Here is a 62,634-nt window from a genome sequence, read left to right on the forward strand (position 1 = left end):
CACTGATCGGAAGGCGTAAAGCAACACAACACGATGCAAGAGTAAAGCAATACAAATCCAACGGTGTTGAAGAGGCTCCGCGGGGGGAGCGGCCAGCGTCGTACGGTCGTGCCTGCAGCTGTACATCGGCACCGTCCCCGCGCGGCGATGAGCGGTGCGGTCCATGGCCGTCGGGTGATACTACAGCATGCGGGAGGTGCTATAGATGGCGCAGAACGGCCATGCTGGAAATCACTCCCATAAAATCATTTGAGAATTGAAAACTGCAAACCTATTGTTTGACAGTGTTTTTCTGATTTTACTTTAGGAGTTAGTCTGAGAGCTCTATCAAATAATTTCTTTTTTATCAGTGTGTGGGGTACGAAGGTGCACACACTTATGTTGACCTAGCCATCTCCATTGAGTCCCACTGGTTATCGTCCATGCTCGATCATCTTTTTTCTATACCTACTATGCTCGATCTGGATCCTCTGTGTCTGTGACGCCCACTATAAGGTTATCTGGCGTGCAGCGAGTAAACAAACGCTGGAGCACGAGGGTCCCTACCGGATTGGCATCTCGCACAAGTGATCTATCCGTCCATGTGCATGCTTACTCCGGCACGCGTACATGCGATGAGTGAAGCTGCGAAAATAACAATGGTAAAAAAGTGATCGGACGTATGAGCCAGGTAGGGTAGAGCTGTCGTGCACATGTGCATGATCAATTTATTGCAGCGTTAGTACTTTATTACTTTATCGTGTTGGATAGTACGTTTCACAGCAATGCCTTCGTATACCACATGTGCAACGGGCAGACATATAAGCTATACACGTCACTGCATCAATATGTGAACACAATAAAAGAGTAAAAAAGAATATAATACATAAAATAGATGCATCAAATATTTTTAGAGGAAAAAAGAGAATTATTACAAAATAATATGTTACAATGTGACTAGCTCGTTAAAAACCTTACTCACTAGTATAGGGTTCTTCCGGTAAGAAAAAAAGTACAATTACATTGTTACACACATGATTTACTCGTTTCATCTAGATCAAGGTTCTCGAGGTCTGCTAATGCCCTCGTGATCTCTAGATTCTCAAGCTGATGTTGTGTGCCAGCATTCGCCTTCTCCCAGTCTTTGAGGCACGTGATTGCCTTTACCTTTTCAGGAGTGAGCGATGATCTCAGCTCTTCAATAATTCTCTCCACCATGATGAACGTTGCTTTCGACGAGGCGATCAATATTGGAACTAGGAGAACGTCTCGTACAAAGTGTGACGACATGGGAAAAATCACTCTTTATCTTTTCACTTTGCAAGAATGTTGATAGTGTTGTTGTCTGCAAGCATTGGATTATGGGTGTAAAGATCTTGCTCAAGATAGTGTGGTTAAGCTCTGCTATAGGATTCCAAGAGGACCTTATTGTTTGCTAAGATGATGATGCGGATCCCTTGCATTTGATCTTGTTTCACAAATTGGCCGCACCCGACTTGTTTGCTTTGTGCTGCTATGTAGACTTCAATGGGGGGGGGGTACATTCAAATTTGCCTTGGTATAACTGGAAAACCTGAAATACTTCTTCTTTTATATGATTGTAGGCATCCAAAAAATTAAGGTTGAGTAAGTCACCTATTTCCTGCAAAGCAAGCTCAAAACCACCCAACTTTTTGCGCGGGTCAAATATAACAGTAAAATAATATAGATATGGGATAACAGAAAAATATTTTAGATATTTATCTTTCATTTGTTCAACAATGGGAGTTAAAAACATTATCATCTTTATTTTCGTTAAATGTGGGTGCAATTCTCCAGAGCCACTCTATCACTAAGCAAGATGTAGGATAATAAACATTGGAATACTGCATTGTTACCTTGTAAAAGGGTTTTGAAAAAGTCGTAAATGTGTAACAATATACAAATTAGTTTATGCAAGTAGTAAACCAGCTTTCAGAGCATTTATAAAAATAGTAATAATTTTCTCGTAACCTTTCACTTGCTTCAACATAATATATATTGAATTTCAGCGCTCTTTCATGTCAAATTCGAATTTCCTTGTTTTCTTATCTTGAGGCTTACAATAGTCTTTGAAACTACTCAATATTGTAGGTGAACTAGAGATGAGACGGATGACACCACGAATATTATTCAAATATCTACTTAACATTGTCATACCTGCCTGCACCATAATATTTATGATATGACACATACATCTTTGGTAGAGAACATACCCACTAATATAGCTCTGTATGCGAGGTTCTAGGTCCTTCATTGGTTTTGAGTTGGCTGATGCATTATCCAAAGTTATAGAAATAATTCTATTTTCTATTTTAAATTCTTTAACAATCTCTAGTACATGTGCGGCAATGGCTTCTCCAATATGTGACTCATCGATGAATCTAAACCATATTACTCTTTTATTTAGGTTATAGTTGTTATCTACATAATGTGCGACAACGCTAAGATATGATGTTATTTATGTGATGAAATCCAAATATTATATGTTAAAGCAAATGAGTAGGTCACGTTATAAAAGTTTTTCTTCAAACCGTCTAATTGACTATGAAATAATTTTAAAATGTAATTCTTAGTGAGATATGTTGATATTGTGAACAAAAATCATGTTAGATCATTCTCTCAAAACTAAGACTTCCCCTATTCTAATTGGTAGATTCTCAGAAACTATATATATAGCAATTTCTTGACAAGCTACTGAAGAATCAAAGATCCATGTGCTTACCGACCCGTCAGGCGCGAAGGTAAGTTGTGTCTATAGGTTGGCCGGCTATCTGTGCAGCTGCAACACCCTTCTCCCAACATCATTTTTAATATTGATTCAAATGTCTGGTAGCTATTGCTATAGACACAAAAAAATTTGGCATTACAATAATTGCAGACCGTGAGATATACCTTCTCACCACCTCATTCCTCAATCAACTTCATATTCTTCCGCACTTCTGACCACTGTCTAGTCAAGGTGGACATGTTACAAGCAGAGACATGATTCATATCCTCAGACTCCATCAAATTTTTGTCGGTGTGGTTGTACACCTCGAGACAGTCCATGTGACGAAAGTACATGCTATAATCTCCTATGCTCAGGGACAACTGGCAAGGGTTGTGAGCTGGAGGGGGGCTAACGGAGTGTTGGACGGTTCTGGCGTGCTTACTCTGAATAACACATGATTTTAACCAAGCGACATGATTGTTTGATGTGTTTGATGACTTATTATGGTAGAAAAATATAGATTAAATTAGAAGATTAGATAGAAATAGAGAAGTAGTCGTTTGATAAAAATATAACGCAGTTGAGTCACTAAGTATATATTCAGTGTACTTCATGAGTCACATCATAAAACTAAAATTTATAATTTCTATTCACTTGATGCGATGGTCATTATCCAAGGATGAGTGTCACGCTGAGCTCTGCTCACCCCTATCCTGTACAGTACGTCCTTCTGTACAATGTCCTCCTTATCCTTATCCTCACCCATTTAACCATTTTTCAGCAGCCAATCCAAGTACAAGCTCCAATCTCTGTCTGGCTCTCTCTTCCACAGCGTGGCGGAGTTCCGCTACAAGGCGTACGGGGACGCAGCTGGCGTTCATGGTCTGCAGCATCTCTTGCCGCTTCAAACTGAGGAAGCCTCTTGCTATTCTATCGACTAAGAATTTAAAGAAAGAAAGGAAAGAAGGAAGGAAGATTCAGTCATTCAGACAGTTGGTACATCGATTCTTGCTGAGCGAGCTCGAGATGGACACCACCATGGACCATATTTTGTACGGATAACTGTATGTCTCGAATCTCGATGTCGCATCAGGATCGTCACGCGGCTAATTATCCTTATCAAACTAACCCCACCATGGCTACTAGATAACCCGACGCGAGTATTGCTATTGCCAGTCAAAACACACCTACTCCGTGGCCTCCAGCTGTCTTTGTGCCAGTTCTAGAGAAGTACGCAATGTTGTGTAGTGTGGTTAATTCGTTTGAAGTCATGTATAATGTGGTTGCACACCTTTAAAGATCATTTTAGTAATTACTCAGATTCTCTTAGATATATTCGGTTTTAGATTTTCTTTAGAAATATTTTTTTACAGATAATTATCTTTGAATATCGTTTTGTTAGCTAGCTAAATTCATTTTCTTAAAAAAGAGATATAACAACATAACTGACTAACTTACTCTTATCCTGATTTTTATTTTTCAATGAGTATTTTATGGTTATTAGTAATTTTAACATGTACAGAATCAACCAAACTGATTTCATAATATTTTAAGCTATATTTTTTCTATAAATTTTAAAGTGTTTCAACTAATTTAATGGTGTATAATAATCCTATTTTAGCTTAACCTAGAGTCTAGGTGCCAGAGAGAGAGGAGAGGATAAAGGAGAGTGAGGTGGGCTCGGGTGTGAGAGGGAGAGAGAGTCAGAGAGAATGAGTAGAGAAGGGGAGGTGGTGCCAGCAGCGGACGGTGACTAGGATATGTTGGAAACTTGCCCTCTGTTTGTAGCGAGAAACGTCTCGCCCCTTCCCTGCGTCTCTAGTTATATTCACAAACACGAATCATTCACTAGAACATTATGCGGCCGCCCATTTAGTTTGCGTGGGCCTCTTTCTCACTGAAAATAGATCCGATTCTGTGAAGCAAACGGGACCTATGACTACGAGATCAAGCTTGTGCTATGCAGCTACCACATCTTTGTCTTGCTGCTTCAAGGTGGTGGTGGCGGCGGCCATACTGAATGTTCCTGTACGGCGTGTGACGGGACATGGGCGGGACGAGGGGCCTGTTCAGGGCATGTGCTGGGGGGTGGGGGGCTACAGCACAGATCTAGCCTAGGAAGCTCATAAAAAGATAGAGATTTTTTTTTAAAAAATATATTCTTTTAGCCCATAAACACAGAAAACCAGACAAAAGAAAGAAAAAAATAAAAAAACATCATTTTAATCTATAAACTATAAATTTGATCTAATAGTAAAAGACCAAGCACCTTTGATATTGGGCTGGATCCGCCCCTGGCCTCTCCACCGGTCGGCAAGGCCGGCGCTACGGCCGCGTCTACTACTACGGCTGCACTGTCCTCAAGGGCGGTGTCTTCGCGACGGCGTCCATCGCGTCCGTCGTGGCCACCGCGCGCCTGCGCGATCGCCACCTCCCGATGGCGGACCAGTTCCGCAGTTCGCTGGGCCAGGCATCGCGATGGGGGCAGCCACAGTGGTCACCGCCGTACCCGCCGGCCTACTCGCCGCCTGTGGCTTACCCTTCTCCTCTGCACAGGCACAGCTCGAGCTTGGCGTCAGTCCCATCCTGTGCCTGTGTGTACTTGTTCCGTGGGGCTGTGCCACTAGTACACGATCGTGTAGTTTTGTTTTAGTTCTGTGGTAATTCATTTGCGAATTTGTATTGCATTTTATTTCCTCTTTTCGTCGTGCCTACATTACGAATTTGTAAGTGCAATTCATCAGTAGGAGAATCTATCATATACTTAAAACTTGATAGCACGTGTTCTCCTGTTGTTAGATAATCTATTATATTATATGTCAAAAGGTCGAAGACACGTGTTTTTTTTTTCATTTGCTACTAAAACAGCAAGACATCTTTCAAAAAATAAAATAGAGAAATATAAGGAAATTCAAGAAAAAAAGTGTAACAAATAACTGACATTTAAAATAGTTGCTACTGGATTATAAAGAAAAACATTCTAAATTCTTAAATTAAATAGATAAATGAATGATGCCTATCGATAAATATAACTTTGACTATGGAAGGAAATAAATATAAAGGGGAAATAATTCACATATAACCATTTAGGTACAACTCTGCTACAACCATGTGCTTAAACCATCCAATTCATTTATAAGTTGCTTTGCAAGTGATTGAACTTTGTGATCCAGAGTTGTGAGTCATAAGAAAACGGTTGTTCGTATAGCAATGCTCGATCAAAAACTAGTCCTACGTAGCCTAAGGCTGACACATGTGAAGTTCTTTTTTGGTTTTAGGCTCTTGCTTGGCTACTTTTGTCTCTGGTCTCCATACATGTTAGACTCTCTCCTCATCTTTGTTGCCCTAGCCCACGTCATGATGCAACTATGAAGTCCGCACGATCCCAACTCACTCCCACGATTCGCACTCACAGATATTATCTTTCTTCTAGTGCTACCTTTCTTAAAGAATTTTGTAAGAAAGTGATTTTGAGCAAATTTGTTTATGTTATATATGTGTTAGTGCTAGATAAACTAAATCCACCTTTGACTTGTTGTCATTCTCGTACTCTTCCTGTTACCGTATCATTCAATTCCAAATATGCTTCTAACTTTTATGGCTGCCGCTAACGTCCAAATACCACATAACGACATATCTTTAAAAATAAAGGAAATTGCAATTACCTCCTCCAAGTCACTTGAAGTTGCAGTTGCCCCTCCAAGTAAAATAGTTATGTTTGCCATACTACTAGTCTAATCCTATTGCAAGATTCACATTTGGAGTTCTAACTTAATATTATGTTAACATATTTGTTATAATGTGAACTCAAGTGCTACACATAAGCTATTATTATGAATAAATAGAGATGTGGAAGGGTCTAATATGTACTAATATTCACTAAATTAAGTGTGTTGCAAACTTACAGTACCCTCCACAAATCAGACTAAACAAGAAGTTTAATAGACGTAACATACATTAAACCCTCCACCAATCTATACTACCAAACTACATAGAGCACCTGATATCGCATCACGACAAATATGTTAACATGTTATCAAGCAAGAACCCGAGGAGGGATTTTGAAACAAGGTTAGATTTACGAGATGGTAAATACAATTATATTATTTGTAGAAAGATATTTAGAGGAGTATTTGCAATTTCCAAAAATCAAATTATACATACAATTCAATTTGGGAAAACCGAAACTATTGACCTCCGCAACTCGGTTTGCTTTTAAGACATTCCCTGCACTCGGGCTGCATAAAAACGGCCGAACTAGTTAGTTTCTTAGAAAATCAGTGAATTTTGGACGGTGTTAGTACTTAGTAGGACCAAAGGTTTTTTTGCAACAAAAACCTCAACTGCATTATTATTACGTATTATTCTGCGTCCAAGGGTACAACTGGAAATCTGCAAAATTGAGGGGCCTGAGGCCCAAGGGTTTTTTTTCTCCAGCTCTTTCTGCGTCTCTTCCTTACTGCCGCCAGTTGTGGCTCATCGTCGGCGACCTCACGCAGTCACGCCGGCCAGCAGCGGGACACAGCAAAGCCAGGCCTCTCCTTCCATCGAAGCCTTCTACCGTCGATAGGCGCTGCTCTGCTCGTATTCGCCCCCGTCCTTCCAAGTTCGAACTGGACTGGCGTCGGGTGGAGATCCATCCGGACTCGCATCGATTTCTTTTTCTTTTGGTAAGTAAACCCTAGCTTGCTTGGATGTATTGTTCCCGGAGTTGGTTTTGTTTCGGGGGTTCTCTTCTTTGCGGATTCGTTGCTGCGTGTCCCCCCCCCCCCCCCCCCGCCTGCTAATCCAATCCAATTCAGTTCATGGTCTGATTAGGTTCTTCTTCTCCTTAAGCGCGCAAGATCAATCTCCCCAAGGCGCGTGTGCAGTTTATTTTCCAAAAATTTTGGGGTTTCAGTTCAGCTGAACCCCCATGTCCCACGTTGAGCCTGCCCCCGTGTTAGAGGAGTTGCGGAGGGAGGCGCCAATCGCGGATGTGGCGCCTCATGTGGATGGGAAGGGCTCAGAACTTCCTGCCAATGGCACATTGCTGAAAACTGTTGAAGTGCCCCAGGTTAGAAATGTTTAGATTAGTTTAAATTTTTTATTTTGGTGTTGGCCGCTAAGGAAACTTGTAATGCTTCGTTTTGATTGCTAGGATTTGAAAGGGACTGCGAAGGACGTGCCGCTGCACAAGGGCAAGGAGGTGATCCTTGTGGATGATAATGATAGCGGGCAGGAAGATGATGGGAAAGCTAAGGCGGATGAGAACATGCCCCGCGTCGGGCTGAGATTCAAAACTTATGATGATGCGTTAAAGTACTACAAGCAATATGCTGAGGATTCTGGGTTTTCGGCGATCATTTTGAAGTCATCGTATTTAAAGTCAGGGGTGTGCCGAAGGTTGGTGCTTGGATGTAGTCGAGCTGGGAGAGGGAGAGCAAATGCGTGCTATCTGTCTAGAGAGTCAACCAAGATAAACTGCCCAGCGAGGATTTCATTGAAGTTAAGGCAAGATAGATGGCTTCATATTGATGACACTAAGCTCGAGCACAATCATCCACTCAACCAATCCTCCGTGTCACTCCTGAATTGTTACAAGAAGTTGACAGATGCCAAGAACAGGGAACCAGCTTCACAATTGAAGGGTCGCAGAAATGTTCCAGTTGAAAAAGAGCAAGGGAACTTTACTGAGATAGGAAGGCTTAAATTCGGGGAAGGCGATGAGGAGTATATCCAGAAGTTTTTTGGGAGCATGCAGAACAAGAACCCTTACTTCTTCTACCTAGTGGATTTAGACAAACAAGGGCGTCTGAGGAACTTGTTCTGGAGCGATGCCAGGTCACGGGCGGCGCATGAATTATTTGGCGGTGATGTTGTTTACTTCGACACCTCATACTTGACTGAAAAATATGATTTGCCACTTGTTTTCTTCACCGGGATGAATAATCATGGTCAACCTGTTTTGTTTGCTACTGGTTTACTTTCAGATCTAAGTGCTGACAGCTATGTTTGGTTATTTAGAGCATTTTTGGCATGTATGAAGCATCGCAAACTTGAGGCAATCATCACTGAGCATTACAATGCTATCCTAGATGCAGTTGGAGAAGTTTTCCCTCAAGTTAGACATCGCCTTTGCCTGTATCGTATTATGAAAGATGTAGCAGAGAACTTGAAAGAACATGCAGAGTTTAAAACAATCAAGAAAGCATTGAAGAAAGTAATATATGGGTCTTTGAAGACCCCAGAGTTCGAAGCTGACTGGAAGAAGATCATCGAGGAACATGGACTTGGAGAAAATGAGTGCCTTAGTTCTTTGTATGAGCATCGCCATCTCTGGGCTCCTGTCTATCTCAAAGACAGATTCTGGGCAGGGATGTCAATTTCACAGCGTGGGGAGTCTATTTCTTCATATTATGATGGGTTTGTGTACCCAAAAACTTCTTTGAAGCAATTTTTCAGGAAATATGAGATGATATTAGAGAACAAATACAAAAAGGAGTTGCAAGCAGATGAAGAATCCTCTCATAGGACTCCATTGACTGTAACAAAGTTCTGCATGGAAGAGCAGCTGGCCAAAGCCTACACAATAAACATGTTCAGAAAATTTCAGGATGAGTTGAAAGCAACAATGTATTGCGATGGTATGCCAACTAAAGTTGATGGCCCATTTGTTACTTTTGAAGTGAAAGAATGCTCATACATGGAAGATGGAAAGGACACAGAGAGCAGGACCTATGAAGTTTATTTTTGTAAAGAAGACTCCATTGTTGAGTGTGAATGTGGTTTTGTTCAGTTCACTGGCATCCTATGTAGACATGCACTGTCTGTGTTGAAGTTGCAGGAGATGTTCGAGATCCCATCAACATATGTTCTTGATCGCTGGAAAAGGGACTATAAGAAATTGCATGTTAAGGCAAATAGACATAATGAAATGCCCCTTGGTGGCATAATTGAGCGCTCCGATTATTTGTTCACACGATGTCATCAGCTGCTCAATCTAGGGTTTACATCTGAGAGTAGGTACCTTGTTGCTCTGAAGTTACTGAGAGAAGTGGAAAGGTCTCTTCTGGATGATGGACTACCTGCTAGAGACAGGCAGCCGCCACTTCTTTCATTTGAGGCTGATGCGCCAGAAAATGGTCAAGGCCTTTTTAATCCTCAGTTTTCAGAGGGTGTAAAGAATTCTCAGTCAGCCAATGCAAAGCGTCGCGGTCGGCCACCTAAGAAAGTGACTGAATCTAATGCTGATACCGTTACACAACCAAATAAAGAACAGGTTAGTTTTATTTCCTTTTTTTTGTTAAGTCAGGAGCCTCAGACCCCACACTTCAGTTTTTGTTATATGAATATGCCTTTTGTTGGTTCGTTTATGTTCTGTTGAGCAGGATTTCCTACGGTCATCATTTGTCACAGATGATACTAATATGATCCAAGGGACGCCCTCTGCCTCCCATCTTGAAGGTCCTCACATGGGAGTGCAAGGAGGCATTGATTTGATGGTACACATTATTTTTTGTCTGCTCCTGCTATAATCCTTGCATATATTTGAAATTTTTTGCTGCAAACTTACACAGGAAGAAATACCAAATCTGTCATTTGGTAATCATTTTGGAATGGATATTAATCACCAACATCAAGTACCCAGCCACCAAAGGATGCAGCCGAACAATTTCATGCAGGTTATGCCATACGTTTGACCAGATCTTTATAATGCCATATAATCTTCTTCATTTGCCACTATTTAGTTCTTATATATTATTAAAAAGGTTGATTTTGTCAAAAAAATTGACGATTTTTGTAATCACTGTTCTACTCCCTGTGGATCTTCGCCATATACAATTATTTAGGCCTTCTCATTTTAAACATTTCAGGTGCAGGCAGATCCCCATGGATTTGGGAATCAGTGGGTTTACCAGCACCCAATGTTGCAGGTAGTTTGTCAAACTTGGTTCTTGACCTTGAAGTTTGTCTACAGATATCTGTAAGAAAATGACTCATATCACCATATTGCAGGATAATCCAGTGTTAAGAACTCCTACGCGAAGAGCAGGGTAGTGCATGCTAATTATGTTGGTAGAATTTTAGGTAAGGCGCCAGCTTATCCTTACCCATTGTATCTCATAGTTTGGATTTTTTATGTACTTATGATCATTTTGTGACACCATAATTTTTTCTTCATCTGCCAACATTCAAGAATTGTTATTTTCCTTATTTTCTGTGAGAAATGTTATTGCTTATTTACTTTGATAATATATGCTTGTTACCGAACATATATTTTGGAGTAGAGTGCATTGTGGGCCCTAAACTTGCATGGGTATGTCACTTGAGTTCTTGAACTTGAGAATTGCAATTTAGACCCCTCATCTTGTATACGTTTGCTTAATTGGTATTGAAATAACACTCTGGTTCCAATGATCATCATGTGAAATCAATGGAAACGCTATGCATTTCAATGTGAAGAGATGATATTACATGTCTTTTGACATGTTTTTCTAGCATTTCATTAATATTACCCAACAAACGTATAGCTAAACTTTACCATATATACTATCAAAGTGCTATGCAATCAATAGTTGATAATCTAAGTTGGATTTGGACTTAACTTGACACACAAGTTTAGGGACCTAAATATGCAATTTTCATGTTAAGGGACTCTTGTGACACCTCGGTACAAAATTGGGGACCTACAATGCATTCTTTAATCACATATTAGAATATCTATTTGCATGCAAACTCAGCTACATTAAGATCTTTGCAGCCCAAGTGCGTGTCTAGCCCTTTCTAGGGTATGAATTTTGTTTTTTTCTTACCCTCCTTTAATTGAATGGCAAAACTTCTGCTGTTTCGTTAAAAAAAAAAAGTGTTACGTCAAGTTTATTTTGCATTGTTATGTAGAAAAGTGCTCACTCCTTGAGTTTGCTATGGGGAGAGGGAAGGGGCGAATGACTGTGATATCGAAATCGACATGAGATCCATATATTTTTCTATTACTAGTGTCAATTTTCATACTATCTTTTGCTAACTATGGTAACAAAAAGGCATACATCTGGAGATATAAATTCACACAAAAACTTGGTATAGAAGTAGGGAAAAACCTGAGGTCAACAATAATCTCTCAGATGCAGTGACATGTTAGATATATGTATAGCTTTCTTGTAATATCCCTGTGTTATTAGGGGTTCTTTGTATATTGTCATCTGTACATGTATATATATGAGCCCAGGGCCTCCAGGGAATACAAGTTGCTATTCCTAACAACATGTAGCTATGAGTGTACAGATGCAGCCATGCACTACATGGTTTTGACTTTGAACCTGATTGCTGTTAGTATCATGCTTTGTTCTTTTTTCGCCCAAGACTTAAATTATTATGCAAACTCTAATCATACATTGCACATTTTGTTTATCTAGGGTTTGCATGGAATATCTTGTTTCGATTGATGTATAGTGTGCCAACAGTTGATTACTGTAATTCCCAATATGCATCTGATTTTTCATATGCAATTTCTGTTTTAAACTGATTCCAAAAGCGGGAACACTATTATTTACTTTCTTAGAAAGCCATATACAATTATATAAAGCCTGCAATTATTCCCAGTACAAACATTTCATATCATTGTAGCATTACTATCAGTATCTCAGCTTCCATTTGTCATGAACTCATGATAGGTTCCCTGTGTAAATTCCAGGTACCATGACTTCTCTGGCGCCCGTAATGACTGCCTGAAGTACTAACCTGTTCACAGAGCAAGTTTGGCGACTTGGCAGAGGACCCAAAGGACATCCATTGTACTAACATTTTTGTCATCTGATACTGTTCGCTGCTGCCGACAGGCAGATCTTTGGCTTTTAAGCTGTACATAATCTTTAGCCCCATCTGTACATCATCCAGCATCACAGATTACAGGGTTGAGTGCTGCTGCAAAGTTTAGTGATCAGAATGTTTCTGAATACAGCGTTTCAACTTGCAAGTGTTTTGTTTCCGTTCCGTGTCTTTTGAACAGATCTGTAGCGCTTGCACCCGTGGTAGATGCCTGTCACACAAATTGTCAATTTTGAAGCTTGGGGGAACGAGCGCTAGCTCGTTTGGTTGAGCACGCCGCCGAGCGTGCCACCCACCCGGGGTCGAACCTAGTGCTCGCGCCCCCTCTTAAGAGTACGCCAGAAGTCTCCTGCTCCTTTAAAAAAAGGGGCTTGGCGCGTCAGGCTTTTGCTATTATTCACCTTATAGCTATCTGGTGAACTGTTTGTTCTATTATTATTTTATTGGAAAACTATAAAATAATAGTTAAATTCAAAAAATTGTAAGAATAGCTATCTGTCGGTATACGGAATACTGATAAGAGACCTGTCGGTATTTTGTATGCCGATAGCCTATGTAGCACTAGGCTTGTGGTCTATTGACACGTAGAATGTCGACAGTTTGTGAGCTCAGCTAAAGAGGTGTCGTGTAGGATGTTTGTGTAGTGTATCGGTCTGTCGGTATTTTATGTGTCGATAGGTGATGCGTTATGACCTGTTGGTATGCGGAATGTTGACAGGTGCCACATTAGGCATGTCGACATTTCGTGTGCCGACAAATCTTTATAAAATCCACGACCGCAGATTTCTCTCTCATGCGCGATCGTACACATCACGGGTGGTAACGAACAGGCGATGACAACAAGCTTGCGACGCGGGGCAGCGTGTGGTCGGGCGATGGCAAGCGGAGGCATTCGGCGAGCGGCAGCGGGCGGCGAGAGCAGCGGCGACTGTCGCGTGGCTTCGATCGAAAAGCAGCGGGGAGCGGTGGTGGCCGGTAAGGGATTTTTTTTTCTTTTTTTGAAATAGTTAGAAATTTATGAGTATTTAGAAAGTAGATGTAGTTACAAAAATTAGGAATACTTAGAAAATTAGAAAAATTTAGGAGTAGTTAGAATAGAGTAGGGAAAATTAGTATACAATAGAGTAGAAAAAAATCTAGAATAGAGTAGAAAAATTAGAAAAGTTGGGATAGGAAATTTAGAATAGGCTAGATCCAGTTCAAAAATTTGCAATAGTCAGGAAAAATAGTATAGTTAGGTAGAAAATTTAGTGTAGTTTAAAAATTTAGGTTAGAATAGTTTGAGGTAGTTCGGCAATGTAGAATATTTAGAAAAGTTTGAATATGTAGATAATTTAATGTTAGAAATACTTAGAAAAATAGTAGGAAAATAGTTAGAGAAATGTCGAGTAAAATAGATAATTTAGGAGAATAAGGATATGAAATTTAGAGTAGAGTAGGTATGATTTGGAAATTAGCTATATATATAGAAAATATAGTACATTTAGTTAGGAAATACAGAGTGATTGGAAAAATTCAAATAATGTAGAGTTAAAATATGTTACTTAATATCATTTGAAAATGTGATATTATTAGACGTACATATTTTTTTGTCAATGTAGGAATTGTATATTTGAATTATTGTGGATTTTTTAGTATTGTATTTAGAATGGAAGGAAGAAAATATGTTTCATTTAGAATCTATAACTGGAAAATTTAGATACATGTAGAATAGATAATTTAGCATAGAGCATACATAGTTTGTAATTTTTCAATCTTTAGTAGTTTGAAGTCAAATTGTTATGAATTGAGTAATTGTTTTTGGTAGCAATACATTTAGAATGATATAGTGTCAATAGAAAGAGTATGGTAGTGATTATATTTGATGGTTATGTAGAATACAAGTGATGAGGTTGAATAGAATTTGTGGTCGTAACTGTTGTATGTTGATTACAATTATTTAATGTGACAGAGTATAGTTTGGTTGTTGAATCAGGAATGTCGACCCTAGTTGGGTTCAGGGTTTTTTACGGTCCTGAATATTTCACATATTGTGATAGTAGGGTGGATCTGAGTAACTTCTAGTGTGTGGACACAGGATCATCGAGGCTTGAGCATCTGGGAGTTCATTGGGAGCATGGGTTGGAGAAGAAGACGGTAGATGAGAAAGATGATGATGGGTGGGCTGCGGGAAGGAAACCATAAAAACAACTCATTAAGAGAAGGACGCGGCTTTCCTCTTATTGCCCCCCTTTCGTAGGGATTATCTGCATCTGAGTAGATATACGCTAGATTTAATAATGTAAACAAAAGACATTATTAATTGGATGCTTCTTAGTTAACTTCGACTTAAGATTAGGCATGCTCAACAAGATCAGAAGCAACTTATTTCGTGGATTAAAAATGAGATAAGTTTTGAGAGCAAAACTCCAACTCCATGAGAGTGAGAATTAAACTCATTGCATATAGTTTAATAGCAGTTATTTTTTGAAGGTGATATGCCCAAGAGGCAATCATAAAGATGATTATATCGCATGTCTATGTTAATGTACTTTTGAATAATATGTTATTCCAAAATGATTACCTTTAAGATTGATTGGCAAGTATGTGACTTGTTCATAAAACTTTTTGTTTATATCATGGTATTATTCTTAGTCGATCTCTGATCACATATCATTATGATGATACATAAGATTAGCACAAATCATAGGTATAGAGATACCAAGTCAATAATGTGGATATTTATGTTAGAGAACATGATGTTGGATATACCCACCTTAAGATATTTGGGATTATTATTTATGATGTGCCATCAGTTGTTATCTCAAATGGTGTACCTACAGGATCCTTAGACCTGAGATCATTATTGATTCCCTGAATATGTAGTGGCATACTTTGAGGCTGTCAAACGTTATTTCGTAACTAGGTAATCATAAAGGTAGTTTTCGGGCTTATCATGAAACATGTCGTGAGGTGTGAGCGATCAAGATGGAATTTACCCCTCCTTGATAACGAGAGAGATATCTGTGGACCCCTCGAGATAGTTAGATCAAGAAAGTGCATGACCATGCCAATATGATTAAAGAGTTAGTCATGATGAATCCACTACTTGATCGAGTGAATGGTTGAGCTATCACAAGGGTGACACGTATCTCGCCTTGAGCTTGACTGTTATCGTGAGGCGAAGGGATCGGTGCATGTGTATATTAAGGTTCAGTCGATATGATCTTTTGTGTATACTCGGGAGTCAACATGTCCTGCTAGGGACCGCTATTGATTTTGGTTTGAAAAGAATTTCTGAGTCATAGCTGTTTGTACATGAACCTAACGGGTCACACACTTAAAGGATTCGAATAAAACATGCGAATTGAATTCGTATATGGGTTTTGATTGGATTGTGATCCATGAGAAGTTAGAGTTCTAAAGGGCTTCCAACATGGAAGCCCATTGGCGAGCTCTATATAAGGAGATACATGGGTAGGGCGTGCTAAGTTTGAGCCACTCCGAAACCCTAGCCGTAGCCTTCTATACGATCTCCCAAAACCCTAACCACGCGTGTGGTGCTAGCACATCAGCGCCCGACATTTCTACCAAGTATGTGTAGATACCGTAGAGGTGTTGCTGCTATTGCGGTGCTGGTCTTCTCAACAAGTTGATCGCGACGTGTTCAGGATTGGTCGCCGGCCGTGACGAACTGGTCAGTGTACTTGCTCGTCTGATCACGGAGCACAATGCGACCACTCGGATCTGGTCGGACAACACGACATGACCACTCAAAACTGGTCGTGGACGCAACAGACATGATCGAGAGCTGGTCGAGGAACTGATCGAGGAGCACAACCACCTGCTTGGAGTTAGTCAGGGAGAGTGACCACCTGCGCGGGACTGGTCGTGGATCTGATCGAGAAGCTGCTTGAGGAGTTTGACGTGCACGATGTTGGATCGGTCTATTCTAATTCTTCTTCCGCTGCACTGCATGTCAAGCCGTAACGATCCATGATCTCCTACTAGCATGGTTTTCTCGGTGAATATGGTAGAATTTTTTTGTTTTAGGCTAGCGTAGCCTGCCCATTACCTAACATTTTTATGGTCCCAGAGAAAGAAAAATATAAAAGGAGTCATCTAATTAACAATTGTTAAAATTCTCCTAAATTGAAGTGAATTCCTTGAACCGTCAGATTAAGTTTCAACTTTCCAAGCCAATGCTCTTCCTTCACTCAAATCCTAGCCACCCCTACCCTCACTCCCAAGTTCGAGCTGCCTCCTCACAAACCCGTAGCCACCCCGGAGTTGTGTCGCTTCGACCACACTTCCTTCCATTTTCTTCCCCATCTTTGACCATGGTTAGTTGCTCTCCTCCTCGAGCCATCCCATTGAATTGCTCCTATACTACAACCAACGGTGCCATAACTGCCTATCAATTCCTCCAATGTTCATGCTCAAGAAACTCGAACCTTAACCTAGTGACAATGATGGTGATGATGCTGGAAAGGAGGAAGAGGTCTAGAGCAATGACAAAGCAAATAAAAAAGGTTACAAACTGGACTGAGATTTTGGATAATTTCAATCAAGGGATGTTAAGCATTGGGCCTCATATCTCAAGATCCCTTGTGCAGATGCGCAAGAGACAAGTCGGCATAGCCTTCCCTCTAGATGTGTTTGGTTGGCCATACGAGATTTTGTAGAGCTATATCGTATAAGCAGACTAAGAGGAAGCGGGCTGAACGAAGTTATATTTGTTTTTAAAAAAATATTTGGTTAGTTGTATCTGTTTGGATAGGTTGTGCTGAGTTTCTATTTAGTTGACTGAATCTGAGGCCGCATGAACAGATGCAAGAGTTAAGATGATGATTAGTTACTCGCATTAAGATGATTTTGTGACACTAATAAATGGGCCTGCCTGCATGAGTGGATGCAAGCTGCTGAGTGCAGCTTGAATTGTGCTTCACTCCCGGCTAGGATGAGACCGTTTATTTGCATTCGTCGGACCAGGCTAGAAGATACGAATAAATAAACACACTACTATCTAAGATTATATGCATCCATCAAGCCAAGTTAGAGAAGATTCGAGCAACCAAACACACCCCTAATTCATATGTCACCAAACTTTTCATCCGCCTCCCTTTATACCCCTTCAAAACTATAGCCCACCTCGTCACTGGCTGGTCCTCCAGCGATGAGAGATTTTTAGAATTTAACAGTCAATTCGCATGCCTCTTCGGATTTAACACCTAATTCATGTGACTTTCATAATTTAACACCAAGACTGCAAACTTCTTCATTTCATACCACTGTCAGTTATCGTAGACTATTTTGCCCCTTTCTTCTTCCCTCACCCCTTCTCTCACCTTTCTCCTTCCATTCCAGGTCGGCTCGGCCAGCTCTCACCGGCGGTGAGCAGCGGCCCAATCGGCCCGACCGAGGGGTCCAAAAGGAGTAGCGTGACACAAAAATCCATTTGGGTGGGGCTCAGCCGGCGGACTTGGCTAGAAGGTGGCTAGTGGCGAGCATCGAGGGACGGTAGTGGGTGGTTCATGCAGACGGGCGTGCCCGTGTTAGGCCGGAGGAAAAGCGACCCGCGCAAAAGGAGGAGGAGGGAGAGGAGAAGCTCACCGTGCTCTCGGATGGTCGGGGAAGGTTGTGGCACACGCGGTGCGTCGGTGAGGGGCAGAATAGAGCCGCTGGAGTTAGGGAAGGGACTCGGTCCAATGGAAAAGAGGATGAATCAGGCCGGGAAAACTGTGGAGTGTCGGGTAGACCTCTCTGAGGCTTCACACGGCCGGGCTATGGAGGAACAGGGCTCGGGTGTGGCGGATTTTGCTCGGAGGCCCGGGATTTGGCCGGTAGTGGCGCGTGCTGCTCTGGCCGGCCATGGCAGACCAATGACAGGAGCTCGAACTCCTGTTAGCTGAGTGCCCATCTGAAAGGACAATGATGTCGCCTAGAGGGGGGTGAATAGGCGTTTTACAAAAATTCGTCCCCTTTTATCGTTAGCCTAAACTTGCAGCGGAATATAAATTAACGGATTTTTCACAAGTGAAAAACCTAAATATGCTAGGCTCAACTAGTGCACAATCACCTTAAATAAGTGTGAAAATTACAATCCTAAGGTGACTAAATTATTCAATTCTAGCAAGAGATATACAATAAAACTTAAATTGAAAAAGGCTGAAAATACTGTTCATATACCTGAAATCACTGTTCATCCGGAGTATCCGGTGGTCAGGATACTCCGGTGTGTACAGGTCCGGAAACTCCGGTAAAGTCCGGATTCTCCGGGTTCTGTACATAACTGAGCTCGAAACTGTAAAAATAATGGGTAGAGAGTTCTAGCTCAAACCAAGTGATGTCGTATGTTCCCGGAGATGATTCCAATTAGATCCACGAAGAACCTACACTCAAATACACACAAAACAAGTAGATCGAGCAATATGCACAAAGATTTGAACAAGAACTCAAAAGTAAAGAAACAAGAGAGGAGACACAAAGATTTGTTTCTCGAAGTTCGGATTCACCACTATGAATCCTACGTCTCTGTTGAGGAAGCTCCAACGAGCTGGGTCTCTTTCAACCGCTTTCCTCGATCCACTCTTGATTTCTTCCCTTGCGGAGGCGAAATCGAGCCCTTCACAAACTTCCGCGGCAACCCACGACCTTGGGTGCTCGTCGGTGACGCCTAGCCGCCTAGGAGGCTTCACATCCAAGAGTAACAAACACGACGGCGAACTTCTTGTCGAGAACTCAAGTGCTCAAGATTGGATTTTATCTCACTTGCACTCAATCTTCCAATCTCTTAACCCAACTCACTTTTCTTCTCAAATCACACACTTAGAATGGAGTGGGAGATGTTCTTTTGGCTCTAGAGGATGTTCTTTTTGTGCCCTTGCAGCAGCCCCAAAGGATGGGGTGAGTGAGGTATAAATAACCCACTCCAAACAACTAGCCGTTACTGTTTTTGTTAGAACTGACCGGAGTATCCGGTGAACACCGGAGTATCCGGCCCTAAATCCAAATACGGCGTCAGAACGGTCACAGAAAGTGTCAGAACTAGCCATTATGCACTTTTCTGGACTTTTACTGGAGTATCCGGCCTACACCGGAGTATCCGGTCAGCACTTAACACAGAAAACAGCCCCAGAGACTTCCCGGAGTCTCCGTCCACTTCAGGTACCGGAGTATCCGGACTTCACCGGAGTCTCCGGCCTTTCCAGGTACCGGAGTATCCGGCCTACACCGGAGTCTCCGGCCACAACACAGCTGACCTCCGAAAAACAGCGATAACTTTTGATCCCGGAGTCCAATTTCGACGATTTTGGGCTCTATGGAAAGCTTATTCAGAGGGCTACACATCCCAAATGAATTCATGACCTAAAACACGTAGGATCAACACTCCAAAACCCATTTTGGACACTTCCACACTTTCCGCTCCGGACTCTTAACAACAAACTCTCACTTTGGGTTTGGTTGGGAACTCTTCAGCACTGAGACGCGATAATTAGCTCACGTTGCATCCCTCTTAATAGTGCGGCATACCTATACTCAAATTCAAAGATAAAACACATTTGAACCACTTTGAGCATTTGAATACTTTCAAGTACCGCTTCTTACTTTCAAACCTTTGAGGGTTGACAACTTCCATAAAATCTTCACTCAATCTATTTTTGATTCCTCATGTGATTGATGCGAATCACTCATTGCTTCTCATGGCCTTGCACGGTCCATTGAGGCAAAGCTTCAATCGCTCTTCACCATCGCCTTGGTCCTTCGGCGCCAAGCCATTTGCTTGCCCTTCACCACCGGATGGTCCGTCGCAGCCGAGTCTTGCTTGCCCTTCACCGTCTTGCCATAGAAAACCATTTTGTATTCGACATCTTCAGAGAATTCATTTTTTCATATATGGAGTCCACTTTTGTTCTTCACTCTTGGCATACATGATTTCAATTCAACTTATGCCTTCTTATGGATCCTAACCCCAACTCACTCTCAAGCGCAAAGCACATGGGTTAGTCCATAAAACTTAAATGACAACATTTATACCTTAAGTTACTTGATCTCCACAAATAACTTATTAGCCTTCATGCATATTATCAATCTTCATATAGAACCTAACCCCACTCATTCTTAAACACATAGCACACGGGTTAGTCCATAAAACTCTATTGACAAATCATACATTTAGTTACTTGATCTCCACAAGTAACTTAACCTTCAAGCTTATTGCCAGTCTTATTGAGCTTCTTCTTCTTCTTATGAGCATCACCAAAATCTCAATGGCTTTTGATACAATTCTTTGGACTCATGGCAATTCTCAAAGAATCCATGATTTATCATTTATGCATCTCCTATGGAATAACCTAATAGCAATTCTCAATATGATTGTTAGTCCATAGGCATTGTCATCATTTACCCGAGCATCACCTAGAGCTCATTCATCTTGATGCATTTTCAATCTCCCCATTTACCTAGAGCTCATGCATATCTCTTATCCATGCATCACCTATGGAACAACCTACTAACAAACTCAACACCATTGTTAATCCATAGGTATTGTCATTAATTATCAAAACCACACATAGGGGCTAGATGCACTTTCACCATCCCTCCTGTGTGCGAGCAAAGGAGCCACCACTGGTGAGCCCTTGCTGGCCATGGCAGACAAAGGAGCTCAACGTTGAAATGGGAGGAGGAAGGAGAGAGAAGATGGGAAGGAAGAAGAAAGGGGCAAAATAGTCCACAGTGGCAGGAAATGAAGAAATTCGCAGTCCTAATGTTATATTCTGAAAGACACATGAATTAAAGTGTTAAATTCTAAAAGGCACGCGAATTGGGTGTTAAATTTTGAAATCTCTCTCCGGCCATGGAGGTGGAGGAGTCATTCCCTCCATCAAGAATCCCCGCCGCGCCTGGCGTTGGGACCTCGGCACGTTGGTCTGACTTGCTCGGTCCTCTCTGCTCCTATTTCTTCGGTCATTTAGCGGCCTTGTGATCCTGAGCATTCGATAAGTGAAAGTGTGAGGGGAATTTCCGTTGTTATTCGTGAGTTTGAGGCGTGTAACTGTTGAGGAAAGCTTCAGTTTTCATTTTCTTTTTCTTATTATTTAAAAAAAAAAACTTGAGAGTGGCTGGGCAGTGGTTCAGAGAGAAGTTGTCATTTGGGGCTAGGATTTGATTGCTTCATTTGGTTTTAATGGATAGCTGTTTACCCTATTTTGGTGAATTTGAGTATCATTTTGTATTTTCAGTAAGCTGTCTAATGTCTAGTAATTCTGTATTTCTGTTCATCCTTGTGGGCTTGAAGTTCTAATTTGGGAACCATTTGGCTCTTCGATTAAGTCGCAGCCTTTGCTTCAGAGATACTGACATTAGGCACACTAAAGTCGGATGTGCTATAAGCGCAAAGTCACTTATGCATTCCTATGTTGTAAAATTGTACCTTTTCTAGTTGACTTCAATTTGTATCAGCTGGAAGGAACTTCAGATTTCCAGTAGGTTGCAATACTAGTGGTTTCATGATGAAGGTTTTGTTTCGGAATCCCAGTTTGGAGCAAGCTAACAAATAGCAGATAACGGGGTGGTAGCAGATTGGTGTCGGGATAGCAGATTGTGGATAGCGGGTGATATTGCGGACGTTAAATTTCAAAAGCGAAATTTTAAAAATACTCACAATTTTGAGTGTAGATCACAATATTTGACTTAATAATATGGGAAAATAGCAATAAGCAACTAGCTTCGCAGTGCAAACCAAAGTGCCGGGTATGATTTGTTGAGGATGGCAAGTTAACACCGAGAAAGCAAATAAGTGACAAATGAATACGAAGTTACTAACATATAAGTATATAACTTAAAAGAAGAAGAAAACATCAAGCTTTCCTCATAAGTCTAAGTAATGGAAGTGCTAAGTCCTAGCAAAACAAATCAACGACATCCGGAGGCTGGATCTAACCTGATGAGTAAAGCTAATTGTTATCGCAATAGCGACCAGCTAACTGCTATTGCAGCCCGCAATAGCGCTCGCTAACTGCTATTACGGCCGCTAAGTTACAAAGCGCTATATTTAGCCTGCTACCTTGACGCGTTAGTGGCAGAGGTCCGCTACCGCAATAGCGGACGCTATAGCCGCTACAAACGCTATTTGTTAGCTTGGTTTGGAGGAGTCTGATGGAGAGGATATTGGTGTTTCAGAAGTTGGCATGGAGTTCAATAATCACACAGAGGTCAACCGATTCTACCGCAAGTATGCCCGTCGTGTTGGCTTGGGTGTCTCAGCAAGGAGGTCCTCATTCTCACAACTCGCAAGAAGGAACCTGGTTATATCTCGAGCCAAAGTCCAGGAAACGGGCCTCATCGACCACTAACTGCCCAACCAAGATCCGAGTGAAATCGTGGGGAGACAAATTGTTACATGTAGAGTTGGCGATCCTTGATCATAATCATCCAGTGAGCCCAGCAATGGCGAGGTTCTTGAACTCTAAAAGCAGCTCTCTGGCATTTATCCTGCCAGCAATGTTTGTTTGCGAGTTCTTGCATTTATCCTGCCAGCACTATTTTGGCATGAACTGATGGCATGCAAATATGCAGTGCACGATGGTATATTTAGGTACCTCAGAAAACAAATGAAACTGTGCAAGGTACTTCAGCAAACGGGAAAAGGAAGCGACCTCGTGGATAGAAGCTGATAGAGGCATCTCAACAGTCAAATGGAACCCAGGACCTCCATGTGGCTAGGGGAATGCTGACACTTTTTAGAGCAGGTTTTCCTCATCTACTCCTAATCCTTGGTGTTGAAGATATAGCAAGATATGTTAGTTTAAATGTTGGGAAATCTAGATCTTATGTACATCTTAAATATGGAAAGATGTATATCTTGTACACGAACCCTAATTCTTGTATGACCACGCCGGCGGTTGTTGCCAGCCCTATTTAACATGAAGGCGGGTACAGACGAGGTATCACGCTTGACCTAATCTTCACATGGCAATCAGAGCCGCCGCTTCCTCCTAAAAACTCATCTATGGCGAGCTCCTCATCTTCCTCTTCCCTGGCCGCATCTCCTCTCGGCCACCCCGTCACAAAGAAGCTGACAAGGACCAACCATGTCCTCTGGAAAGCATGGGTCCTTCCCGCTCTTTATGGTGCACAGCTCATGGGCTTCCTCGAAGGCACGGTGGTCTGTCCGCTCGAGGAGGTAGCAAGGACGACAAAGAGAAGGTTCCCAATCCGGCGTATGCAGTGTGGCTGGCGCAGGATCAACATGTCTTGGGTTATCTTCTCTCGTCACTGTCCAGGGAGATCCTCACCCAGGTGGCATCGCTCACGAGCGCGTCCGCGGTGTGGAAGGCAATCGACGGGATGTTTGCATCCCAATCTCGTGCGCGTGTAATCAACACACTGATGGCACTAGCTACGACCCAGAAAGGCAGCATGTCCATTGCAGAGTACGTCAACAAGATGAAGGCCCTGGCTAACGAGATGGCGTTGGCTGGGAATCGCCTTGACGATGAGGAATTGGTCTCCTATATCCTCTCCGGCCTGGACCTTGAATTCAATCCTTTTATCCCAGCCATTGCAGCTCGTGTTGAGCCCATCACCATGGACAGCTCTTTGCCCAGCTAGTGGGCTTTGAGACTCGCCTTGAACTTCATCAAGGATTTTAGCAGAACCATTCTGCCAATGCTTCCTCATGTGGTCGTGGCAATGGAGGCCGTGGCCATGGCAATAGAGGTCGAGGTCGCGGCAATGGTGCTCGTGGCCGTGGTGAAGGTAGATCCAATGCTAGCTACTCCAACAACTCTGACACAAGACCACAATATCAACTTTGTGGTAAGTTTGGGCACACTGTCATCAAGTGCTACAAAAGATTTGACACGTCCTACACAGGAGAAGAGAGGAGTGCCAGATCTGCTACCACCTTGTACGGTATTGACACAAATTGGTATACAGATACGGGAGCCACTGATCATATTACAAGTGAGCTTGACAAACTGACGGTGAGAGACAAGTACAATGGTAATGATCAAGTCCACACCTCTAGCGGTGCAGGTATGGAAATTAATCATATCGGTCATACTACTGTTCATACCCCTAGTCGTGATCTTTATCTAAATAGTGTTATCCATGTTCCTAAAGCAAGTAAAAATTTAGTTTCTGTTCATCGCCTTGCTACTGATAATAATGTCTTCTTGGAATTTCACCCTGATTTCCTTTCTATTAAGGATCAAGTTACAAAGAAAACCCTTCTTCATGGTCGATGTAAGGGTGGCCTCTACCCCTTGCCAACCATTCCATCCAGTTCAAGCAAGCAAGCTCATGGAGTCGTCAAAGCATCTAATACAAGATGACATAGTCGTCTAGGTCATCCATCTTTATCTATTGTTCATCAAGTGCTTAGCCAAAAATAACCTTCCTTTTTCTTGTGAGTCAAATAAAGAATCTATGTGTGATGCTTGTCAACAAGCAAAGACTCATCAATTACCATACCCTAAGTCTTCTAGTGTTTCCAAAGTTCCTTTAGAACTTGTTTTTTCTTATGTCTGGGGTCCTGCTTCAGAATATGTTGGAAGAAAGCAATATTATGTTAGCTTTATTGATGACTATAATAAACTCACTTGGATTTATTTGCTCAAACATAAATCTAAGGTTTTTCAGCGCTTTCATGAATTTCATAATCTCGTTGAAAGACTCTTTGATCGAAAAATTATTTCTATGCAAACAGATTGGGGAGGTGAATATCAAAAGTTGAATTCTTTTTTCCAGCGCACTGGTATTACTCATCATGTCTCTTGTCCTTATGCCCACCAACAAAATGGTTCGGCCGAACATAAACATCGTCACATTGTTGAAGTAGGTTGGTCTCTCCTTGCTCATGCATCCATGCCTTTGAAATTCTGAGATGAAACCTTTCTCACTACCATCTATCTCATTAATCATCTTCCTAGCAAAGTCATTAATAACACTACACCGTTGGAACTTTTGTTTCATGACAAACCTAATTATACTCTTCTTCGCACCTTTGGTTGTGCTTGCTGGTCGAACCTTCGCCCTTATAATTCCCATAAGCTTCAATTTAGATCTAAACAATGCATTTTCCTTGGATATAGCCCTCTTCACAAGGGATTTAAGTGTCTCGACAATTCTACGGTCGTGTTTATATTTCTCGCGATGTTACTCTTTGTTGAAACCGTCTTCCCATTTGCTCGCCTCAATCCGAATGCTGGTGCTCGATTGACCTATGAGATTTTGCTTCTGCCTAGTGCCTCTCACAGTCCATCATCTATTGATCATGGGGGCGTACAAGTAGATGATCAATCACGGATTAATTTGCCTTTAAATCCTGCTAACTCCTCTTGTGAGCATCCTGCGTAAATTTCCTTTGAAAACAATGCTGAACAGGGACAAAACACTAAAGAACAGGCGCCTGAGCATGGTGTACACGAGCAGCAACCAGAGGGCGATCCTGTCTACGAGGGTGCACTTGGTGTCCCAGCGGGTCTTCTGCCGTGTTCGATCAGCAGCAACGGGGGATCCCAAGAGAACACGGTCGGGTTCGTGACAGGGAGGCGACCGAGCAGCAGGCGTCCTCTACTGAGTCTTGGCACGATACATATGCACCTATGGTGGATTCTATGCTTGGCGTCCCCGTTCAGGCTCCAGCTACGCCGGCACCTTCTGCAACAAACCAGCCTACAACAAGACTTCAACATGGTATTTGAAAGCCAAAAGTATATACTGATGGCACTTTGAGGTATGTAAATCTTACTGCCACTGGTGAACCGAGTAACCTTCAAGAAGCACTAGGAGATAGTAGATAGAAAATAGCTATGGATAATAAATTTTTGGCTCTTATGAAAAATGAAACCTGGCACTTAGTTCCACCAACTAAAGGGAGAAATATTATTGATTGCAAGTGGGCTTACAAGATTAAAAAGAAGGCAGATGGAACTATTGATAGATATAAGGCTCGTCTAGTTGTAAAAGGTTTTAAACAACACTATGGTATTGATTATGAAGATACTTTCAGTCATGTTGTGAAGGCTGCTACTATTCATCTTGTATTGTCGGTTGCAGTCTCAAGGGGATGGAGTCTATGCCAATTAGATGTGCAGAACACGTTTCTTCATAGTGTTCTGGAGGAAGAAGTGTATATGCAACAACCGCCAAGCTATGAAAGCAAGTCTGTGCGTCACTATGTATGTAAGTTAAATAAGGTTTTGTATAGTCTTAAACAAGCACCAAGAGCTTGGTATTCTAGGTTGAGTACAAGATTACAAGAACTTGGGTTTACTCCGTCTAAGACAGATACATCCTTGTTTTTCTACAGTAAGGGAAACTCACTATTTTTGTTCTAGTCTATGTGGATGATATTATTGTTGCCAACTCTTCTTCAGATGCAACCTCAGCACTACTTCAAGATCTAGAGAAGGACTTTGCACTCAAAGACTTGGGTGATTTACATTATTTTCTTGGCATAGAAGTAAAGAAGACAGCAGATGGAATTTTGATGACACAAGAGAAGTATGCTATGGAGTTACTCAAGCGAGTAGGTATGCATACATGCAAGGAAGTAAGTACACCCATGTCTATTTCAGAAAAATTATCAATATCAGGAGGAGAGATGTTGGGGCCAAAAGACTCAACACATTATAGGAGTGTAGTCGGTGCTCTTTAGAATATAACCTTGACACGACCAGATATATCTTTTTCAGTAAACAAGGTGTGTCAGTTCCTTCATTCTCCCACTTCATCACATATTACTGCAGTTTAAAGCATTTGAGATATGTTAAAGGACCCTTGGGTGTTGGACTCAGGATAAGCAAGTCATCTTCCATGTTGGTAAGTGCATTTTCATATGCAGACTGGGCTAGTTGCCTGGATAACAGAAGATCTACTGAGGGCTTTGCTGTATTTTTGGGATCCAATCTGGTATCTTGGAGTGCTAGAAAGCAAGTGATTGTGTCAAGATCTAGTACAGAAGCAGATTACAAATCATTAGCTAATGCAACAGCTAAGGTAATGTGGGTACAAACATTATTGAATGAACTTGGTATAGTTCATCCTTCAGTAGCTCGTCTTTGGTGTGATAATATTGGTGCTACCTATTTATTGCTAATCCTGTTTTTCATTCAAGAACTAAACATATAGAAATTGATTATCATTTTGTGAGAGAGTGTGTTGCTCGCAAATTACTGGATATTCAGTTTGTGCCAACAGGAGATCAAGTCGCTGATGGTTCACCAAGCCTTTATCAGTTCGCCGGTTAATGGAGTTCAGGCGCAATCTCAAATTGGGAAGTTAAGATTGAGGGAGGCTGTTGAAGATATAGCAAGATATGTTAGTTTAAATGTTTGAAATCTAGATCTTGTGTATATCTTAAATATGGAAAGATGTATATCTTGTAGACAAACCCTAATTCTTGTATGAGCCACGCTGACGGCTGTTGCCGGCCCTATTTAACATGAAGGAGGGTACGGACGAGGTATCACGCTTGACCTAATCTTCACACTTGGTACGCTTTGCTCAGCCGTGTATTGAGTTGGTGATTCTAGCATTCGCCTTTGTAACTCCTGACTAACCACAACCATATTGCATTGATCTTCCTAGGATATCTGTAAATATGTGGGCTTGCTGCCATGAAGAATTCTACATAGGGATGCGGGCACTAACAATTACATCTCAGCTGCGATCCATGGTACCTGCACTAGGAATGAAATGAAGCTGGGAGAAAGCTCCAATCTTCATTTCGATCATTTTGGAGTTCTTAGTGTAGAACAGTAGAAGTCAGTTTCGCCTTGTCCCCCCCCCCCTGCCCTGATTCCAGCAACATTGGCTGCGTCTAATTTACTCGAAGAGTATCAGTGGCTCCAGTGTAATAATGTACAAGTCCCTGTGTCCTTTTCCTGATGTAAATGATTTTGTTGGATTAGCCATTTTATGGCTCATGAATAGTGTAGGATGCCTTGGAATTGCCATTGCCGATGCATCTGGTAGCTGGATGGCTATAAACGCATAAAGAATGATGGGCATTTAACACTAGAGTAAGGCATGCCAAAGGAGGGCACTATTGGTAATTCAGTTACAATTTACTCTTTTTTTGGGGATATCAATCATGTATTCTCCAAATTTAGGGGCGAAGAACGAAAAAGGAAACAGGCAGCAACAGCATGCAGTTTTAAAGTTAAAAGAGGATACTAAAGTTGGAATGGATTGCTCAAATTTTGCTTTCAGGACAATAGAATATTTGATGGGTGAACATGCCCCTAACCCCCCCCCCCTCCCACCCCCACAAAAAAATATAAATATAATCTACATTCGTACTCCCAAGTTTTTCACAAGCTGCAGAATGTTACATTCGATTACTTCCCCACACACGAGCACTCTGTTCGTTGTACAAGTGCATGAATGTCAGCTTGTAAATTTAGGGGTCAAGAGCCCAAGGCTCCGGTTGCAAGTCCATTTACATGCAGAGCTTCAAACACCTGATCCAGGAACATTTAGGCATGAATTTACAGTTTTAAATTCAAACTATAGACAAATCAGAACCGGTCAAATTCGAACTGTAGACAAATCAAAACCGGCCGAGAAAATACCAAGACCATGTAGACTGGAAATTGAAACCTTGTTAACAATTCCTGATCGCAAACGGCTCCTTGTAATAAAGTAGCTAAAACCATAATAATTCCAGAAACATCATAAACCATACATTACCCAAACATTCACTAACCATTACTTCAGAATTTGAAATAGATCCAATATTTTGAGATTGGATGGTACCATAAGCCCAGCCATCTGTATTTCTACTTCCATAGCAACCAGTCAAAATTTCGGTCGCGATTTACCTGCCTAACCACAGTATTGTGCCTAACACATGTCAGCACCTTAACAGCAAGTCAGCCCAGAGGCACAAAAAATGGTTATATTGCTTTTAGATTTACACACGGCACTGCCATTAAGTAGCTGAGATCTTTTGAAGTTTCTGCCTAAAATAATAGGGAACCTATCTAAACAAGTGGGATGTTTCCAAATGCTCTTCCAACTACTGTCGTGCTTCCTCTTCCTCTTCATTGTTCTCCTCTGTTTGTGATGCTAGTTTCACAATGTCTTCCACAAGGATCTTTCCTTCTGTAGGCATACAAATAGAAAATGGTCAGTTGACAATGAAAAAATTGGACAGATGCTGCAATGAACAGAATGTAGAGATCATGGGTGAACAAACCTTTGTCTTTAGAAAGGTTGCTGATAAGCTCTTGGACGCCTTCCTTCCCTATGGTGTCCTTAAGATAGGCCGCCGCCGCGGCTACCTCCTCAGGAGTCACCTTGCCATCATGGTCCCTGCAAATGAAGTGCAAATTAGATCAGAATGCTGAGGTCATACGTGCAAAATGCTTTTGGTCCGATGCATATTACAAATGACTTCTCTGCTTCATAAAGTAATGCATCCCATATATCTTCTTAGTATTAGCTATTGAAAGCGACTCTACTTACAGTGACTTTCACATGAAATACAGGGAAGCTATAAATTATTGTACCAGTGTATTTCAGCTGAAAACAATTCTCTGAACATGGTCAGGTAAATCACAGAAACAAGTGGCACAGAACTGTGTTGTGCAAGAGAAACAGAGTTACCACCTACCGCAGTTCAAAACAAAATGGCATGAAATTTTGCTATAAGGCGGGATTTACCAGCAACAAATTGCACTGGTTGACAAGCATGCAACATTAAACAATTCAGCATATAGAAGTGACATTTACCTATCAAGCAGTTGCCAACGGTTTCCAATTTGTGCATCCACATTGTCAATCTCCTTTTCTAATTCTTGAAGCATAGCATCAACCTGAATGCAGAAAAGGCCAAATTTACATGTGATTCATGTGAATAACCAATCCCTCAATCATAAATATTCAACAGGAGGATATAAAAGCATGCAGATGCATGTTTCCTTTGTGGCCTTTTAAAATGCCGAAAAGAATGCTCAATTCAGGCAGTAAGTTTGGGAATTTTGATCAGGGCATGCATCCTCGATATAAATTATCAGAGGGCACTTAATTGCTATCTCGTCAATAATAGGCAAAGCTACAATCATTTGATAAAATTGTCTGCAATAAATAGTTTGTACTCTTATGTCAAACTTTTCAGATTTTGTTTATAGTTTTCACTGTCAAATTCAAGAATAGTTAGGCAGTGGAGTTCAGAGTAGTACCTCAGCAACAAATTATGGGAAATATAAACAGATTTTAGCTACTGAGTGATGAGATGAACTATGGCTATAGCGTGCCCAAAAGGATTTCTTACCTTCTCAATCAGCGCTGATGAAACCTTTTCTTCTGCAGCAACCTCAGCATAATGGTCTGACTCCTCTCTAGCAGCTATGTATGCTCTCTTAGCATCTTCTTCACCCTTTGTACCCTCTTTTTCGAGCATGGAGTTATATAGTTCTATCTGCATTCAGACAACAACTAAGTCCTATTAAACTTCCATGGTACATATTTATATATGCAATAAAATGAAAGGTGGTTGCATGGATGATTGTTTCTCTAGTCCCACTTCACATTATACCTCCTTATTGACAAGGCCCAGGAACTCTTGACGCTCCTTGCTAACAGACTGCAATACACGGAAAGTTAGAAAAAGGTCAGATGCAGAGGGAGGGGAGATACTAGTGTTCTAGAGTTACGGTGTTATTACTTGTCAACATGTATTGTTACTAATATAAAAATACAGATACTAATAGAAAAATACAGATCGACTAGGAGCATACGGATGCAGATGCGAGCACCGCCAATGCTCGGCTGATATTACAGAGCTTTTCCTTGTCATGCTGTTCAGCTTTTCGCAGTTCTTCTTCCCTAGCAGTAGCTTCAGTCATTTCCTTCAAAGCTAAATCTTCTTCAGCAGCCTCCGGTTCTTTGAGCTTTGCCCTCTCTTCTTTCTCTTGTTTTGCTTTTTCTTCTCTCTCTTTCTTTTTCTCTTCCTCCTGGATGGTTTTTGTATTTAAAAGCACAAATAACAGAAAAGAGTTGCAGCATTGTGTTAACAAAATAAAATAAATTGGTTAAAAGATAATAAATGCTGGTTCCTATGAACCATATTGCATAATTATCAAGTAAATGCATTAGCAAATTTCATTCAACCAAATTTTATCATGAATGGCACTAAAATATACAAAAGATAATATCATTCACATGAAATTCAGTGTGAATCTTGGAGTAGTTTAGATAAGATGATAGGTTGGGATTAAAGATTAGTACACAATTTGGAAGCATGCCTCAAGTAACAATACAGGAACGGATATCAAGACCAAGTTTCATTTATAAAAACATTTTCATTTTAGGCTCTTTCAATTGAATATCTTCTGGCTTTGAATAGGCAGGGGTTTTAGTTCAATTTCTCTACCAATCTGAAGGGATCGAGACAATTCCCTATTTATCCAAACAAAGGCGAAGTAATTTTGTGGTATTTCATCTGAGCATCTAACGCATGACAAGATATGAACAGGAAGTCATATAAGGTTAAACGTGAGTCTAACTAGGGGTTTAACCATGAGATCTAACTAGGGCGCAACAGGGTATGCAATACCCGTGCATGTAAGTAGGCATTTCAAAATCTGAGACAGTGCATTGGGTTGTCAGATCAAACTAAATCTATGGCTTGACTCTTTAAGAAAAATGGGTTTATGGACTAAGAATAAAACATAAATTATAAAATTAGGAGCACAGGTGCACATTCAGTGGAGGGAAGTTCTCTATAAGCTTATCAGTACTGCAGAGTGGTTTTCTATCTACCCCAGATATTGTGGCTGCATTGGTACAATGACTGGTTAAAAAACCATGTTGTTACAATCTAAATTCTATATCTATTATAATAAAAAAGGTATATTCTATGTATACATCACCTTGATAAGTTCTTCCTGCATCTCAAGGAATTCCAGTTTTTTCCTCCTCTCAGAAACTGAATCTTCAGATGGCAGTACTGTCCCAACTGTATCCACAACTTCATCTGGCAGAGAAGATAGCGTTGCTACAACAGCCTCCTCAGGTTTCATTTTCCCAGATACAGTAAAAGTTCTGACAGCATTATCAAACATAAGAATGCGAGCACAAACAGTAATAGCATAAGTGGGAAAAAATCAACTTACCTTGAAAGTATGAGAAGTGAAGATGGCACAGCATGATTAAGTGAGAGATCCAACCAGTCTCGGAGCTGGGCAAAAAACGAAGTTGCAACGAATGTTACCAGCGTAGTTTAATATGCATTTACATGGTATCAATTAGTTTTTACTTGGTCTTTTTGATATACAGCTGTCATGAACTTGTGGTTAAACACAAAGGCCATGTAGTCCAACTTCAGATGTGTTTAATTCAAGGTGGAAGCTAAATGCTGTTGTAACATTCCTTCAACAGTACATCAGACTTGAAAGAACATGTGTAACACCCCAAATTGTATCCCTGAAAAATTTCTAAAAGAAATTGAATAAAACATTGCTGCATAATTAAAAAAAGAGAAAAAGAAAGGAAAAGAAAAAGAAAAGTCCCCAGGCCTCCCTCCCTTCTTCTTCTGTCTCTCGGCCCATCTCTCTCCCACGCTCTCCCAGCCCAACCGCACGCCCGTCCTGCTCCGCCTCCCCATGCTCCACACCCTGCCCTTTGGGGTGCGATCGTGCCAGCCTAGCCCAGTCGAGCTTGCGCTCGCTCACTTGCATGTCGCACCCTCTCCCTCTCTTTGTCAAGCCGCCCCACCTGTCAGCTCTCCCCCCCCCCCCTCCTCTCGCCACTTTCCTTTTCCCCTCCCTATGTACCGCGTCGACCACCGCGACAATTACGCGCCAAGGAAAGGAAGGAGACCACCCAACATCGGCATATTTGGAAACCGCAAACAAGAAGAAGGGAAGAGAAGCCAATCCGCCACGGAATCGATGCACAAAGTATGGAAGGCCATTGCGGATTTCTCACCAGCCGCCGAGCTCTACCCGATCTCGACTTTGGCACCCCAGTATAAATACCCTTCAGACCCCCCCCCCCTCCCCTCCTAGCATCACCAAGCCCTCCGAACGAGAGCTCCAGAGCCGCCGCCAAAGCTCCGCCGTTATCCCTCACTATCACCAAGCCATCCCAAGCCGCCTTGACACCGACATGTCCCTCAAACGGGTTCGTCATCAAAGACCGACCACCAGAGCTTGATTCCGGCGACTCCTCGAGGACGCACCACCGCGTTCTTCATTGCCGTTGCCGTCCTCACCGAAACTCAGGTAAACGTGATCCCCACCGTCCGATCGTCTACAACGGACACGATAAGAGCTCCCATACTGATTTGCTTTGCCCAGTCAGCCAGCCAGGTGGCATAGCCACGACATTCCCTTAATCCTACGTGACACACCACGTAAGCCCCCCTTTTTTCTCTTTTTCTTTTTATTTTCTTCTGCTGACATCATAAAAACCTTTTCTTGTGTAAAAAAAATTCATAAAATTGGATAAATAGGAAAATAGGGTTTCCTTAATAATAAAAATTAGGAAAAATCTTTATTTATTCTGAAATAATAGTTTTAATGTTTAAATAGGTTTCCTATAATGTTTTTAATTCTGCAAAATTGATAAATAATTATGATAAATCAGAAAATGAGTTTTTCTTTAGTAAAATAATTTCGAATTATCTGTTTTAATTCTTTTTAATGTTTCTTTAATTCCTAAAAATCATTTTTTATTCCAGAAAATACCATAAGCCTCCAAACAATCACAGGAAAGTTCCTACGCCTTTCTTTCACCCTTCCAAAGCCATATCTCCACCATTGCAACTCCGATCTAATCGTTTCCTACGCCAATAATTCACCAAAAATCATAAAAATAATAAATTGAGCTGTTTTGAGTGCTTTTGTCTTGTTCCTGGCTTTTGGTGTTTATTGCCTTGTTTTATTTTGCGATTAGATGCCGACATCCAGAAGGAGTTTGCAGGTTTCCAGGACTAGAAGTTCGAGGATCCCGTTGAGCACCAGGATGAAGGCAAGTTGTCTGTGATGCATTTTGATCCTATGTTTTATAGTTGTCGATGGGAAACCCAAGTTAGGATATACCTTAGTTTCTCCATATTTACCTTGTCGCCTTGGTTTTGGTGGGTTCAAGGGTAGAGTTGCTTAGCCATGCTTGGGAATATACTTGGTATAAAAACTTTGATAATGATTTTATGCAACATGAGATACAATTGTTTTTAGCAACATGGAACTTAGGGTATGGGCAAGTTGGCATGTTGGATTGGCATGTGATGTGTTCCAAGTCAATGTGGGTTTAGTCGGATAAAGGGTGATTTCCCTGTGTTTTGGATGATGGCGGTCTTTCCCAGACCACATTAAGGACCGGTTCATGGTGCGATCGAATCGAGCTTTACAGTACAATCACAAACCTAGTATGGGATGAGCCTGAGTGAATAAATAGTTCTCTCCCAACATAGTATAGACCAGGTGGTGGAATAGGGAACATATGGAATTCCTTGAAACCGTATGGCGCAAGAGGGAGCTTCTGTTGTTTAGGATATTTATGCTACGCGGCAGTGAAACCGTAGCGGGTAGACACTTGTTGAGAGAAACTTTGTAAAGGCTTTGCAATGGTCAACTTGGCGCACACCTCGGAAGTGTGTAAGGTACCACGGGTACCAGCAAAAGAGTATGATCACGTCTTGTGGGCAGAGTGTAAAACTTCTGCAGAGTGTAAAACTGATTAATCAATCGTGCTCGCATTTATGAGCGGCGAGAAATGCCACACATGATTAGAATACACTGTTAATGGTTTGTGATGGATGATCTTTGGTCGGTAGTTCATTCATGGTTGTGGGCACCATGTTTGACGTGGCCAACTTCGGTTGAGGTAGTTTATATCAAGAAGGTTAATTCTTAAGGTTGTTACTTTCAGTCATTTTTTAAAATATTTTTATTAAATTTTGCCTTTATGCAAATAAGCCCTTGTAAGCCTTCATTACATTTTTTACCACAGCTTGCGAAATACGAGGCGTACTCACACTTGCTATAACCATACTGCTCAGTTGGGGAAGATTCCGGGGATTTCTAAGGTGGTGCTCTACATCGACTGCCTGTGGGGACAGGATATTAAGAAGACTATGCTAGTTGCGGTGTTTATTTGCTTCTTGACCCTCGAAGGTCCCTTCTGTTATCGTAAGTAATTACGTTAAGTTATGACATTGTGTTTTGTTTATCATCTATGAAGCCCCTGTAATTCATGGCTCAATATACAATATGAGTATTGGTCTATCCTTAGACCAGTCCTGATAACATGTAACAAGACCATATGATACATCAAGTAACAAAAAGTAAAGAAAAAGATAATAGCTACTAGGACAAGTAAACATGGTACTACGTGGCTCATACAGGTGCTTAAAGTTAGCTAAAAAAAACTAAGCAACAACCATGTATTCCTGGAAGAACATAAATCAGGATCTACATGGAAACAGATAGAGTATGGCCCAACTCTATAATACGAATACAGGATGAGAACCCCATTCCACCGTATAAGTCATTCCAATTCTTGGCACAAGAGTTAAGGTGTGGCTGTCTCAAAATGACCAAAGTTAGCTTTGCTTAAGGTGGCTTGGCACATCAGAAAACGTTAATTAAACATATGTCGTTGCAATTAAATGATGGAAAGACAGCAAATCTGTCTCAGAAAGACAGGACTTGTTGTGCGAAACAAGAATGAATGACTATAATAACTTGTAATATGAATGGACAACATAATAAATAACTCAAACACGATCAAGTAACAAAGTGAATTGTTTGAGACCTTACAGTGCTAAATTAAGTGCGTATCATCAGATTAATATGAGCAAACCTGTTGGCGCATCTCTTCCATTGACAGCAGGCCTAGGTGACCACGTTCACGGCAGGCTTGCCGAAGCTCCTCTTCAGAAAGAGACTCAACACCCTCAGCTTGAATCATCTTATCATCGTTCTTAATGCTGCAAAGGTAAGTACCATTACCAAAACAATAAGCAGCATTTTAAGAAGACAATTCAAATTGCAGTGTAATTAAATCAAACAGAAACAAGAAAAAGGGCAAAAGAACTAGCAAATCAAGTAAACAAAAAAAACATGACACTATCTCAAATATATAGAAAACAAATGTAGTGATGAACCTAAATTACTGTTTGACCCAAACACACCTTAAATATACTCCAGAGCTTCAAGCTTATTAAGTGATCTAAACAAATGTGATGTATCTGAGTGTGTAGGCTCAAATTATGAATCAGTGGCTAAATGTTGGTTAAGTGATAGAAAGTTTGGTGCTGTTAACATGATTAGCTCTGCTGTCCTATGGGGCATTTGGAAACTAAGGAACAACTTTTGTTTCCAGGATGGTATTTGGAGTTGTCAGGTGTTGTGGGCAAGAATTCTGGCTATGGTCAAAGGTTGGGAGATCCTATGCCATCAGGACAATATATTGACCTTCAAGCTTATTGTATGCAAACTGTAGAAGGTGACACAAAGACTGGAGATGATACTGGAGCAATAATTGGATGGATTGGGTCAGGTAGCACAGGCTAGACTTTGAAACAATGCAGCTGCAATGAAGAGGACTGTTTTGGTCTGTAATAGGTAGAGTGAGATGAGCGCATAGTTATCATGGCGTCACCATATCAACGATATGGCAGCATGGCGGTGTTTTTCTCCTCACCACGGCACCAGAGTCTATGGCGCCCGCCTGGAGCGGGAGCAGGAGAGGCGCGAGGGACGCGGCGGGAGGAGAGGGGCAGCACCACCGCTAGATTCGAGCGGGGGGATGAAGTCCCTAACCCTAACAACCCCCCCCCCCCCCCCCAAGCCTTATACACATTCGGACTGGGTGGGCCGGGATGGACTGGCGGGTTAGCATGGGTCGAAAGGCCATTAACCTAGTGGGCGGTGCAAATTTTATAGAAACCCTCTAGTTTTCTAATATATTACACGGTGATTCAATATAACCTCAATTATATTACAAATTTTTGTATTTAAGCCCCTCCGGGCATTAATAATTGCAAAAACTATTGTGCATTGCTGCATTTTACATATATTACCTTGGTAATACATTGTTATAAAATGTGTGTATTCACCACACCGATGTGTGTATGGTGTCGCCCCGCCACGCGCCATAGGCATTGTAAAGTTGCGAAGGTGGTGTGCCGCCACGCTGCCGTAACAACTATGGATGAGTGTTTTGTTTTCTCTAGTTATATTCTGGTAGGTGAAGTAATTTTGAAGGGGCTAGCATTCCAAAACGGCAAAACCTTTTGTCAGTTTCTGGTGCTGAATAACAATATATGGTCCTTTTGCAATGAAATTCAGGGGCCAGGTTTCGGTCCCTTAAACTCTAAAAAATCTACTCCAGAGCAGAAAGTCACAAACATAAACTAAAAGACCATAATTTCTAAAGTTTACTAAACTTGCACATCCAGTAAAAATAGTGCCCATTTGCTCTTGGTGACTGAATTGTCTGTTACGAAATCTTTACTTGAAATTACATGTATTTTACTATAAGCAGCTCAACCAGACAAATCCCCCCTTTAGCCCTTTTTATCCTTATATTCTGATCTAAAGTACAAAACCACTTGCAATTTTGATAATTGCCAAATAAGCTTCTGAAAGGTAATATTAACCACAAGTCTCATCACTGTTTAATTACATCTCCAGAATTAAATTAGCATTGAGTTACGGTTCTCAATTTAAATACTTACTCTTGCAGTTTTTTGCGAAGCATGAATCTCAAGTAGTGGTCTGTACCAAAAGGTCGGATACCCATATATTTGCACATATTTACCAAGCGTGGTCTGCAGAAAAAAAAAATCAATTAACTGTTTGGTCACTGGTGTAACTTTGATGATCAATTTACACAGATACTCAAATAATGTCTAACCTGCTCATGTTATCCAGAGTAAGTTCATCATTGAACAGCTTCGCGAAGCTCAAGATTTCATCATTAGAGACATGTTCGCCTCTCCTAACCTAAGTACAGTTTAAGTAAATTATCCAATGAACAAATAACATAGAGTAGTTTACAATACATAATTATTCCAGTAACGATTAGAGCATATAAAGAACTTACCTTGTTCAAAAACTCGTCCAGATCTTCAGCTGTCTGTTTTATTTCTCCACTACGTGATGTTTGAACTTCCTTTGCCATTTCTTTTGCTGTATCTTGCAAAAATTTTGCATATTCCATCCTTGCTTTCAGTTTCCTTTTCAATGCTTCCTGCACAGGAAAATGAACTGTATCCTTGAGCCAATCGGTTTGCACAATGATTAGTGTCTGTGGTTACGATACAAATGGCACCAGAAGCCCAATTCAAACATTAGACACAAAAATGATTAATCTATATCTATTGCGACATGGACGACAGTAAGGTACACCGCTCCATGGAACTGGCGTACTGATAGAAAATATGCGGCAATAAGTTTGTGACATACACTATCGGTAGCATTCCGCATGCAGAGAAAAGTAACATCAAAACGATATAATCTCAGGCCCATGACAACCAGTCAAATGCATACCTCCTCTTTCATTTTGTCCTGGAAAGTTGATGGCAGCATGTTTGGAAATAACTTGAGGAACACCGGCAGTAAGAATTCCATGAAAGGAACAATGATGAACACAGCAAATGGTACCAGCCTGAAGATATCAGCTGTTGTGCGGGTCAGCTGTTGTCTCTCTCTTCTTGAAAGGTTCTTTCCACCAGCAAGTTTCACCAGCAATCTTGATGAGATCCTAACATCTGCCCAGAGTAGCTTTGTCCCTAACCAGTAATGCTGCAGTGTAGAAACAAATTCATCCTTCCAATGCTTAAGCTTTGCAGCCCAATCAGCCCTTAACAAACAAAGAAGTTTCATAAGTTAAGAAAGAAACAGACCAGCCATTCATCTTATATCTGTGCATTTAAGTACAAAGAAAAAGAACTAAGACCTGCTCATTGAAGCAACAGCTCGCAGAGCAGGGCCAATACCCAGAAGCCTTGCCCAGAATCTCTGTATAACTGATTGGTCAGCCTTCAGAGATTCTTGTACCTGCTTAGCTTTAGCTTTAGCTTTTGCAGTGCTTAGGCCTTCCACAGCCTGATCACATTCTTCTGGGGATGCCTCTTTTTGCTTTTTGTTTTGCTTTTGATCCTCAGTCTGTTCATCATCAGTATCCAACTTAGGTTGCCCTGCAGTTGCAGTTGATGATGTGTGGACTGACTGCAGCAAAAATCTAGCTCCCAATGGCAACCCGAAGTTATTCTTTCCAATTCCACAATGAGAAAGAGATATCCCATGAGCTGGACGTCGCAGGAACCCATTACCAAGACCTGGCAAATCCCTCTTTGTCAAATTCACATTGTATTGCTCCTTCTCACATTTTGAATCTCCGGAGCTTTGCTCAAGAAATTTCTGCACTATTCTTGGCTCAGCCTCAAAACCAAATCTTCCATGTTGGAAGGTAGAGGAGGAAGATGAGAGGATAGGTGTGTTAATATGATCCGAAAGATACTTCCTTCTCCGAATGATTGCCCTGGAAGCCATACTTGATTGCTTCTCACTTTCCTAATGGGAAGGCCAAGGTCATGCCTTTTAGGGTAGAACCCTGAAGTAATCAATTCACCAACCATAAGTATAAGCGTTAATTAGTGACAAAAAACAAAGATGCATACTGAAAATAATACTTAACAATCATAATCCATAACAACAATTCATTGATAATTCCAAAACAGGCAGAAGTCAATCCGTTTCAAGGCATCCTAGGTTGTTGTTCAAATGTAACCAAATGGTCAGTTCTCTTAAACTTCCTAAGAATATAATGATTCAAAAAATTCAGCACAAACCTAGAAGTCCACATGAGTAGCATCTAATCTGTACAGCCAGATCAGTACATCAAGCCACAAGAACCGTTAGGCTCAGACTGTTTTTTTCTTAGATAATGGAAAAACATTACAGCCTCTACATCACTTGATGTACACAGCCTTTATTACAAAGTTGCAGCACATAGCTGATAAGCAAAATGCTAAAATATGACAGGTTTTAAAAGCTACATGATGCTTAATTCAAACATCACATAGTCTATTGCTAAATCTCCACCCATGTTTGGTGAAGAGCTCCATGATGGTATGATTAGTTTCCAAGCTTAGCATAGTTTGTCCTATCAATAGATCAATAGAGAACACAACAAGCAAGCCTACAATGTGTTTTTTGGGGTATGTGGCCTCAGGAATCAGGATTTAGTACTCGTAATCCCCAACTAGACAAATATCTACAAGTCTTTTGCAGATGCTGGTACAAGTTAAATAAGAATCATCTTTATTCTTTGCCAGTACTTCCTAACAGTCTGTGAATATCAATAACAGGTGGACTAGAAATCAGAAGCAGATTATTCTATCAATTCTTACTACAAGTTTACACAAGCCTTGCTGCTTTGCCAGAGTTCCATAATTTGTGTTGATCTCAACAAGGAATTTGAGGATTATCCACATATCAACAAGGAACTACACATATCCTTAAGGTGGTGATAATTCAAATTGACAGGTTCCACACTTGTACAATCAGCAACAGTTCAATTCAAGCATCTAAGTTCATCTCAGCTCCACATTCTAGTCGCAACCCACTACAACAGGTTGGTTTTGCTCCACGTTAATCCAAGCATCCTAACCGACTGAATCACACATAAACAGGTGGGTCTTCTTACTAGACTTAGTTTGTGAAATTCATTCAGCCTAACCGAAGTGCATGGGCAAGTAGATTGCCTTGTCCCCACTCCCTAGCATCATCATTCATCAGAGACCACCAGACGTACCGTAAGGATCATGTGCAAGCAAGGGGCGCAAACCTCCAATAACAACGGCAACAATACAATACTTTAAGAAATACAGCAGACGACGTGTACCAGTAGTACGTCGCTGGAGTTTCTTAAAATAAAAAAAATTATTTCATTGGCTCGATAAGCACTGGCTGAATTTGGTCCCTTTCGCTACCGCATAAACCCAGAAATGCCCAAAACTCACTGATCGCCACTGACAAATCCCCCCAAAAATTCGCAAAAAAGCAATGGTTAGCGCGCGGAGTGACTGATTAACGATCCAAGCCACCGGACCATCCCTGGTTCATCACGAAACCACCAAAGAAATTGGAGAACAAACTCTACTTGTACCAAACCGACCCAAAAAATAGTTACAGAAAATCACGAAGGGGTCGAAGGAGAGCGTCGGCGGAGGGGGGCTCACCGGGCAAGGGGCGCGGCGCAGACCGGGCGGGTTGGTGGGCTAGCGCGCCGAGCTGTGCGGGGTAGGTTTTAGGGTTTTGGAGGAGGGGAAGGGAAAGAGAGGGAGAGGAGAGGAGGTGCAGGGCATTTGGAGGGAGGGCGGCGGAGGCGAGCAGCCGGCCGTGTGGAGGAAGAAAGAAGGGGGTGATGGGTTGTTTGGCTCGCTTAATGCGTATAATGTTTGGAGAGAAATATGTTTGATTGTTTATATATATTACTGTTGTTTGATTTTGTAAATATAAATGTATGTTTGTAGATTTTATTTAAGGTTTTTTTTATAATTTTACTGAAAAGATACACACTGTTATATTCACCTATACAAACAGATCTACTTATTAATGTCATAAAATCACATTTATATAAGCAATCAATTAAAATCTTAGTTTTCAATTCCCTCGTATGACCTTAGATTTAATTAACTAAACAAAAACTCAACTAAATAGAAACTCAACTTAATCTATTTGGACAGATCAACCAATCAAATACTCTCTTTTTTAAGACTCTTACATCCACTCAGTCTGTCGGAGGATGAACTCCTGTCGCAGAGATCCCGAGAGACCCCTTTTTAGAGATTCGGCCGGAGGGATGATCCTAAGCGAGCTTGTTTAGGAAATAAGCGGGAAACGGAAATAAATGCGGTGGCTGGTGGGAGATGATCGTCCTAGTGCGAGAAAGATGGGTGCATCGGGGTTTAGACAAGTTCGGGCCGTACGGGGGCGTAACACCCTACTCCTGTGTGAATGCTATATCTATCCTCGAAGGGAATTCTTCAAGGATGTATCTGGTTACAAGAGAGAGCAGCTTACAGAGAGCTTGAGGCTCTCGTGTTCTAGCTTGGCTTGAATGGGTTCGAGCGTCTGCGTCCTCTTTCTTTTTCCACACACTTTTCGGTCTGTCTCCCGAGAGCTTCTTCTTTTTCCACACCCTTTTACGTGTTCTCCATCATTTCCTTTTATAGGCGCACCGACCTCGACATATCCTGAATGGGAAAGAGGGGGTGCGAGTGCCAAGGTGCCATGGAGAAAGGCGTCATCATTTCGTCTTGGCGAAGTGACAGGGGCGGTGGAGAAATGCGGCGCGCATCCGACCACCCGCCGTTGTGGATGCCCTCCGGCGCCATTAAGGGGGCCCACCGGCCAGCCTCAGAGGTGCCCGGTGCGCCCACCCTGTCTTGTTCTCCTGCCAGGGCAGGGTGGCAGGCGGAGCGCTTCGATTCTGGCAACGTTATCCCGAGGCACCCGGATGAAACGGGACGGGACCCGTGCATTTAATGGACCCACGCCCCCCTGCCTGTGCATGGCAGGGTCTGACACTGGGGCGTGGGCAGTTGAGAATGTCAGGATGTCAGGATGTCAGGCCACGCGTGCCTATTAAATGCGGCATTGGGCCTTTGACTGGCTGACACCCCGACGATGGGACCCTTCGAGTCGTCGGACGATCTTGCGCGAACCTTCGGGGAACTGAGTCCTCGGGGGCTGCCACGTGCAGCCCCGAGCACTCTCTCCCGAGCACTTGGATGAGACCTTCGGGGAACCGAGTCCTCGGGGGCTGCCACGTGCAGCCCCGAGCACTCTCTCCCGAGCACTTGGATGAGACCTTCGGGGAACCGAGTCCTCGGGGGCTGCCACGTGCAGCCCCGAGCACTCTCTCCCGAGCACTTGGATGAGACCTTCGGGGAACCGAGTCCTCGGGGGCTGCCACGTGCAGCCCCGAGCACTCTCTCCCGAGCACTTCGGTGTTTGGATCATCGGGGGACTACAGTACTCGGGGGTAAGTGAGAACCCTTCCGAGCACTTCCTTCCCGGTACTTGGACTCTGCGGATCATCGGGGAACTGGGGTGCTCGGGAATCTTAGAGGCTACGGCCCCGAGCACCTTCCCCCTGGACTTAGTTTCTTCTTACCCGGCAGGGTGGACCCCGCGGGATGGTGACATGTGGCGGATGGCCGGTCCGGTCTCGGGACTCAGGGACCCCTGGTTCCTAATACACCGACAGTAGCCCCCGGGTCCATTGGTAGGCGACGGGACAGAGACTGCGAATGGGCCCTTCGTCGCGGCCGAGGCCGAGGCTGGTGCAGACGTCATGTGGCAAGCTTTCGAGAGGTGGCCCTTGCGGACCCAGACCTCAAGTACGCCCCAACGGGAAAATGAGTGAACGTGTGTCCACACAACTTCCGAGGGGTATGATGACCATACGGGCGGCACGCGCGGTCGCCGCGCAGATCGAGGAAAATACGCCTGGCAGCCGCTGACATAGCGCGATCGGCGGGAGATTCGCCTCGCAGTTGCGTCGATCGAGGCGACGCTTCGCCGAGCGAACCGTTTGGGCGGCAGTTTTTGAACTTTGAGATATAAAAGGGGGAATGGATCGGTCCGTTCCCCTCTTTACGCTTTCTTGCACTTGTGCTCTTGCCTTCTTTGTGCTCCGAAGCCCTTAGGAAATTCTCAGGCGACCGGAGCATTCTTCCTTCTCTCTCTCTTTCCACCACCAAAATACCTTCCAGCCTTGCCGAGATGACGAGGGTTGGAGGAGGACGCCGGGACAAGGCTTCGGTCAGCATCTTGCCGGAGTCTCGTCTGAGGAACGAGGAGGCGGCGGACAAAATCAGGAAGCTGCTGGTGCCGGAGGGGCAAGAAGGTGCTGTGGTGGTGAGGCCGGCGACTCTGACGCCGGTGACAACCGTCCCTGGGCGGATCGTCCTCTTCACTTCTTTTGTGGCGGCGGGGTTGGTGCCGCCGTTCTCCACCTTCTTCTTGCAAGTGTTGGAGATGTACGGCATTCAGTTGGTGCACCTAAGCCCCAACTCTGTGGTGGCGCTGGCGACTTTCGCGCATTTCTGCGAAATGTTCGTGGGGGTGATGACGTCGGCGACGCTGCTTCGCCATTTCTTCGTCCTTCGGCCGGTGGGGAAGAAGAGGGGGCACTCCACGGCGGACGTCGCGGGGTGCTGCAACCTTCGGCTCCGGGACGGCCTGGGGGATCATTACATTCCCCAGGTGCTGCGCAGCAAGTGGGAGGAGTGGCGACGGGACTGGTTCTTCGTCGACATCGACCCCCACGAGCGCCTCGAGCTGCCGGAGGCGGCGGCGGAACCTCGGCGATCGACGTGGGAGGCGCCGCCACCAGAAGATGCGAGGCTGAAGCCGGTGCTGGAGCGCATCCTGGAGCTGCGCGAGTCCGGGCTGACCTCCGTCATGGTGGTCGTGGACTTCCTGCGTCGTCGGCTGGCGCCTTTGCGAGAGCGGGCCCGGCCGAGTTGGTTCTATACCAGGCCGGAGGACATCACCAGGACCCAGATCGGCGCGAGCTGGGATCTGGGGCAGGCGGAACTGCGGGGGATGACAAGGGTGATCACCGGAACGGAGGACATGGGCCGGACGGAGCTCCCGTGGCCGGAGATGGCGCTCTGCGCCAACCCCAACCGGGTGGCCATTATGGCGGGGCTGCCGGAGTTCGACGCCCAGGGGCCTGTGGACCGGCCAAGAAGCCGGAGTCCCGAGGCCTCCGAACTCCCCGGGCTGGAGGAGCTACTTGGCGAGGAGGTCGCTGGCAGCTAGTCGCGGGCTGGCGAAGGGGTCGCCGCAAGCGGCAACCGCCGTGCCAGGGAGGAGGGCGCCACCGAAATCGTCGAGGAGGTGGTGCCGGGAGATCGGGAAAAGCGTCCCCGGGCCCTGATCCTAGTGCCAGACTCTCCGCTGTTGCCAACGGCAGCGGCGGCATTTCCAGTGCTGGCGCCGTGCCTGGTGCGGATGGGGCCTACACCGGCGCCCGCGACCCGCATGGCAGAAACCGAGACCCGCGCGGCGGCACACCAGGCCCGCCCGGCGGCGCCAGAGGCCCGCGCAGCGGTTCAGCCGAGCCCCCAGCGGAAGAGGCGGCGGGAGGAGTCCGGACCGACGGCGCCGGACCCGGACATCAGGCTCCCAGCGGCCAAATGGCGATATCGGTGAGTCTCCTTTCTTGCTTTTCCATGGGCATTTCTGGCCCGAACTAAGCTTCGGCGTTTTTCGTTTGTTTCCCGTAGGCCGGCCGTAGGCGCTATTGCGACGGAGGAGGCGCGGGCGCCGAGACCAGAACTGAGCCCGTCTGCAGCTCCGACGGAGGCGGGCACCGGAATGTAGGAGGCGCCAACTGTTGCGGCGGCCAGCGGGAGAGAGACGGAGGCGGCGGCCGAGGGGAGGATGGAGCAAACGTCCGGACCCTTGGCGCCGGCGGAACCTACCCCGGGCGCGGAGAGCCCGGGGCGGATGACGGTGGACGCTTTGCCGGGGCCGGCGGAGCCTACCCCGGGCAGGCAGAGCCCGGGGCGGATGGCAGTGCAGGGCCCTGCAGAGAGCTCGGACCCCTAGAGGCACACCGCGGAGAAGCCAGCCCGCCGACCCTTTCCTGGCCGCCATCGAAGGCGTCGAAGTAGCGGTCGGGCGACTGGGCGCAGCGGTGAATGCTAAGGAGGGGGAGCTTGAAGCTGAGCGCGCCCGCCTGGCGTTGGAGAAGGCGCAGCTGGCAGGCGCCCAGGAGGAGGCCCGTGCGGCGGCCGCACGGGAGCAGAAGCTCTTAGAAGACATCCACGCGGAAGCCGCGCGGGAACAAGAAATTTTGAAGACCGTGCGGGCAGAGGCCGCGCGGGAACGAGAAGATGCCGCCCACCTGGCTGAGGCGTCGAAGCAGCAAGCTGCCGAGGCCCTTGCCAGGATGGGGCAGGCGCAGGAGAGGGAGATGGCAGTCGCAGCTCGGGAGCAGGCGGCGGAGGAGCGGCAAGCCGAGCTGACCCGCCGGGAGGGTGCGGCCGAGAAGACGCGCGCCGACCTCCAGCACTGGGAAGACGACCTCCGGAAGATTAGAGAAGAGATCCACCGCTGGGAGGAGAACGTCTCCATCCGGGAGGTGGACAATGAGTTGTCGGCGTCGGATCTCGGTGCTCGGGAGGATTCGGTGGCCCAGAAGGAGGACGTGCTGGCCCGGCGGGAGGGCGAGCTGAGTCGCCGAGAAGGCGAACTGAGTCGTCGAGAGGGCGAGGCTGACGCGGCGGCGGCGGCCATGGCGGCCAGGGCGGAGCAGAACGCGAAGCACGAGGCGGAACTGACCGCCCGTGAACGTGCTTTAAACGAGATGGTGGCCAAGGCGAAATAGGCTGCCGCCCCGGCAGCAGTTGGCGGTTCTTCCGGTCCAGTCGGGGACCAGGGACTTGAGGCACAGCTGCGGGCCGCCAAGGAGAAGCTCGAGACCGCTTTTGTCTCGCGGGTCAACCTCGAGCATATGCTGGAAGACGTACTCCGGCGGATGCGGCGGGCCGTAGAGAAGGGTGGTCTCGGATGGCTCGTTGGAGGCGAGAAGGGCGACGGCCCCGCACGACAAGTGTTGGGGCTGCAGCAGGTCTGCGAGCGCCTCGAGGCCCTGCCTTGGGCAGTCCAGGAACTCGCCGCCCAGGAGGGACGTGGCTTGGCACATGTAGTGGCCGAGCACATTCTGGCCTGCTACCGAAGCAGGGACCCAAACTTCCCGCTGGAGCTGGCGCAGGAGGGAGTGGTCGAGGCTGAGGGAGAGGCCGCCCGGGTAGCGGTCCGGAGTACCGCTGCCGTGGTGGCGGCCGGCTTCAGGCGAGAGGTGCCGCCGCCGCCAGCCCCCGGGGACGACTCAGAGGATTCAGCCGACGCCTCTGCTGCCGACTAGATCTTTTGTAGTCTTTTTTCTTCTGTTGTCTTTATGAATGTAGATGTAGGAGTGAACCCTTAGAAAAAACCTTGTATATATCCTGTGAATATTAATGGCAGTTTTTCCTTGGGCTCGCAACTCCAGTTTCTCTGAGTGTTTGATGTTTCTTCTGGTGTTTCACCTTGAAGTCCCGGGGAGTACTCAGTCGGGCCGTTCCCGACCTTCCCGTCCCCGAGGATGAAGTTGTCCTGATTGTTGTTGATGGTGTAGTCGGCCTTCGAGCTCTCGCGAGTCCGCACTGCCTAAGTTAGGAAACAAAGACACAGACTCCCTTGCCCAGGAGATAGATCGATCCCGCTCGGAACACGCCGTGCCTAGTGAACACTTTTTCACTTTGCGACCACTCAGTTAGTAGAAGGGAGACGCGTGCGGGCGAGAATGTGACCAAGAGTCCTCGCGGTCCAGTGGTGCCCGGGCTTAAAACGGGCCGGACCGAGCACTGACAGCCCGCCCCCGAGACCTGAGCTCTGGACTACCCGAGCAGCTCGAGCGATAGGATTACCCAGGGTACCCGAGGACTCGGTAGTGCTCGGGGTCCTTAAAAGCGGACCGAACACCACGACCACCACGAAGGGCTTCGGTCAGACATTACCGCACGCGCGCTACTCCTTTCTGCAAACTGTTCTGTCGTTCTGGGAAAAAGTAGACGCGCGGCAGGGTTTTTGCGTGCGGGGAAACCACCTCACCGAACAGATTAAGGCGCGAGAGCCCCCGAGAATGACTCGGGAAGATAAATTTACTTAAAGCAGACTTGTCTGAATATAACCACTCACCGGACAGCTGTCGGCCTTCCGGCCAACCGATCCAGGAGGGGTGTGCTTCCGAGCTCGGGTGCCCGGGGACTTGATTCTTTCAACGGAGCGCCCGAGTGCCCAGAGGCATACGAGGCTCCTAGGGTCGGGTGATCTCGACCACCCATGCCTAAGTGGTAGGACCACCCGAGGACCCTTGGGGCCGACCAGAGACCGGGGCATTGAAGCCCTCGCGGCCGAACTGCTCGTGATTGCCATCCTGTGACTTAAGAGAGAATATAGAATTTTTTGTCTGGTGCACTCTGTTAGTGCGGTACTTGCTATAGACTGCTCTCGTTTTCGACCCGAGACCTCTCGAATACCCAAACCGGCGGACAGAGGCATAACCCAGAGGTCCTATGGTTCGGTGGCGCCCGGGTATGACAGACCAGACCGAGCACCGACAGCCCGCTCCGGGGGCCCGAGCTCCGGACTACTCGAGCAGCTCGAGCGATGGGATTACCCAGAGCACCCCGAAACTTGGTAGTGCCCGGGAGCCTGTCACGACACCGAACACCACAGCCTACCATGCTGGACGTAAGTCAGCGGCGACTGCTCGCATGCATACCGATTGGGATTCTTTTATCAGCGGGGAAAATGAGAGAGCGAACTTTTTCTCGCACAACCGAGCACCTCACCAGACAGATTAAACATACGGAATCCAGAAAAAATATTTCGACACAGCGATTGCTTATTGAAATACCGAATGTACAATATTTACAAGGTTGGGTGATAGCGACTTACCCAAGGGGTCGGAGCCCTTGGACTACTTGGACGGGGAGAAGCCCCCGGCCTTGCCAACCTGAGCTGCGAGCACGACCATCTACGGGTAGAAGCGTCGGAGATGCTCGATATTCCACGGATTTGGGAGTGGCTGTCCTTCTTCCGTCGCTAACCTGAAAGAACCTGCCCGGGGGACCGCGATCACGGTGAAGGGACCTTCCCACACAGGGGATAGCTTATTCATTCCTTCGCGCGACTGGACGCGTCGGAGAACTAGGTCTCCCACCTCGAGAGACCGGGCCCGAACATGGCGCAGATGATAACGCCGTAGACTCTGCTGGTACCGAGCCGCCCAGGCAGCGGCACGCCGTCGGCACTCTTCTAGGTAGTCCACGTCGTCGCGTCTTTGCCGTTCCTGCTCACCCTCAGAGTATGCATGTACTCGAGGGGAGCCCAGAGTAAGCTCGGAGGGGAGGACTGCTTCGGCGCCATAGACGAGGAAGAACGGAGTCTCCCCGGTGGCGCGGCTTGGCGTAGTCCGATTAGCCCATAGCACGGCTGGCAGCTCGTCCACCCATCCCTTCCCGTGCTTAGCGAGCACGTTATAGGTCCGGGTTTTGAGGCCCTTCAGTATCTCCGCGTTGGCGCGCTCGACTTGCCCGTTACTCCGAGGATGAGCGACGGAAGCGAAGCAGAGCTTGATGTCGAGGTCTTCGCAATAGTCCCCGAACAAGGCACTTGTGAACTGGGTGCCGTTGTCGGTGATGATCCGGTTCGGGACGCCAAAGCGGCTGGTGATGCCGCGGATAAACTGGAGCGCCGTGTTTTTGGTCACCTTGATGACTGAGACCGCCTCCGACCACTTGGTGAACTTGTCGATAGCGACATATAGGTATGCATAGCCCCCGATTGCTCGGGGGAATGGACCCAGAATGTCCAAACCCTAGACCGCGAAAGGCCATGACAGGGGAATGGTATAAAGAGCCTGAGCTGGCTGGTGAATCTGCTTTGCATGGAACTGGCACGCCCTGCAGCGCCGAACCAGCTCGGAAGCATCCTAGAGAGCTGTAGGCCAGTAGAAACCTTGCCGGAAGGCCTTCCCGACCAGCGTGCGAAACGATGAATGGCCACCGCACTCGCCCTCGTGGACCTCAGCGAGAAGATCGCCGCCTTCTGCCCGAGAGATGCATTTCAGGAGGACACCTCCTGCGCTACGCCGGTAGAGATCCCCATCTACTATGGTATAGCGTCTGGACTGCCGAGTAACTCTTTCGGCAGACGCCTCATCCCCGGGTAGGAACTTTTCTATCAAGTACCCTCGGATGTCAGACATCCACGAGGCATCTTGAGAACATTCGGCGAGCACAGCGCACTCGCCGGACGGCGGCGCCCTGACGGGGCTTCCCACTGAGGGCATCGCCGGGGTCCCCTGAATTGAGTTCGAGGTTTCCCCTTCATCCTGTTCGGCAGGCAGGACGGAAGGCCGTGCGAGTCTTTCTTCAAAGACTCCGGCAGGGACGCGCGCACGTGAGGAGGCCAGGCGGGAGAGCTCGTCGGCCAGAGCGTTGTCGCGGCGAGGGATATGCCGCAATTCGAGGCCGTCGAAACGTCTCTCGAGCTTCCTGACTGCAGCCACGTACGCCGCCATTTGAGGATCCGTGCACTGGTACTCCTTGGATACCTGGTTAACGACCAGTTGGGAGTCCCCTTTGACCATGAGGCGACGAATCCCGAGCCCCACCGCAGCCCGGAGGCCGGCGATGAGACCTTCATACTCCGCCATGTTGTTGGATGCGCGGAACTGCAACTGCACAACGTACCGGAGCTCTTCACCTGTTGGGGAGGTGAGAACCACTCCGGCCCCTGCGCCTTTCAGCGAGAGGGAGCCGTCGAAGTGCATGACCCAGTACTCGGGCGCGTCGTGCCTGGGATAGGCAGAGATCTCTTCTGGGACGACGCAGGGGACGGGCGTCCACTCTGCCAAGAAGTCAGAGAGCACCTGGCTTTTGATTGCCTGGCGACTGACGAAGTGTAGGTCGAACTCCGCCTGCTCTACTACCCATTTGACAACGCGCCCGGTGCCTTCCCGGTTCCGGAGAATGGGTCCCAGTGGATAAGTGGTAACCACCGAGACCTTGTGCGCCTGGAAGTAATGGCGCAACTTTCGGGAGGCAACGAGCACGGCATAGAGTAGCTTCTACGCCTGGGGATACCTTGTCTTGGCTTCTCGGAGGACTTCGCTGACGAAGTACACCGGTCGCTGTACCCGGTGACCCAGGACGGCGACTCCACCCGGGGGGCTACTGCAGCCCCCGGGGTTGGCGGCACGGTCGGGGCTGGCCGGGCACTCGGGCTCGACTCCTTGGCTGGGAAGAGTAGTGTGCTCGGGCTCGACCCTTGCCCAGGGGGAGCCGCGAGGACAAGTGAGTGGTCGGGGGCCTCTGGGAGCTGGGACCCAGCACCCGGCCCCAAACACTCGTCGCGCTCCACCACCAGCACTATGCTCACGACCTGAGGAGTGGCCGAAACGTAGAGTAGTAAGGGCTCACCTTGAGAGGGAGCCACCAACACGGGTGGCGAAGTAAGGTACTTCTTTAAGTCGCGGAAGGCCTGCTTGGCCTCCGGCGTCCAGTCAAAACGACCGGATTTCTTCAGAAGCTTAAAGAGGGGGAGCCCTCGCTCCCCGAGCTTGGAGATGAAGCGCCCGAGGGCTGCCATGCAGCCGGCGAGGCGCTGGACCTCCTTAAGTCGAACCGGGGGTCGCATCTGCTCGATGGCCCGGATCTTCTCTGGATTGACCTCAATCCCTCGGCCAGAGACCAAGAAACCAAGTAGCTTGCCCGCCGGCACCCCGAAGACACACTTCTCCGGGTTGAGCTTGAGGCGGGTAGAACGGAGACTGTTGAAAGTCTCGGCAATGTCCTCGAGCAGGGTGGCGCAGTCCCGGGTTTTGACCACGAGATCGTCGATGTAAGTCTCGACGTTGCGGCCAACCTGCGAGTCAAGAGTAATACGAATAGCGCGCTGGAAGGATGATCCAGCGTTGCGCAGGCCGAAAGGCATTGACATGTAGCAATAAGTCCCCACCGGGGTGGTAAAAGCAGTTTTTTCCTCGTCCCCTACGGCCATGCGAATCTGGTGATACCCAGAGTTTGCATCTAGAAAGCATAAAAGATCGCATCCCGCAGTTGAATCTATAATTTGATCAATGCGAGGTAAGGGGAAGGGATCTTTAGGGCAAGCCTTATTTAGGTCGGTGTAGTCCACGCACATGCGGAGCTTGCCGTTGGCCTTCGGGACGATAACCGGGTTTGCTAGCCAGTCGGGGTGGAGGACTTCTCGGATGAATCCGGCGTTGAGGAGCTTGCTGACCTGCTCGCGGATAAACTCCTGGCGCTCTGGCGCCTGCCGTCGGACCTTCTGCTTCACCGGGCGGGCGTCCGGACGCACCGCCAAGTGATGCTCGATCACCTCCCTAGGGATCCCGGGCATGTCGGACGGTTGCCAGGCAAACACGTCTACGTTAGCCCGGAGGAAGGCGACGAGCGCGCTTTCCTATTTGCTGCCCAGGTCGCCGCCGATACGGACAACCTGGGTAGCGTCTTCGCCCACCACGACCTCCTTCGTTGGAACAGAGGTGTCGGCGGCGAGTCGGGGTTTGGATGAAGAGGGTCCCGGGCCCCCTGTAGAGCCATCGACCTCGGCTTGCGCTGAGACCAGAGCCATGTATGACTGTTCAGCGCAGGAGACGGCGCCGCCGGAATCGGCGATCACAGAGATGGAGCCTGCGGGGCCGGGCATCTTAACCGTAAGGTATGCATAATGCACGACCATCATAAACTTGGTGCGGTGTCGAAGAGGACGCACTCCGTGCGGAAGTTGTCCCGGCTCCCGAACGTGACAGGCAACTCAACCTGCTCGAGGGGCAGGGAGTGCCCAGGGGTCACTCCACAGAAAGGGAGCGACGGCTTTAGGCGTCGGGAAGACACCTGCAGCTTCTCAAAAACCTCCTTGGAAAGGAGGTTGAGGCCGACACCACCGTCGATCAGCACCCTGCCGACCTTGACATTGCAGACTGTGGGGGACACTACCAAAGGTAGTCGCCCCACGGCTGCAGTACTGGCGGGGTGATCAGCCATGCTGAACGTGATCGAAGTATCCGACCACCTTAGGGGCCTTGCGGCCTCCTCGCTCGGGGTTGCCGAGCACACCTCGCGTCGCATGACCTTGATGCCACGGCGCGAGGAAGGCGTGTACGCGCCCCCGTCGATGAAGGCGACGGTGTGCTCGGGCTCCTGGAAGCCGAGCTCGGCGTTGTCGGGGGCGACCTCAGTATCGCCTCCTCCACGGGACTCGTCGCGCTCCCTCTGGCGCTGCTCCACGAGTCCTTTGACCGTACGACACTCCGTGAGGTCGTGCCATCTGGTCTGGTGTATGGGACACCATTTACCTGGCTCGGGCCCCGTGGGAGCGGGGGGCCTCGCTGGAGCGGGAGCTCGGCCGGGGGCCGGGGCTCTCGCTGGAGCTGGTGCCCTTGCTGGAGCCGGGGCCCTCGTAGGCACGGAGGCCCGAGGAGGAGCCCGAGCAGGGGCCCTGAAGAACTCATTCGTATGAGGGGAAAAAAAGTCTGACAACCAGCTGGAACATCATCTATAATCAATTGAGATCCTCTAAACACACAGGACATAGAGCTATTATCCTCCAGAAGGCCTAAACCTGTATAACTCCCTGTGTCCCCGAGTTCATCGTCGACACACACATCCGGTTTCTGAAACACAATTCACCCACTATCCAGTATACTCCAAAATCATTGTCAGATATTAACCCTCGATAGTTAAGTTATGTGATGAGTTGCTACTGGTCGTGTGATCGAACTGACTTAGGCTTCTTGTTGAACAAAAAGGTATGTTTGTGCAATGTGCATGAGCAACTACGTGTAGCATTCGGATGGTCGAGAACCACCTCTTAGCTGATAGAGGCGTGATAGTACAACTATCAGAGATTAAATTCTAGATGCGTGAGTGTTTCCAATAATTTTATTTATAGGTGAGTAGCATTTGAAAAGTAGAAGCATGAGCCTACATAGCACGTTTGCCTACTCGGTAATCCGATCGGGCAGTGTTCCTAGTGGATGTATCCTTTGGAATTTTCAAAGTAGCAGATTATAATTTTGCGGCTATTTCCGAGTAAGCGATTTCCAAATTCCATGGCTCTCCGCAGGAAGAAAAAACACGTGAATGGACTATGAAAAATTGGCAGCAATCAGAATGGGACCGACTCACTATGCCATTGTGACTTCTGAGAATGCCTTCTTCCGTTCTTCGCCTTGCTTCCCAGTTCGTCGGCTGAAATGTAGCATATTTCTGGAGCATATGCTTTTGCCTCTCTCTTTCAGCACACGAAAGGTTACATCAACCGAATCGTACAAGTCCGCGCATATTCCTTAAGAACTCTGGGGAAAATTAATCTTTCATCATCCTTAAGAATGATCATTCTTCAAATGTCATCAACTTTGAGGTCTGAAAATCAGGTGAGAATGAGGTCTGAAACACTTAGGCAGATTCTAGCCTTTTTCGTTTCCGATATCATCTCGTGCTCGCGCAAATAGTGCATGGAGGCAGCCAACCGACTCGCCAATGTAGATTTCAAAGGTTGCAATTATATGGCGAAGATTGGTACATTTCAGAAAAGGGAAAATTTATGTCCCAAAGTTGATCAATATTTAATAATATGTCCAAAGTTGATTATGCTTTGATCTTATGTCCAGTGGGATGTTTTAATTTTAACATGCGGGAGAAAAACAGTCAGTCAGGTAGACGGCGAAGATGAAGTGGCATGTACGGGATATTCAGAAAGTTAATACAACGTTCCCGTTTGGATGAAGATAGCTCAAAAGAAACTACGCCGGAGGCATAAGCCACAAATACAGACTAGGAAATTGTACGTACATTTCTTTGACATATAGAACTTGAAAAGGAACGGCTTTCTGTTCCGTAACTCGATACATATTTTTTTCACCGTGTTTACTCGTATATGTAAAAAAGGGGGAAATCTTGACGACAGTCTCGCTGAACTTTACAGCTATCTCTCTGAAGCTTGTTTCCTGTGTCAGATGAAACGCGAGAGTATGAGATCCACAGCAAGTCAGCTGTTGGTGGCTAATCATAAGTACATGTCCTAGTTATACTAAGAAATCACATCAGTATGGAGAAGCATATGTTGCGGTTTGCAAGTATCAGACACGGAAGTTGCAGAAAAGGGGTCTGAATGAGGCACCAATCGATCGCTGAATTATTATCGATGCATGTATATTTCAGAAAACATAAAAATGTGTTGGAAATACTTCATAGGGGAATTACTATAAGAGTGAGGGTTGATAGATGATGTTTTTGGAGTTGGATCAGCGAGCTGCGTACCATGGAAGCTTGAAGGTGTCTATCCAGCGAGCCTGCTTAGCACAGGTTGCACGTATCTTGTTCAGGCGTACAATTATCTCTGCGAACGTTGGCCTGACGGAAGGCGTCGGATGCCAGCATTCTTGTATTAGCCTACATCATGCAAAGAACAACCGTGAGCGGCAGCAAAATGGCAGCAGCAGGCATCCACTGTGTGAACATGTGTCCAGTGGCTGCATGCTGCTAGTGTGGCCGAGTAAGCAGGTGGTGCAAGCAAAACTTGATCCAATACACCCATTTCTTTGAATTGTGGTAATACAGGAAATTGCTCCATTAAGTGAAAGCAAAGATTATCACTAGCACAGTAGAAAGTATGTGAATCACTCACTCTTTCACATCACTGGGATAATATTTGGGTTTGTTCTTGAACGGTGGTCTCAACCTCTCCAAACAAATCATCTTAGCCGCTTCCTCTGGTGGCTTTGGGTGGAAAGCAGGGGTCCCTTCAATCATCTGAACCATCGAATAAAACGATGAAGTAATGTACACATAGAAATAATATAATTACCTAAGAACCTGTGCCCAGTTCAACGAAAGACCGGCACAGCTGCAGGAAGTGATTCACTTGATTGTAAATTGGAAAGTTTTGCATACCTCATAAAGAATGAAACCAAATGCAAACACATCTACACTTCTGTCAAATGGTTCGTTTCTGTATATCTCAGGAGCGATGTATACACCTAGGCACAATAAATAAGCAACATAATGTATGTACAAGACTACAACAAAATAAAGAAAAGACAAAGTGACACTAGTTAAAACGGTATTGTGATATAAGGAAGTTCACATACTATAGACTAAAGGTACGGAACAAAATAACACTACATCCAAAAAGAAGGGACTAGACAAACTGATGGACTTAAATAATACAGTATATTGTCAACAACAATACATACTAAAGAAAGAGGACTGGTTAGAAGGATTAACAATAGCAGTATAACAAATGGGTTGGCCTGGTTTTTTCTGAAATGCTCACATCTGGGTCTATTGAAACATTTAAAACTAGTATTTTTTTCTGATGCAGAAACCACAACGTTATGACAGTAGCCACTCCATAGGACAAAAGTATTGAAATAAGTTCAACCTACCATCAAATTTTGTTATTGGCTGAGCCATTTGTACTTTATCTTCTGAGACTTGAATCAGACAAAGTAATCCAAAACCTGCCACCTTAAGTTTTCCTTCATCGTCCCGCACGATGTTTCTGCAACCTTACCAAAGTATCATAGCGTATAGTGTACATGTAACAACATATATTTAAAGTATCACACCAATTCAACGAGAAAATAATGCTTAATCAGCTTACTTTGGTGACAAATTGCAATGAATGATTGGCTCAGGCTTGCACTCGTGGAGATAATTTAGTCCCCTAAAAAAGAAGAAAGAAATCCTGAAAAAAGTTGTTTCTGTATGATGGTAGAGCAGCATGTGTTTGAAACGAGTTTCATACTGTGATTTCATTTGTATTCTACCGAAACAACACGGAACTGAAAATCTGAAAACACTCATCTATATTGACAACATTAAACAAACTACCCTGTCATTCTGACAAATAAACTGGAAAAGACTATCTTATTTCCAGGTGGTCAAATAGTGTACTGCAAGTATGCTGCAGTTCAATCAACAGTTTTCATGGTAAATACAACTTTAACAAAAGGACAAACATATGCAAAGAGAGACAGATGTCATGAGTTCCAACACACCTTGCAATGTCGAGAGCAAATCTGATAGCTTTGTGAGACTTCAGGCGACCTTTCGTCTCAAGATAGCTGGCTAAATCACCCTAATCAGGAAAACCAGAAATATAAATTAATGAAAGAAGAGTCATATTGTGCATTGTGCCTGTAACTTACATCCATATTACTCCAGCAAGTTTATATGGGAAAGAGTGCTATTTCAAAAAGAATGACTTGTGAATAACCAAAAATGAGTACAGGCATTTGTCCTGTTAGATCAAGCATAGTTACTTACTTTTTGATGGTACTCAGAAACAATCATCATTGGTACATTTTGTGTAACAGCTCCCACAAATTGGACCAAATTGGGATGCCGTGCTTTCTCAAGCAAGGTAAGCTCATGCTTGAAGGCATTTCTGAGTCCACATAACAACGAAACTTACAAATATTGCATGGAAAATGAAAAACGGTGTTCAAAAGTTAAATAATAGGCCGACCATTATGAAAGGGAAATCGAAAATATTCAGTGTTTCAAAGTAGTTTTAGATTATATTACAAACTAATTATAGGATAATCACCCTTGTAATATCAACATGAAACATCACCGGATAACAAGCTAGAATGCATACCATACTAATATCAAGCTCTGCATGACTATAACAGCCCAGAACCTTTTTTTGGATGTCATCCCTAATAAAATTTCAGTCTGCTAAAATTGTGATACGCGTGAAGGATAATTCCATGCACTTGATGGAAAGGATTAATTCATGGCAATCACTATTCAATGTCATGTGCATAAAGCAAGGTATGAAAGAATGAAAATCATATATGAGATCAAAGGTTACTCAAGGTAAGAGTTCATGGAGGCAGCTATTACATGCTATCTGCATCCGAGAAGCTGTCTTTGTCAAGTATCTTAACAGATACTTTGGAGCCATACCACTTTGCCACATAGTTACCCTGTAAAAGTTATATGGCAAGTAGGACCGTCAAAATTCTGTGGAAAGTTTAAATCAGCAAATAGACATTTGCATGAATCTACGGTGAAGTGAGATGCAACACATATACTGAGAATAAGTAGTTCTGGAAACACTATGAATCATACTTTACTCTGAGCTTCTATGAAGACGTGCAGATTAATTGACTATTTGTAATTCCAGATATAAATCAGGTGTTCAACCATTCATACACTTTTAAGAATCCTATGTCCTAAATGGAAGTTGGTAAATACCGAAAACAAAAGGTAGAGAACAGATCAAACTGGGAAAAAATAGAGAGTTAAAAAGCATGCCTTTGTGACCTCCTCTCTTCTCCGGAACTCAAGTTCAAGTGGGTTCAGTTCATACTCTGGGAGTTCTTTAGGATTCGACACAGTCATCGGAGTCTTTCTGGTTTTCTAAGAAGCAAAAAAAAAAAAAAAAAACACATGCTAAATATTTACGACAAGTGTCAAAGCAAGAGAAAAGGGACTTCCAGTAATTGAAATGTAGTACCGGAAGTTTAGCGCCTCTTGCTCTCAGAAGGTTATGTACTTCAAAATGGCGGTAATGTTTCGCGTCTGCCGCTGGCTGAAATCGTGCATAAATACAGGCAGCCACAGATCAAAATCAGTTAGATAAGTACTTCCTCTTATCATGCAAGTCTAATCAAACTCATTCAGTTGACTACTCTCTATCAATACCCACTTCCACAGGTTAAACCATGAAATTCTCTTAGCAAGTGTTGCATTGATCTAAGATTGCTTTAGCTGTACTCTTAGTACGACATAATTGTACAATGAATTGAATAGAAACGTAGTACATAGCTGTTTCAAAGTGTACATACTAACCACACTATGAACTGAAGTACCCCGAAACTAAAAAGGTCTTATACATGCACAGGCTCCAATTCAGAACTGAACGAGACACCACAGATAGAACGATCGCGTTCGTGAAAGAGTGAGAGATAGTACAGTTCACGAACCGTGCTTCCCCACCGGTCGCGGGCGTTGATGTTGGCCTTCCAGTCGAGCAGCAGGCGCACGACCTCCCCCTGGCCCTCGCACGCGGCGATGTGCAGCGCCGTGCGCCCGTCGAGGTCGATGCTGTCGACGTCCACTCCTGACCTGAGCAGCTCCTCCACCCCGCCGGCGTCCCCCTGGCACGCCGCGAACAGCAGCCGCATCGTGGCGTCCAGGTTCTCCGGCACCGCCAACTCCTGCTCCGCCCCGGCGCGCGGCGTCGGGTCGAGCGACGACTGCCTCGCGATCGCGAACCGCGTCGGCCTCGCCCCGGCCCCGGCGCCGCCGCCCGTTCCACGCCGCGGCGTATGCGGGTCCAGCGACAGCTGGCGCCACAGCCGCGAAGCCCCCGACGACAGCTGCCGCGAGATGCTCCGCGTCAACTTCTTCGCTGCCGCGTCCATCGCTCGCCTCCGGAGGCCACGACCGGCCGGCGGGGCGTGGGGCTTGGGGCAGCGGGAGAATCCGCGGGTTGGTTGGTGCGCGTGGGATCTCGCGCGGCGCCGGGGCGGGGGTGGGTGCCTTGGGTGATTGGGTATGGATGATTGGGCGTGGGCGGAGAAGTATCCTACTACTGGTAATATATATGGAGCGTTGGGTGTTGGGGAGCAGTAGCAATCAAGCAGTGGGATGGAATCGCAGGAAGCTGGAGAGAGAGGGCGACTGGGCGAGGCGACGAGCGGCGCGCGTGCACTTGGACTTGCCGACGATTTTTTTCTTTTTTTGGCTTGCTTCGTCTCCAGTCGTTTCTCTTTGCCCAGCTGGAATGCTGGATGGACTACGAGCTTCTTTGTTGTCTGTTGAATTTTCTTAATATAACTATTTTCTGCAGATCCATTGATTTTATTATTCATGGTTCAAAAATTGAAGTTCTTATTGCGAGTACAATACTAGTAATACACAGTTCTTTAAAAAAATTCTAGTACTACATAGTTGACAGGTGGTAGTGGGTTTCGTTGAGATTTTGTCTCTCTCTTGAATCTCTAGTGCCTTCGTGGTTTTGGTAACATTCCTACCTGTTTATAGTACCTTAGTGCTACCAAAAGAGATGAGAAGTGCAGCTAATGGTCCTGGTCGTTCTTTTCCTTTTGCTTCGGCGCCTAAAAAAGTGGTTGCCGATTTGCCATGTCTGGAAATGGGAATTGCAGCGAGTAGTGGGCGCTTGATCCGATTAGCTGATGGCGCATTTTCTAGCGCACGTCTAATTGCTCGGCGAAAGAAAAGCACTGAAAAATTGGAAAGAGAAAGAGCGCCGCGATTCTAAGTGCAGATTCAGCGACAAGCAAAATACTGAGCCTCGAGTTGGACTAGGGATAGCAATCCTACCGGACCAATGTTGGTGTCTAGTCCAGCCTTGCATGATCTCTTTGGTTTGATTCAGCGGGACACATTGACTCCAAGCAAATTTAAGATCTAACTAGTACTAATCGAGCAGTTTAACAAAACGGAAGTCCTTTGTTTGATTATTTTGGACAATGCTGCCAAATCCTTGAGCAGAACACGTTTCTGACCCGATTCTACAGCAAAATATCGTAATATTGCGATAAGAAACAAGAAATGGGAAACAAGGGATGCATAGATCTTTCTGATGATGTTTGAGGTGTATTGTTATTGTTTGACTACCCGCGGGTGTGACACATGGGTTTCAAGTACCTGGTAAGCACATGTACATGTATGAAATTTCCTCAATCAGCCTTCAATGATGTAAATTGGGTAAGAATTTTTGGGTGTCAGATCAGGTACGGATTTACTTTTCCCTAACCTCGCTGGCAGTCGCAGACTTACAGATAAGTACTCGCGACCCGACAGGTTGGCCCGGAGTTGGGTGGCAGACTGGCGGTTTCCTTGCCATCGATGTTAGTAGTCAGTCCTTGGTGTCCTCTGGCTTAGGATGATTAGCCCAGATATGTCGGATGTGGCTCGGACTTCCTCGCGAAAATTGCCTACCCGAGGCCATGTCGGCCGCGCGCGTCGCGGTCGAGGCGAGCGCGCGGCCCCTGTCCGCCGGGTCTGGGCGGGCTCCGCGAAAGCGCCAGGTCCTTTCACTCTCAGCGCCAGCGCACAGCAGCCGCACCGCCCTGCCAACGAAACTCCGGCCCCTCGGCCGGCTGGTGCATCTCCGCTCTCTCTCTCACAGCGAATTTCCGCAAACCGAGCACAGCTTTTGTGATGAGATAACATCAGGTGCGTGGCTCGTTATGGGTTGGGTTCAGCTCGGCTACCGCCGGCACCGGCAGTCTCGATCCTTCTTCTTCCTCTTTCCCCGGGTGAAGTACTTGCAGTGCGATATATATATTTTTTTCCATAACGTAAGTGGCACGGATATGGATGTTATTAATACATGCAAGTGGTTTGCAATGATGCTTGGTGGATTATCGTGTGTCCGTTTGTGCAGGAGCCCCGTTCGTGGCTCCTCTGAAAGTGGCATGCACTCATAGGTACCAAAACGGTGGGCCTTGGAAGATGAAAGTTGAAGCAAAGTCGTCTAGTTCCTCAGCGAGTCCTCCACGATAGCTACTGAGACGACGTCGCAGTGTTTTTCTTTTACCGGTTCAGAAATCTGAACAAACTCTATCTCCATCCAAATCTGCAGCGCTCGACGGTGACTTTACAAGAGGCTTTCTCCAATCGACAATATGTTACGTTCCCAATTGATTATCAACAAATCAGCACCAATACAAGAGGAACTCTCCAATCTCAAGCACTGGATATATGTAGTAGGGGTACAAGTTGGGGAGAATTAGCGGCATAAATCGGGGAAAACACTAAGATGGGGAGGAAGAAGCAGGGGATGGGAACGGAAGATTCAGAGTATGGGGGAAGACAACACGGGAAGAAGGGAGTCGTTCTGCGTTTCTGTTCATCGATGTCCTTTGCGGCTGATGATTGTGTTGATGATAAGATTTGGTATTTATATTGGTAATTGCAATGGTTATACATCTGACTATGAATAGTAACTTCAATCAATGAACAGTGACTTCGACCAGCGGACATTACTCTGACCAACAACCAGGCGACACGAACAGACGTTCGAATCGAGAAAGTAGTCGAATCGAAGAAGGCCGAACTTCAATAAAAAATACTCGGATAGATATATGAAATTTGTGTGGTTGAATATGAAAGATATAGTTGAATCATATAAGTTTTATTCGGTTTGTATTAGAAGTCTTAATTTTATACGGATAAGACATGCCACCTTTAAATATAAAAGGATTATGACCGACTGAATCATCAACCAATCTATCAAACACAATCTATCTTTCGTTTTTATCTCTTTTACCTAGCTCATGTAGTCTCGTCTCTCATTCTTCCTCCTCCTCCTACTACTCATTCTTAATCTCGACGAACAAGGACAAGTCGCCGGCTGACTGTGTCCTAACGAAGTCCCTCCCGGGTGCGATTTGCTGACGAAGATCTGTCGCAAGGTTAACCTTACCGACCGGAGCTCGGCTCCAGCGGTAACCGAAAATTCGCGGTTACCGGTCGAAAATTAAAAAAAAAATCAGACAAAATTCATTTGGCAAAATTTGAA

At 45.3% G+C, this 62,634-nt stretch overlaps 3 protein-coding genes and 1 non-coding gene across 8 annotated transcripts; 2 read left to right on the forward strand and 2 right to left on the reverse strand.

Moving 5' to 3' along the window:
- The first annotated feature begins 7,123 nt into the window (after nt 1-7,123).
- On the forward strand, nt 7,124-12,645 carry LOC133919253 (protein FAR1-RELATED SEQUENCE 6-like). 5 transcript variants are annotated; one of them, XM_062363602.1, is made up of 8 exons: nt 7,124-7,380; nt 7,513-7,766; nt 7,851-9,971; nt 10,081-10,194; nt 10,270-10,374; nt 10,573-10,626; nt 10,709-10,780; nt 12,384-12,645. In XM_062363602.1, the coding sequence occupies exons 2-7, from the start codon at nt 7,626-7,628 to the stop codon at nt 10,748-10,750; spliced, it is 2,577 nt and encodes an 858-aa protein (XP_062219586.1). In that variant the 5' UTR covers nt 7,124-7,380; nt 7,513-7,625; the 3' UTR covers nt 10,751-10,780; nt 12,384-12,645. The 5 variants fall into 5 exon arrangements, with proteins under 5 accessions (XP_062219586.1, XP_062219582.1, XP_062219584.1 ...); XM_062363598.1 differs by having other exon boundaries at nt 7,125-7,380; nt 10,567-10,626; XM_062363600.1 differs by having other exon boundaries at nt 7,125-7,380; nt 7,529-7,766; nt 10,567-10,626.
- Nucleotides 12,646-23,983: 11,338 nt separating this feature from the next.
- On the forward strand, nt 23,984-24,121 carry LOC133920261 (small nucleolar RNA Z247). The gene has a single exon (XR_009910075.1). It is a non-coding gene; the product is annotated as a small nucleolar RNA Z247 (small nucleolar RNA).
- Nucleotides 24,122-29,145: 5,024 nt separating this feature from the next.
- On the reverse strand, nt 29,146-41,917 carry LOC133919254 (uncharacterized). The gene is made up of 15 exons (XM_062363603.1): nt 41,709-41,917; nt 39,422-40,078; nt 39,013-39,325; nt 38,567-38,713; nt 38,378-38,466; nt 38,199-38,291; nt 36,320-36,446; nt 32,626-32,690; nt 32,383-32,554; nt 31,249-31,464; nt 31,047-31,094; nt 30,783-30,929; nt 30,242-30,324; nt 29,706-29,821; nt 29,146-29,611 (listed from the first exon to the last, which is right to left on the reverse strand). The coding sequence occupies exons 2-15, from the start codon at nt 40,015-40,017 to the stop codon at nt 29,526-29,528; spliced, it is 2,298 nt and encodes a 765-aa protein (XP_062219587.1). The 5' UTR covers nt 40,018-40,078; nt 41,709-41,917; the 3' UTR covers nt 29,146-29,525.
- A 12,881-nt stretch (nt 41,918-54,798) lies between these two features.
- LOC133919256 (integrin-linked protein kinase 1-like) lies at nt 54,799-59,677 on the reverse strand. Its single transcript, XM_062363604.1, has 12 exons — nt 59,066-59,677; nt 58,597-58,671; nt 58,395-58,499; nt 57,981-58,063; nt 57,399-57,519; nt 57,131-57,210; nt 56,734-56,796; nt 56,516-56,631; nt 56,022-56,107; nt 55,756-55,880; nt 55,389-55,520; nt 54,799-55,075 (listed from the first exon to the last, which is right to left on the reverse strand). Exons 1-12 carry the CDS (start codon nt 59,504-59,506, stop codon nt 55,054-55,056), a joined length of 1,449 nt encoding a protein of 482 aa, XP_062219588.1. The 5' UTR covers nt 59,507-59,677; the 3' UTR covers nt 54,799-55,053.
- Nucleotides 59,678-62,634: the final 2,957 nt, after the last annotated feature.

Source organism: Phragmites australis, chromosome 5 (assembly GCF_958298935.1).
Source record: "Phragmites australis chromosome 5, lpPhrAust1.1, whole genome shotgun sequence".
Lineage (NCBI taxonomy): Eukaryota > Viridiplantae > Streptophyta > Magnoliopsida > Poales > Poaceae > Phragmites > Phragmites australis.

Excerpts from the sequence above, each read along its gene's own strand:
- LOC133919254 (XM_062363603.1), bottom strand. The coding sequence starts at position 40,017 with ATGGCTTCCAGGGCAATCATTCGGAGAAGGAAGTATCTTTCGGATCAT. Across the intron at positions 38,292-38,377 it reads ACTCTGGATAACATGAGCAG|ACCACGCTTGGTAAATATGT; the intron begins GTTAGACATTAT and ends TTTTTTCTGCAG. Across the intron at positions 29,822-30,241 it reads CGTTGGCAACTGCTTGATAG|GGACCATGATGGCAAGGTGA; the intron begins GTAAATGTCACT and ends CTTCATTTGCAG.
- LOC133919253 (XM_062363598.1), top strand. The coding sequence starts at position 7,626 with ATGTCCCACGTTGAGCCTGCCCCCGTGTTAGAGGAGTTGCGGAGGGAG. Across the intron at positions 7,767-7,850 it reads AAACTGTTGAAGTGCCCCAG|GATTTGAAAGGGACTGCGAA; the intron begins GTTAGAAATGTT and ends TTTGATTGCTAG. Across the intron at positions 9,972-10,080 it reads CACAACCAAATAAAGAACAG|GATTTCCTACGGTCATCATT; the intron begins GTTAGTTTTATT and ends TCTGTTGAGCAG.
- LOC133919256 (XM_062363604.1), bottom strand. The coding sequence starts at position 59,506 with ATGGACGCGGCAGCGAAGAAGTTGACGCGGAGCATCTCGCGGCAGCTG. Across the intron at positions 58,064-58,394 it reads GAAGAGAGGAGGTCACAAAG|GGTAACTATGTGGCAAAGTG; the intron begins GCATGCTTTTTA and ends TAACTTTTACAG. Across the intron at positions 57,211-57,398 it reads TTTCTGAGTACCATCAAAAA|GGTGATTTAGCCAGCTATCT; the intron begins GTAAGTAACTAT and ends TTTCCTGATTAG.